Source organism: Physella acuta, unplaced genomic scaffold (assembly GCF_028476545.2).
Source record: "Physella acuta isolate Inbredline_101_S28 unplaced genomic scaffold, ASM2847654v3 ptg000578l, whole genome shotgun sequence".
In the NCBI taxonomy this organism is placed as follows: Eukaryota; Metazoa; Mollusca; class Gastropoda; family Physidae; genus Physella; species Physella acuta.
Genome location: NW_026732097.1, coordinates 48,537 through 114,101, shown reverse-complemented (window position 1 = coordinate 114,101; position 65,565 = coordinate 48,537). Strand labels below are relative to the sequence as shown.

The 65,565-nt window shown below is 35.3% G+C and overlaps 3 protein-coding genes across 3 annotated transcripts; 1 reads left to right on the top strand and 2 right to left on the bottom strand.

The window, feature by feature from the left end:
- Positions 1-13,264: 13,264 nt before the first annotated feature.
- LOC131946973 (signal recognition particle 19 kDa protein) lies at positions 13,265-17,063 on the bottom strand. Its single transcript, XM_059308036.1, has 6 exons — positions 16,939-17,063; positions 16,525-16,650; positions 15,204-15,279; positions 14,868-14,939; positions 14,030-14,144; positions 13,265-13,852 (listed from the first exon to the last, which is right to left on the bottom strand). Exons 2-6 carry the CDS (start codon positions 16,605-16,607, stop codon positions 13,713-13,715), a joined length of 486 nt encoding a protein of 161 aa, XP_059164019.1. The 5' UTR covers positions 16,608-16,650; positions 16,939-17,063; the 3' UTR covers positions 13,265-13,712.
- A 1,469-nt stretch (positions 17,064-18,532) lies between these two features.
- Positions 18,533-24,677, top strand: LOC131946953 (uncharacterized). Its single transcript, XM_059308013.1, has 5 exons — positions 18,533-18,640; positions 20,087-20,405; positions 20,957-21,115; positions 22,501-23,310; positions 24,211-24,677. The coding sequence occupies exons 2-5, from the start codon at positions 20,089-20,091 to the stop codon at positions 24,269-24,271; spliced, it is 1,347 nt and encodes a 448-aa protein (XP_059163996.1). The 5' UTR covers positions 18,533-18,640; positions 20,087-20,088; the 3' UTR covers positions 24,272-24,677.
- An 87-nt stretch (positions 24,678-24,764) lies between these two features.
- Positions 24,765-42,497, bottom strand: LOC131946952 (nuclear pore membrane glycoprotein 210). Its single transcript, XM_059308011.1, has 44 exons — positions 42,295-42,497; positions 41,212-41,348; positions 40,943-41,074; positions 40,610-40,709; positions 40,067-40,217; positions 39,817-39,946; positions 39,202-39,330; positions 38,838-38,906; positions 38,612-38,718; positions 38,285-38,425; positions 38,052-38,192; positions 37,700-37,852; positions 37,422-37,527; positions 37,221-37,307; positions 36,783-36,937; positions 35,950-36,061; positions 35,796-35,855; positions 35,650-35,696; positions 35,482-35,555; positions 35,104-35,203; positions 34,685-34,877; positions 34,483-34,586; positions 34,211-34,315; positions 34,009-34,110; positions 33,789-33,917; positions 33,549-33,676; positions 33,258-33,459; positions 32,968-33,147; positions 32,774-32,854; positions 32,474-32,605; positions 32,207-32,362; positions 32,020-32,111; positions 31,738-31,909; positions 31,056-31,231; positions 30,865-30,949; positions 30,250-30,382; positions 29,701-29,834; positions 29,418-29,586; positions 29,051-29,197; positions 28,330-28,583; positions 27,908-28,121; positions 27,469-27,591; positions 26,097-26,216; positions 24,765-25,249 (listed from the first exon to the last, which is right to left on the bottom strand). Exons 1-44 carry the CDS (start codon positions 42,492-42,494, stop codon positions 25,116-25,118), a joined length of 5,796 nt encoding a protein of 1,931 aa, XP_059163994.1. The 5' UTR covers positions 42,495-42,497; the 3' UTR covers positions 24,765-25,115.
- Positions 42,498-65,565: the final 23,068 nt, after the last annotated feature.

Genomic DNA, 65,565 nt, shown 5'->3' with positions numbered 1-65,565 from the left:
ACTAAGCCCACATAAACATAGATAAACCCACACAAACACAGATTAAGCCCACATGAACACAGACTAAGCCCACATAAACACAGACTAAGCCCATATAAATATAGACTAAGCCCAGATACACCAAGACTAAGCCCACATAAACACAGGCTTAGCCCACATACACCAAGACTAAGCCCACCTAAACACATACAAAATACGCCCACATAAGTACAAATAAACAAGTCCATAAAAAAGCATACAAACAAGCCTACATAAACTCCAAGAAACAAGTCCACTTAAAGACATACAAAAATCACATAAAGACGTACAAACAAGCTCTCATCAACTCCAACAAACAAGCCCTCATTAACAAAAACAAACCCATTCACATGCTTGCAGCGAAGAAATCTAAGCTCCCATGCCCATAAACATCCGCGGCCAGCCTGAATAAATTATGCATAATTAGCTTGTGCAGGGACCCTGTTCTCACGGTGCATGGACCTGCCCCTCACACTAAAATGTGAGGCTCATTCCCACCCCGCTTAGCCTACACTCCTGTTATTGAAACTACCAGTATTTGACTGCCTACTGTTGCTTCGGTTATTTTATCATTAGTGATAATTGCATTGTTATCGCATCCCAATTATTTTTAATAAATACACAAAAAATACACACACAAATTTATACTTTAAAATGTATTCATAAAGCTAAGTTCCTGTAAGATTATTAATTTAGTGTACACATGCAGACTCTAAGGAAGTAATGACAGCCATCTTTAAAAACGCACTCAGTGGAACACGGTTAAGGATCGCTTCGAGGTTATTTATTACATCCACTTCGAGGCTACCATTAAATCCCATGATGCATTTTATAGTTATTTATAGCCTTGTACGTTGGTCGCTACAAGGATGATTGTAAAATTATACTCTGAGAGCCTCTCATTCAGATATTGGCATTTTTTTTTAAAAGCCAGACACCATAAAAGGATGCGACAAGCTGAGCCGTTGGTTGTTGTAGGATGGGGGAGGATATGATTGCCATACGCGCATGCTCGCGGCGTTATTTATAATACGAAATAAACAGAATGAATCATTAGGGCGCTCGTGCAACATGTGTTTTTAACAGTTATAGTGGGGCGTTTGTTCCGCCATTTTCTAGTCATGTCGCATTAAAGGGAAGCTATTCTTTTCTTTATGGGCGTCGACGTTAGCGTGTAAGTGCGTGCGTATGATTGTGTGTGTTTGAGGAAGAGAAGAGGGTGGTTTCGTACAAAATTTGGCTCGCAACTAATTAAGAAAATTATAATTACATTTAATTATTTTTTTTTATTAATTACAACTTTATACAGCACTAATTTGAAGCAATTGAGAGCGCTGATGAGCATTTGGACTAACCCAAAGCTGATGTTAACGGGCACTTTAAATAGCCCAAATATTGATGGTAGCGCTAATGAGCAATTTGACCCTCATTCAAATAAGATGATAACTAGCCCTCCTACTTGAGCGTAGTTGAAATTATTTAACGAAACCAAGTTAAATAAAAACAGATGGATTTTCTTAACATGACTGTTCATTTGCATTTTCAGATTTGGGTGCTAACACCCCTTGCAATGTATTCAACTAAAACTCAAGCTTCAAGTGTGATTTGTGGCTAATAGTTTCTTGTTCTCAGGATTACCGCGGTAGAAAAAAAAACCCAGATCTGCAGCAAATAGTATTGCCTGCTTGCACTCATTTTCTATCCTAAACTAACATTTCTTCTCGACCTCTTGCCTGGCCACTTTCGCTATCATCGCCTTTTCCTGTCGCATTGTTCAAAGATACGTCTCGCTTCTCGGCTAAACAGAGAGTAAACACGATCAGTTCTCTCTATTAAAATTGAGAAACCACAGCTATTGTTCCGGCTCCGTTTGTCTCCGTCGAGCCGATAGACTACGTATACGTGAAGGGTGTTTACTCTCGGCTGAATCAAATTTGTATGACTATGCGAATTAAAGCCCGGCTGGTATTTGTATAGGCGGTGTATTTTCTTTTCGCCTTTTTAGACGCTGTGATAACACTTAGTGGGTGCTGATTAATTAGACGAAAAGCAGCGGCGTGAACGAGGGGTGGTTAAGTATCGTTAACAAGTTGGGGGGGAGGGAGGTGGGGGGGGTGACATGCCCGCGGTGAGGTCAGATGTGACAAATCGGTTCGTTTGACCAGTGTGTCGCAATTAACGCCTAGCAGTTCAAACATTTCTCTCATTACACTCGCTCGACGTGGATACAAGCAGTCATGAACAACATAAACAACAAATGAACAACATAAATCTGTAACGATTAGCTAATTGTAATGTAAAAAGAAATTATAAATTATAATGACACAATCGTTCAACCTGTATTCTGTACAGTTGCTTTGTGACGTTCATTGGGTGGTGAGGTATGACCTTACATTATTTAAATAAATAAATATATATATATATATATATATATATATATATATATATATATATATATATATATATATATATATATATATATATATATATATATATATATATATATATATATTTATTTATTTATTTATTTATTTATTTATTTATTTATTTGTTTATTTATTTATTTTTTATATATTTATATATATAGGCCTATATATATATATATATATATATATATATATATATATATATATATATATATATACATTCATACATATATATATATATATATATATATATATATATATATATATATATATATATATATATATATATATATATATATATATATATAGGCTATATATTTAAACAAAGTTAAGTTTACATGGATTTCGGATTTCGTTTCCTCAGCTCGTGGGTATCTAAGATTATTTTGAGATCATTAGAACTTGATATATTGGCGCGCCTTTGTAGGAGTTTTTTACTTTTTTTTTTTTTACTTTTTTGTGACACACACGAATAAAACTTGAACTAACTAGTCAGTCTATCAGGCAACGGGTACATTCCCACTTAAAGCCCCAGCGTAGAACAATATTTGGCTGCGCAGGAAATCAATCTTTGTGTGCCATGGCGGAAGTGATGTTATAATTGTAGAGCCGCGTTTTTGGCGTTAGATCGGTTAGTGTTTCCGGTCCGGTGACCACTTCTCAAATAACACCTTTTTTTAATAGATATTCAATTTTTTTTTTAAATGGCGCCTTGAACAAACCTCGCCACTGCCCACTCCATCGCTTAGCGGGTGTAATTATAAGCCGACACGAGCCGGTTTAATAAGACCCGCCCCCCTTGTGTACACACACGGGCTCGGATTGTGACCTGCGCTCTCAATGGTAGCCAAACATGGACTTCCGTTGTAGGAAAAACACGACTGGCCGCGGCCCCCGGCGCTTCGCTTCCGAGCCGCTCGCTATTATCAATGCCGGCTAAGTGTTGTGACCACATACTCCGGCCCCGGTCCAGCTGGGGGTATGGGCTGGGGGGTACAACCGGTCATTCTAACCCCGACCGCCGCCTCTGCTATTATACCGGCCTGTGGACAGTTTGTATTGAGCCGGAGACTGACCCGCTCATGGCCGGGATAACTCGAGATCGCCATTGACCCTGTCAGGAGAGTAGTTTCCCTTGTCATTAAAGCCAGACGCCTCGTCGTTTGTTCGAAATTAAGTGTAGAGGGAGCAGAGTTTGGCTGTAGCTCTACCCTTCCCTGTTACATTAGCAATAAGTCACCTCGTTGGTTTAAAACGTACTGTGGGTGTGCCTATGATTAGATCTTTAAGTGAATGCTATCAAATTCAAGTCCATAATCGACAACACGCTATTTTAACTAGTTTTACCCCCACCCTCACCCCGAATAGCCACACTTACACACACACACACACACACACACACAGAGCTAAAATGTCATCACACTTTATCCTTCTTCCCTCCCCCAACAGTCACAAAAAGCCACACACACTCACAGACTCACACATACACACTTACAAACACACACCTAAATTGTCATCACACTTCAGCCTTCTGGGCCCTCTCTTCCTCCTACCTCGTTATAAAAGTACGAACCCCCTCTCTCCCTGAGTTGTGCGACGTCCATACTAAATAAATACTTTAACCAGTTGCTAGTGCCCCCACCTACCCACCCCCGGGACAAAAAATATCTGAAAGAAACACTGCCCTATCCCCTCCCGTCTCTCCCACCCCACTTCACTTATTTACGTTAAATATAATAGTGTTCTTAAAACTTCCAATCAATAACAAATTATTTACGCTCGCCATTTATTTTTATTCGAAAAAAAATGTTTACAATAGCATAATATTTTACAATAACGTATTTATGTAGCCTTACAAGGCATCACATAACCCCAAATGTTTTAATCTCCTACATAGCTAAGTATTAGTATAGGCATTGTAGCTTTGTATCAGCTACAGTTGAACTAGCTATTTATCCTTATTATTTTGAGTATGAGCACTGCCGTTTAAATATAGTGATTTTGTATGCACAATAAACGAAGCTGTGTTTTCACAACTAATAAACATATGCAGTATGTTAAATGTAATATTTGAATCTACATGCAACCTCCGCCCCCTTAGTCGAAACCCAATAAGCCTACATTTCGTGTGAATATCATTGATAAATAATCGCATATTTACTTTCTCTATTTTATTTTTCCGGCCAAACATGTATAGCGTTTAACCACAGAGATCGAATCACAATCAACAAGAATCCACACGTAGGTCCAAAAAGTTAGACTTCCACATTCTTGAAACAAGACGGTTTGATATATAAAAAAAAAAAAACTTTCAATAATCAAATTGATCATCAATACGCAGCAAGACAAATCAACGAATGTTCAAGACTTAATTAAGCCCTATAATGAGGTTTTGAACCAGCCTGTAGCTCACACTGTGACTACAATCTGCACCACCTGTTACACATCGACCTGCCGTAATGTCCAGGTCGGTACTGTGATATTTACCTAGTGAGCTTTTTAAATTAGGTCTCTATTGATTCCAGGGCGACGGATTATTTGTTTGTTGGGCGTCATGTCGTTAATGACTTTTGATTGCCTGGGCTGTAGGCCTGCTATATAGTATGTGTGTAAGCTTGAATTCCGTGGTTCATGTAACGTTTGTGTAGGTATAATACAATGGCGTAACTGGTAGGCAGGGAGTGGGGGGGGAGGGCGTCGCGTCAGTTAGGTTTGAGAGATACTTTATCCACCTTTACTTACTATAAATGTTTCTGCTTATTGTCCCTACATTGAGAAAAGCTAGTGGGTTTATTAATTCATGATTGTGTATTTATTAGATTACAATGTTTAATATTGAAAACAAAAGAAAACTAAAATAGAAATGTAAAGTGTATATAGTTTAGATTTTTCAGAGATGTATTTATTATATTACAATGTTTAATACTGAAAACAAAACAAAACTAAAATAAAAATGTAAAGTATATTATATAGTTTAGATTTTTCAGAGATGTATTTATTATATTACAACGTTTAATACTGAAAACAGAACAAAACTAAAATAGAAATGTAAAGTATATTATATAGTTTAGATTTTTCAGAGACGCTTTCATTGTCTGACCCATCCAGGGCGTTGTTGAGTAGAGTGGTGGGAAAATACCCCACCCCGTCACGTTGTCGTTTGGGGAAATCGCTTGCTGTTGTTTTGCTTTGAGTCCGCAGCATCCTAGAGGCTGCTAGGGATAGGGATAGGTCTTGACACGTGGTGACTGCCAAGATCTAGCTGGAAGCGAATGGAACTCAAGCACCACTCTTTGAGTTACAGGCATTAGCGACTGCACAGACATGCAACACCACCTCTATCTGCCCAGGGGTGGACTGACCAGCCGATCTACAGGTAAAAATCCCAGTGGACCCCAGGAAAAAATTTCAATGTGCTCCTACGAGCTTGTGCTCTAATAGTAATGGTTCCAGGACTCATGAAGTGGTGAAGCTTAATATAACTCGGTCATTAAAAGTTAAATAAAGTAAGAAAGATTTAGGGCGAGGGTTTGTGTGTAGACCATGTTACCATCTATAGAGATACTCATTTTAAAAAACGTCAACTACTTGTTGCTTACCACACGTTAATGTGAATATAAGCCTATGTTGTGGTGTGTCCACGCAACACTTTTTTAATGTTTAAAAAAAAGTAGAGTTAGATTTCTATGCCTCAAACTCTATACATTCCCATTGTCAGCTATATATATGAAGCTTTCTAGAAAACTTGACTTTCTAATGGGCCTCTATATTTTGCAGCCCGCCACACACACACACACACACACACACACACACACCAACTCACACACATACACACTCACGCACACTTTATATATATTTTCCTCCAAATCTATTCCGTCAAACCTACTTTCTTTGGCAAATACCCCAGACATTTTAATTAAAAACTAATCTTTTACAAATCAAACAAAGAAAAAGCTATGGTATTTAATAACGTCGTAAAAGATTCGTTTAACGTAATGTGAAATCAGTAACCGGAAAATTGCTTCACCATTTGTTACAAACGTAACAATCCCATAATAGTTTTTCTGGGTTTAATGAAGCGTTGCATCTTGAAGGCTGTTTCTTAACTGCGGGACATGTAATTGTTTTCACAAAACCAATAGCCACGTCATTTAAAGGCATAAAATAAACTAACAACGTTTCAAATGATGTTAGAGAAAAAGAGCGAAATTATAATAATAATAAACAGAAAATAATTTAGAATTCGTTTTCGAATAAGATTACTTTTGTTCTTAAAAATCGAGTAATGTCGCTATTGCTATTTCAATTTGCGGTTATTAATGTTTCATTATTGATTTTTTTTTCAAAACTAATGTTTCACAATTTTGAGGTAGATTATCGAATTTTTCTTTTTTTTTTACGTTTTAAGAAAGGTATAGAAAACAGAATATGTTACAAAGCGTAATTACGTTAAATAAATAGCGACAGCTAAGTATCGATTCCCGTCGAGCAGCATCTTGCTCTCGTTCAGGGTATCGATTTTCCCCTGAATTTATGCTCACTTAAAACGAATAAATTTTATAGGCCAACATGGCGATAAAACAAATGGGTACTTGAGTTAATTAGATTTACGAAGTTTCCTATTTCTTAATATTAAAAAAATATATAAACCACGTTCGAGAATTTAAAAAAAAATCTTACTCAGGTTTCAGTAACGAGTAGGTCGATCTAAATACTAAAATACCATCTTCTTAGAAGGAGGTAAAAATTTAAATCAATGTGTATACCATCGTATTAGTGGCGTTCCCCGACAAATGAGACCAACGTATTTGTAAATCTTGTATCACTGGTTTTATCAAGTGGGTTATCATATCCATTGCGGGGCCTCGTAGGGTTATGGGAGGGGGGGGGGGTCATTAGGCTTCACTAGACACCACTTAATTGGCGAGCTAAAAATAATGGATTTACAAATCGGTCGAAAATTCTTAAAACTAGTTTAGTCCTCTCCAGAGGTGCAGCTGGGGGGGGGGGGGGGGGTAAAGGCTGTGAGGGAGAGACCGATCCTGTTGGGCGCCAAAAGGGGTAAGAAAAATAACTCCTTTCAGAGTTATACCTACAGAAAATAGAACCTTTTAAATTAACGAAATCAATTTTCATTTAAGCAGCTTTGTAAAAAAAAAATTCAGTCTGTTTCATGTTAATAAGATTGGGTGAGGGGGAGGGGGGAATTTCGCTCAAAAAATCACTAAACTACCTAAATCGTTTTATTTAATAATTGTTTCGTTTTAAAGCTATTACGTTTTGACTAATGTCTTAAAATGTGGTTTTACTTAAACAGTTAGCAGCGCTACTAATCTTAGATTATCGGAACCCCCGTCTTAATCCCATAATTACACCACCAATATTTAAAGAAAGCTGTTGCCTGTGCTTAAAGCTTTATAATTATACAAATATTTTAACAGAGTCCCATATAAAGCGATTACCTTTTGGTTGGATTTAAGTCAAATTAAAATAACATAATCACTCAGGTTTATTTTTTAAAGTGTTTTCCGATAATTGCGTTGGTGTTGTTGCTTTTAGATTTGATAACGTTATAAGCTACTGAGTCAGCCTTGCCTATGTGTTTTGCTATAAAACAGCAAAGAACCTAATTTAGGGTTTTCCTTTTCATGGTGTTTTAAATTGACCTGGTATAAGCTAACGTTTGCGAAAGGAAAAAATACTTAAAAACAAAATTTGTGTAGCCATATAGAACAACCTGGTACGGCGAGGTCGGTTGGGTAAAGCGCACGACTAGTAACTCAAAAGGCTCGAGTTTGTATCCCGGGCTTGATTACGTAAAACTTTTTAAGTCCGCCCGGCACTGATGAGTACCTGACTCACGTTTGGGGGAAAAGACGACTGGACATAGTGCTGGCTACACTGCCACTTCATGTGCTGATGTCACAGATTAAGGCGAACTCTATTTCATCTGACTCATTAACCGCCAGGTTTATGAGGTACCTTTACCTTCAGAGTTCCTTCAAGGCATCTCTTCGGGGGGACGAAGCCCCCCGAAAAAATTTTACCGCCCCCCCCCCCCAAACCAAATAAAATTTATATAATTTATATAGAAAATATATACTTTTAACAGTGTCCGCCCCCCCCCCCCCCCTCCGAAGAAAGTCTACCGCCCCCCCCCCCCCGAAAATTTCAAGTGCCCCCCCCCCCCCGGAGAAAAAAGTCTGGAAGAAACACTGTTTACCTTTTTAAAAATAAACATAACAAACACTTGGTCAATCAGAATTATATTGCCTTGAGTACAGCTGCTGACCATTAACGTCGTTAGCATTGTGTAGCGAGTTCACGTGTACGTTTAGTACGTATGCAATTTTACCTGATCAAAGTCTGGTTCTTATACAAACGCCGGCAGTAAAATCTCTCGTCGGGTGGGGTGGGGGGGGGGGGGCACTCGGACTTAGTGAAGATTTCTCACGAGAGGAGAGAAGGTTCTGAAAGTGTGATGACACGCTTCTCTGCATTTTAAAAAAGAATTTTGGGGAGGGGGGGTGGCGCTCGGACTTAGGGAAGATTTCTCACGAGATGAGAGAAGGTTCTGAAAGTGTGATGACACGATTCTCTGCATTTAAAAAAAAGAATTTTGGAAACTGAATTGTATCTATTATTTATTTATTTATTTCTCGTTTTTTAAAGATTAAAAAGTGTATGTTTTAATTGTAATAATACGTGATCAATATACTCAATATACTTTATATTAACAGAGCTCAGTAATATTTTTAGAAAGAAATCATTGTAAAAAAAAAATTAATTGCAATTTTTGGGGGGAGGAGGGGGTCGGTAGGCTGGCTTGTGAGGTTATTTTAATGGAGGGGGGGGGGGGGGGGGGCTCTGGCCTTTTGTGTCGATGAGGCTGGAGGATAATTATCTTTTTAAAAAAGTGTGACGTCGTTTATTGATCATCCCTTAGTAAGATCAAGGCTGGAGATTTGGAACAGGTTCAGAAGGGTTATGGGCCAAGTGAAGAATTTGTATAGTAATAAAATAAATTGCTTGAATACGTTGCGTCAAAGCTTTAAAGAGTAACGAAATGCACTATATTTTTGAAGTTTTCACAAAAAGTAGTTGTGAATAAGGTACCCACAGATTCCTATAGCGATAATGCCAATAACATTACTTCACCCCCCCCCCCCCTAGACTAGGCCTTAATGTTAATCCAAAACCATGACGGCGCAACGAGCTGCACGATTTGTGCGCATTGTTTGTTGGCCGACAAGAACTCACACAACACATTTCATGTGCGTCAGCACCATTTTAAAACTTCGTGTTGACGTAGTCCTACCATTAGCTTACCATTCAGCGACTTTGATGGGGAAAAAATAAACACTTTTTTCTCCTGAGGGGGGTAGGAGGGGAGATTTAAAACTTTCCGTGGGGACGGAGACATATGTTAAATTAGGACCAATATAGTTTTCTATATAAAATATATCTTTTTCGCACGGGGGATAGGTAAGTGATCGGGGGGGGGGGGGGGGGGGGTAAAGATTCCTGGAAACTCCCACCTACCCCCACCCCACCTGTATTTTCATTACACAAATAAAAAGCAATCATCGCCAGCAGTTAAAAATAAAACACCACAAAAACATGTTTTATACCGTAAACATTTATACAAATGTATGGCGGAAAAACCACAAAAAATGCGAAAAATTCTAAAGGCGCATTAATAATGGAACCAATGTCAGGGGAAAGAGCATTTTTAATTCTTTTTAAATAGGAAATTGGAAACACGACCTCCAGCCTATTCAGTGCTTTTTCAATTAACTTAAAAGATTAAGAACTCACATAAAAAGGACCTGGTGTGTCTATCAAGGCACTCGCGCCGACACAAACAACATACGTGCAACGTAGGAAAGTTAACATGTTCAGCCCGTTGTAAGCGACCCAACGATGAGCCATCACGTGCGTGCGTTAGTTAATTGCACGCCGAAAACGTACGCGTCGTTACGTAGTGGTTTTACTCAAGTAGATAGTGCGCATGGTTGAGGAGTGCCGTGGTGCATGTCAAGGCGGCAACCACGAACCGGCTGGAAAGTAATCCACCCCGGGTACAACATGGAGGCCAGACGACATACCACCCCATTCTTTGATACCTGCCAACGCCATATGGGGCGCGGAAATTAAAACTCTACCTTGACGGTTCATAAGTTCTTTCTTTTTTTTTCTCCCCCTTTTAAATAGCGCCGTCCACCTCCGCTGTGTGTGTTTCTTATCAAATTTTTAGAATAATTCACGACGTAGCCCTCGAGTTGACAACTATTTCGAATGGAAAATGGAACAAAGAAAAGTTCGTGCGGTTACGAATGTTAAATGTGTATTAATAAGATTTTTAAAAAAAAAGAAAATTATCGCGCAAGTTTAACAAGTTTTTTGACAAGCTAAGGGAGACAACCATATTATGCTGAATATTTTAAAAGGACAGAATTAACTAGCTTTGTTGAACCAGCATCTGTTGCTGTAAGGTTGGGCTGATAAGATGCGGTGGCACTTGTCGATTAGCCGTACCCACCAGTCGCGTAATTGGGAGGGAGGGGAGGCTGGTACTTGAATCATGGAAAGAAAGCTGCAACACAATACCCATCTGTATAAAACTGTATAATTTATAAGCCTGTTCAGCTTTGTTTTCTTACATTTGAAAAGCACGGATGGTAGAGCGCTGGACTGCTAACCCGACTGTCTCGGGTTGGGGTCAGTAGAACGTCCCTGGGTCCACCCAGCTGTGATGGGTACTAACTCATATTAGGGAAAGGCAGCTGGGCCTCGTGCTGACCACACGATCTCTTTAAATCCCGAGGTCACAGAAACAGGTGAACTCTACTTCACCTGCCCCATAGACCGTCAGGTTTGAAAGGAAACCTTAGTTACACTTACAGATACCATCATCAACCAACCCCCTCCTATTTTCCTACACAACCCTGCTTACAATTACATGGAAGCTTTTTGTTATTGTTGGAATGTTATGTGCTGATGACCGTATGTACTGTATGACGCATCTGTGTGTTAGCAACCCACCTCAACAGTCTGAAGGATCACATCTTTGTCTAGATTTAGTAGAAACCCAAAAAAATACTGCAATAATATTAGAAATGTGTTTATCTTATAGTTACATTATTTTAAAAGCTTGTACTATTGAAATTTATAAAGGATAATAAATATTATTCACTTACACAATTTTTATTTACAAAATATATTTCATCAATGTGCAGCTTGTCATTTAGCTGACCTATGCATTTGTGTATTTATTTCATCTAAGAATTTAGTTGTAACAATGTGGTAAAACATTTACAATGCAATTGCACATCCAAACAACACATTTTTGAACAACTATCTTTATTTACTCATACATTTAGGTAAACAGTCCCGATGGCATCAAACAATCCAATGAGGATAATGTTTAATACAAAGAATGACTCAATTTGTCAACTACCAACTTAATCATATTTCTCTAATTGTATATCTCGTCTTAAATTTTTCATTATTGCATTTTTTCTATAATTTAAAAGGTTTTTATGTTCAATTATTGTTTGCACAACTGAATTCCTTAAAGTCTTGAGTTCAGATACTGAAGTCACTAAAAATGTCCATGAAGTTGACCAGCTCTAGTGGCTACTGACAAGTGGTATCTGTATAGCATTAGGAAAAGGCAGATGGGCATATTATGAGGTCACACAAACAGATCAACTCTACTTCATCTGCCTAATGTACTGCTAGTTCTGAGGGGGGGAATATCTATTTTTATGTGTTTTATGTGCATTTTAATATTAACCTTGCTACTTACAGCCAATATGAAAGAAGGCCTACTAATGTTATAAATTACAAATTTCATTCAATTTCACCCTAGATTTACAATGGTTCTTAGCCTCTCATTTTTTTGTATTATAGACTGTTAGAGCCTTAAAACTGCATAACCCAACCCCACATTTATAAGTTACGGAACCTAACTCTTGATCTAATATAAGCCAGCACTACAATTTACAAATGGGAGGTGCTGAACTGCAAAATGGCCTGTTCTGTGAGGATCATTTCCAATTTGGAATTACAAAAAGAAACAATGTGAAAATGGTTAAGCTTTTTAAAGATTTAGGTCAAGCACAGAGCTTGACATCATATCTGAAAATCAACAAATTTCTGTTTGGCATCTCATTCCACCCCCCCCCCCCCCCCCTCCAGAAAAAATGTCTGAATAAAACATTGCTCTCAACTTTTTGACCATTGTCAATTTATCTTAAATTAAGCATTAAAATTATTTTTCAGTTTCTAAATTATCCTCAAGCTAAAATCTATTTTCAAATTACAAACAATACCACAAGCGTTCAAACATATATATAATTAAAATGAAACAGAGAACACTAAACCTTGGAGGAGTTGGAAGTTCAATAAACTATTGCTATGTTAGGTTCTCTCTGAATTTATTGTTAATCCTCCCTCTACCAGTTTCAACATATTTGTTTTCTCTGTAAAATGAAATTTAAAAAAAAAAATAACAGAAGTTAAATATTTTAATAAGAGGCGAAAAATTCTTAAAGCAAAAATACATTTCAAATACCAGTAATAATATATACTTTGAGTGCAAAAAAAACCAAAAAACCTAAGAAATAAACAGTATAGTCAAACTATACGGCAGTAGATATATACAATCACATAAAAATTAATAACTTTTCAGAATTAAAATTTGTAACATAATTCTGATATAAAGAAATAAACAAAAATGCTTCACAAATAGATAGTACAGCCAACCACCATTTCCATACAAGTATTACAATTCAAATAAGATGAAAATATTTACAAATTTTTCAAACATTTTATTCATGTTTTAAATATGTCAATTCTACATTTGTAATTTAAACAGGATTAAAACATTTTTTTATTCATATTCACAAAAAACCTTTATTACATGGTCTAATAAAGATGTATGACTAAAAATTTAGAAAACTTGAGAATTTTTCATACCTATACATTTTACAGAATCTTTGAAAAAATATACTAATAGCTTACTTGTAATTTAATTTAGATAACTTAAAATGACTAATAGTTTAAATACAAATCGAAGTAATTTAAATTAACATAATTGTCTTTAGATTATTTTAGAAATATAAATAATGTTAAAAATGCTCAATGACATCAAACTGAACTAATAAAAAATGTTAGGTTCAGGAATTATCAAACACTCGGGGCACGCAGTTCACTATAGCCACCAATTCAGTCATTTCAAGCACTCATTATACAAGTACCAATCTACTTCCTTCCCTTCTTCTTCTGTCCCTTTGACTGTTGCTGCTGTTGTTGTTGTTGTTGTGACTGGCTGGCTGACTGTGACTGTTGTCTAGTCTTTAACTTAGGTATAGTCTCTGCTATATGCAACATCACAGACATCCCTGAAAGGTTATTCAACAATATCGGTGTAAAAAATAATTATAAAATATTAATTGACTGAATAGTCAGCCGGATGGTTTTCTGGCTATTATCCATTCCTTAACCATTCCACTAAGTCTAAGCAAGAATGAAAAAGATTTAATTTTAAAGAAAATGTCAACGAAAAACTTTTTACTCACGAGAAGGAAACTGTGGTAACACTAGAGAGCCATCCTCATTTTTTAACATGACCCTCACTCTGCCCCTGTACTTATTGTCACCCCTTGCATCTTGCTCTCTCGGGTAGGTTTTATTCTGATGATAGGTAAAATCATGACATTAATAGCAGCTGTGGCAGAAGCATAAAAGTTGTTTCGAATAAAATTATATAACTCTTAAATCAAATTAATTTTCTCTACTCATAATTAATAATCACAGATAACTTTCCAAATGTAGCAGTCAGTCAGGGCTAAATATTAATAATTTGTTTGACACCCCATGATAAAGGTAAAGTACTTAACTATTTTTATGAGCTTATATTTAGTTCAAAGTTTGTTGTTTTTTATGGGTTGTGGCAATTATTGTAACTCAATTTTAACACACTTTTACTGCAGCGATTTTATTTAAACTTTCCAGATACATTAATCTCTGATGACAATGCAAGAATATCTATTGTATCAACCTAATAAACAATTAGGTTAGTCATTAAAATTGAATTTAAAAAACTAAATTCAATAATAAAAGGGGAGAAAACAAGCATTATATCAATCAGTTAACCAACATAGTGAACTGTTGGTCACAAGCTAGCTTTTTTTAATAAAAGCTTTGGCTGGGTGAAATCTGTAAGAGATCTCATGAGCGACCAAAGCTTTTATTAAAGAAATCAAGTTTGTTTTATTTTCTTATGTTCAGTGCAATGAAAAAAGCTTATTATTTCAATGGTTTTCATAACTATTTTATTGTTATTCATAATTCAATGTAACAAACGTTATGTTTATAATATGATAGCAACAGCTTGTTTGTGAAAAGAAAAGTTACCTCAACGCCCAACGTAAAACCAGTTGTTGCACATACATCCCTTATTTCAGCACAGATTGGGTTTTCAACAGCCTAACAAAAAATAATACATAAAATTTAGAAAAACATTGTATATAAAACTGCTTCAAGTATGAGAATGTTTAAAATTATATTACACAAGTAGAACAGACTTTTTAAATTTCATTTTCATAAAGTGATATGTTAATTTACCTTTTTTTTCTCTATTTGGCATGTTAGTTGTTAGTTATCAATGTGGTTTATTTGCTGGATAATGAACAAACGATCTTTAACTACAAACTGTTACCAGCAGCATATTAGCCTAATTATTATACTAACCTTTGATTTAGGTATTCTTCTGCCTTCTTTTAATGTTTTCTTGCTGTTCAAATATGCAGGATATATACAAATCCATCTAGAATTATAATTATTTTATAAGTAATATTATCACTTGAAATGAAACATACTAATAGTTTTTAGAAAATATAACTTTTAATTTATCTTTATATCATGATTAATAACAACATAGAAGAGCAGTTTGATAAAGTGTCCTACTCAATGATAATCAATCATATTTTTCTTTTTAATGATCTTCATTTTACTTGCATGTACCTATTGCCACAGCCTACACTTTGTAGCATCAATATGCAGTTTCATTACAATATATTAAATAACAACAATATTATATTGTTGTTATATGTTGCCATATACATACTGTGACTACTTTCAAATGAGTAGTTACTAATGTTTTAAAAGTCAAAATATCCAAAAACTCGACTTTATTAATAATATTTAGGCCGATTCTAGCCGGAATAAGATACGCATGCGCAATGGAGAGAAACTATGACTTGCCTTAGCGGCGATGTTTTCGATGGTACTGCGCATGCGTGTGTTTACAACCGCAGAACCCTAACACCAACCCTAATCCTATCCTTAACCCTATCCCTAACCCTATCACTAATCCTATTCCTAACCCTTACCCTAGCCCTAATCCTATCCCTAACCCTAGCCCTATCCCTACCCCTAACCCTCATTCTAGCCGTAACCCTAGCCATAGGTCACTGCGCATGCGCAGAGCTATCTTTTGCCGACTAAGTGGAGACGTTGGGGAGAAAAATCTTCTTCCGAGTAGACACTTCGTAATATTTATTTAGGCCTAGATTTACTAATTGTTGCTATTTTTCTGTCAATTAAACTTTAAATTAAGTTAAAACATTAATTTAATTCACTTGACTTTATTTTTATTTCAACGGTCAAATAAGCTATGGTTTACAGTTACACTATTGTCTTAGTCTACACTTTTTTTTTATCTTCAGTAGGCCTAACAATTGTTACCAAAACTCAACAAACATTACCAGATAATTTCTTACGCTATATCGTGAGATTATCTAGATCTGGATCTCTAGATCTAGAATATCTAGTATTTTCAACCATTTTTGGCCTACTGGACTCGAGTTAACCGAGTTGGTGTACTGTAGAGTGTACTGTAGTACTGTAGTCTTTTCTGTTACTGACTGACAGTTCAGTGATTGAGTGAGAATTCTCGATTTTAGAACAGATGTTTCGTATAAAACTAATGTAAGTGTGATATAGATCTTTCAATGGCATATTTTAATAAATGTGACGGTTAACTGCATTTGGATAAATCAAGTTTAATTACCTTTCTCGGTCATTGTGTTTAAAATCTGGATTCCATGGTCGGGCCTGGGAAGGAGCGTTTGGAGATGCTGTGGCAGCTGCCATTTTTAATTTTAACAGGAAGTAGTCGTGAGGCGTTGCCTCTCTGCTTTAAGAAAATAATAATAATGGCGAGAAAGTGAAAACTTTAGACCTTAAAACCCCATCGATATTTTTTTACTACTACTACCCTCTATACAATTTCAAATGCTTTTTTTTTTCAAAATCTATTAAAAGTATATATAATTAATGAAAAGTACACTCCCAGTCTGCTCCATGATAATCCTAGGTTTTGCAATATGCATTGTCAATAGTTGTCTTTTTTAAAACATGACTGCTCCTGTTGTGAGTTTGATTGTGCATCGCAATTTAAGAGATTCGGATAACAAAGTGATACCTCGTCAAATGAACACAATATTGTTCAACACCTAAGCCCACGTCCTCACTGACAAGTCTCTTTGTCTTTCCCACAATTTCAATGCCGTCACGGGTCTGCGATACCTAAACTAGTAAACTACATGTCAAACCCAGTTAGCGACTAGGCAGGAGCTATCTCCCCCCCTCCCCATAAAATGGGGTTGAAATTAGGCTGGAAGGGGGTATACGTGGTTAAGTGTTGTAAGATAATGTAGGGCTGGGCTGCTAAGGTGGACCACTATTATTTGCAAAGTTTTAGTCCTGTACCTGTCGGCGAAATGCTGTCCTGTACCTGTCGTCGAGACGCTGTCCGGTCAAGTCGTTGTATGTCTGATGACTGAAGTGTTCATGAGTACTGGCGGGGCAAATGTGTAGAGGGATTATATTGTAAACCGGTGTAATGTATACTAAATTTAAATAAATGTTTGAACTGTTTGTTAATAAGTGTTATTCAAGTTTTATTTGTAGTTTAGTACTAGTGTTGTTTAAACACATCAGACAGATTCTGAAATTTAGGTGGCAGTGGCAGGACAAAGTGCATAACAGACATGTTGATAAGGACAAGTCAGGAGCCCATGACAGTAAAAATAAGAAGGAGGAAGTGGTGCTGTGGGGTAGCCTACACATTGCGAAAGGCACATGCAAATGTGACACGCCAGGCAGTTGAGTGGAACCCCCAGGGAAGGGGAAAGAGAGGGCGCCCAAGAAAGACTTGGGGGCGGAATCTTCTAGAAGATGGATAATGTCTTGAGAGATTGCAAAATTCACAGCCGGTGACCGGACGAAGCGGAAGGTTATGGTTGAGGCCATATGCTACACAAAGAGGAAAGCCAAGTAAGTCAAGTCGCTAGTGCTGTTAACGTGTATAGACCTAATTGGTTTGCTAAGGTTTTTTAAACCTTGTCCCCACGAGAATGCGCGGATGCAGTGTTTCTTCCAGACTTTTTTCTCCAGGGGGGGCACTTGAAATCTTCGGGGTGGGCGGTAAACTTTCTTCGGGGGGGGGGGGGCGGACACTGTTAAAAGTATATATTTTCTATATAAATTATATAAATTTCATTTCGTTCGGGGGGGGGGGGGGGGGCGGTAAAAAATTTTCGGGGGGGTTTCGCCCCCCCCCCCCCCCCCCCCCCCCCCCCCGAAGAGATGCCTGGAAGAAACTCTGCGCGGATGTATGAATACTATAACCTTGCTCTCCCCTAGCACAAGAGCGTTTTAAGTATGTAAAATTGTCTTTATGACATTATATATATATATATATATATATATATATATATATATATATATATATATATATATATATATATATAGGCCTATATATAATTTGAAACGTTAATTTATTTTCCTTCTATGACTCAATTGGAGGGGGTTCTAGCCCCCCCCCCCCCCCCCCCCCGACACACCCTGCCATTTTTGTATGTGTATGTACAAGTATATTTATGAAATGATGTTGAATTATAAAATAAAATACCAATTGCCTTAGCCGCAGTGATAAACAAAGACAAATGCGCTGGTTTAAAATATTCAGGCTTAGAATCATAATCAACTGATCGGAACAAGATAGAAGTAGACCTCGTGACGTATAGGCCCTACTGAACGTTGATTCGTTGAATTTGCCAGACTTGTCAAACACATTAGCCTTACAGGAATTTGCTGTGCATGAAGAAATATACGATATTGCGGTAATTTAAAGTATAAATATTAGTATAGATCTTGATCTAGTAATTGAGACAAGCGTCGTAAATAAATTAACGTTATACAAGGTTATCTTTAAATTAATATTGTCTAAACCAAGTTAGAATAGATTTATATTATTACTTCATGGACGCCACCCTGCGGCCATATTGGATGAACAAGCAAATGATGATAACACACACATACACCAAAGTTAAGAGCGATTTTGAAAGTTAATTATTTCCAGATTCTAGCAGAGTGACAGATCGAGAATTCTTTATCTTAGCTTAGCATGAAAAGTGGGCATAGGATAGGCCTCTAGATCTATACTTAACACTGGCCTACAGAAATACTCTAAAATAAAATACAGTCCGGGGTCATTTTTATAGTACCAGTGTCTGACAATTGAATCTTCTTTAAAAGAAAGGGGTGTTAGGTTACTGGTAGTTAACAAAATACACTCACATATGATGTCAATGCTGACTCCAACACCAACCCGAATTACCTAGTCCTACCATACGCCTAACCCAAATTTGTAGCCATAAAATTAGTCGAGATTACAATTCTACTAACAACCCAACACACCTGTTTTATGGAAAAGTCTATAGTCTATTATCGGACATCGGTTCTAAAATCATCAGACAGGGCTTATCTCAATATCTGGACAAGATACAAAAATTGAGTACCATGCGACTTTTAAAAATTTTATTGATAGGCCCTTAATCCATTTATATTTCCTAAAAATAAAATCAAAAGCACTTGACAATGTCTCACTAAGAAGTGTTCATAAATAAACATTTGACATACTAAAACAATGATTTTGCATAAAACATCCAAATAATAAATTGTAAGCCTAACCAGTCACTAGCAGCAGAAAGCAGGTGTATGAGTGTTCTATGTCCACACTCCTGGACTTAACTTGGAAAATCTAGATCTAGAAAGATATCTAGCTTTGTAGACAAATGCTATCTGTAGTACTGTAACACTCATTTTTGAGCAACTTGTTAATTATATAGGCTAGGCTATATAATAAAGGGCAGATATTTTCATTAGATTGCAAGGTTACTAAGAGAGTCTTAGATCAAATAGGCCTACTTTTCTTAAAAATAGGAAAAAAAAAACCAATCCCCCCTCAAAAGTTTTTAAAAATCTAAAGAGGCTTAACAACTTATTTTTAATTAAAAAACAATAAGCTATTTTTAAAAGTAGTAAAAAAAACAAAGGCCTAAAAGTTATAATATACTTTTTAATGGGCTGTTTGGAATTAAAACAACTTTTACCCTTTAGTAAACTGTGTCTTTCATAAAATTTCTTAAGTACTTAAGCTACCAACATAGACCACTTGTGGAGCATAAGGATGCTACAACACATCACCTTCAGATTTGGTTTTGGGTAATTCCTCTAAGCTGGTCCTACTTCCACCTATCTGTTAATTAGCTATTTTTTTCTTTCAGAAATGGGAAGATCTTCAAGCAGATCCAAAAGTCGCAGTAGAAGTGGGAGTGGAGGTAGCAGAAGCAGAAGTGGTACACCTGATAAAAATGATCGTAAAAGAAGAAGTTATAGTCGTAGTCCTTCTGATGATGAGAACAAATGTCGAGTTCATATTGCTGACTTAGGGCTTGATCCTTCAAAATCAGAAATTTACAGAGCTTTTGAAAAATTTGGGCCTCTAAGAGAAATATGGGTTGCAAGAATCCCACCATGCTTTGCTTTTGTTGTATACAAGTATAAAGATGATGCTTGTGAAGCTGTTAGAAAAATGGATGGGGAGTGAGTATTTCTGAATAGTCTGTTTTTGTGTATTTAATTACAAAGCATTGAGTGTGTGTGTAATGAGCCGGGGACACACACACCCCCACACCCCACCCCCCCGTGAAAGCAGCCTTCTGGGACATTTCACAGACGACAGTGAAAAGATCTATCAGAACTTGTTACCTCCCCTTAGTTCCAACCCGTTTAAAAATAAAATATCTACCCCTAATAGCCTTCACGAATTCGACCGGGCTATCCAAGTGTTAACATTCAACATGAACAAAGCTCACCAGACTGGTGGGAATGTTGGTGATAGTAATATGGTCTGTTATGCAAGCCTTGAGAGTGAGTGAAGGGGGTGGGAGGAGGGTTAGATAGTCTGCTTGCATGCGTAATGTTGTCCCCCGTAGAGAATTATATATATAAATATTTTTGTATGTATGTACACTGCAACATTTAAACAATTTAAACTTAGTTTACTAAAGCGTTGCCTAGCGGGCTAGGAACAGGCTTTAATTGAGTTTCTGTTTATGGATGATTATAAATTTTGCATTATTTAAAAAATTCAGATCACTTAATGGTAAAAGAATTAGAGTTTCCATTGCCAAGCCACGCATGAAAGGAGCTCGTAGCATGCCAAGTGGTGGAGGGAGAAACCGAAGATGCTATGATTGTCTAGAATTTGGTCATCTTGCTCGAGATTGTGTTAAAGGTCGTCGTCGTAATAGGTAAGATCTTAAAATTTACTTGATGCTTATGTTTTAATAATACTTTAGACTAAGCTCTTTTGAGTAACATTATTGTTACATTTGCAAAATTCCTAATTAATTGCTTAGATATTTTGTATACTGTTTAGAAATTGACAAATATTTTAAACAAAATTATGATACTTATTTTTAAATATTTAGTTGGGATACAGAGCAAAATAGTTTAGAATATTAAACTTTAATTACTATTTTTTAAAAATTATTAATGTGATCAGTTTATTAATAATTCAGTCAGAATGCTAATTTTATTTGCATTAAATTGTAAAAATTTAATGCATGTCTTTTTTAAGTTCTTATTTGTTTGCGTTACTATTTAAAGTTTCGACTAGGTCGAAATTAATAAGATAATCTCTTTTACTTTTTCTTCTTGTAGCCTATCTAACTGTTGTAATACACAATTTTTTAAAAATATTTCATGAATCAAAAGGTTTAAGCAATTTTTAAAGTTTTATTAAAAATGATAAAAACATGTTTTTAAAATAGTGTTAAATATTTTTAACAGTCTTTTAAATTCTGGGGCTTTAGGTAATGAGAATTTAATTTTGGTTAGGGCAATAAACTTATTTTATTAAATATTTTCAAGCTAAATTAGTATCATAATTTTTTAGTGAAATATTTCAAATATAAACGAATTTCATTTAAATGAAAGTGCATGCTTTGTTTTTCTATAATTTGCTTTTGGCTAATTTATTGTGCAACTATAGTTAAAGATAAAACATTTCTTTTCCTGGTTGCTCTTATTTTTGTGCAGGCTGTGTTTGGGTTGTGTTGGTATTTGCTTCACCGTCTGAGGGTTGAAGTGATGGTGATGATGATCATAATCATGAAGTGTATTGGATGATAAAAGATAGATCCTGTATGATGGTTGTGGGGTTGATTACAGAGATGGTTGATACCAGGTTACTGCCTTTGTGACTAGGGCCAACCAGAATTATGTGATTGGCTATTGTGGTTTTGATCTTCTTTGGCGGAAGCTTGTGATTGGCCAGTGGCCTTAGTGATTCAGCAATGAGTGCGCTTGTGCAGGCGCAGCTAGGGACTGACTTTGTGTGTGTGTATTGTTGTTGGCCTATATGAAGAGGAACTAAGGGTATAATTTGTAAGGATTAGTTATTTATATGTAATCTGTCTGTGTTTATTATCCCTTGGTGATAATGTAGACAGTAGCTAATCTAAAAATTAAAAACAATTATTTTACTTAACTGTTAAAGTTTTGAACTTTATAATATACAGTTTAAAGGCTCATTAAAGTTACATCATACTTTTCAGTCCTATGTAAAATGTTTTTAAAGTTAACATTATCCTTAGGTGTTTCTTATAAATGTGAATGATTTATTCTACCTCAGATCACGTTCTAGATCAAGAGACCGCTTTGATAGGCGTAGATCAAGGTCCAGATCTCGCAGTGGCAGTCGTTCCCGCAGAAACAGAAGCCGCAGCCGTCAGCGAGATAGGAGTGGGAGTCGAGATAGGAAAAGAGATAGAAGAAGTTCTAGTAGGGGTAGGGATAGAGGAACACGAAACAGAAGCAGAGATAGAACTGATACTAGAGATCGTAGAGACAGGAGTAATAGTCGGGATAGGGAAAGAGAAGATAAAAAAGATAGAAGTGCAGACAAAAACATATCTGAAGATAGAATAAAAAATGAAACAGACTCTAAAAGAAGTGAAGATAATGATAGAAGTAGTAGGGAAAAGCGAAGCCAGAGTGAAGAAAGGTCTAGAAAAAGTGCTAGCCCTGACAAAAAAAGCGTTAGTCCTAAAAGAGAGCATGCTAGCCCTGATAGAAAAAGTATCACTCCTGACAAAAAAAGTGTCAGTCCTGGCAGAAAAAGTATCAGTCCAAGCAGAAGAAGTGTCAGTCCAAGCAGAAGTGTCAGTCCAAGCAGAAGAAGTGTCAGTCCAAGCAAAAGTGTCAGTCCAAGCAGAAGTGTCAGTCCAAGCAAAAGAAGTGTCAGTCCCAACAGAAGAAGTGTCAGTCCTGACAGGAAAAGTGTCAGTCCTGACAGGAAAAGAGCAGAAAGAAGTGAGAGTGAAGATATTTCTGAACCACCCAGTCGTAAAAGAAAAAGTAGTGAAAGTGATCATGATCGTAGCAGAAGTGCCAGTCCCTCATCTCCTAAACAAAGAGCCTATGAAGAAGATGATGATCAAAGGTTTGACACTTTATAATTTATATACTAATAAGGGACACTGGCGCTTCTGTTAGTATTTATGTATCTGTGCTATTTTAATACATCTCCAAAGTATGTTACATTGATAAGTATTAATTAGGTATGAAAAAAATGGCCTAGTAATGGGGATATGATTACTAAATTTTAGTTAAAGAAATGAATTTTAGTTATTCATGCATGCAAGTCAAATATGATTTTTATAACAAACTTAACAATGTAGATTTAAAACTTAACTCTAAACTGCATTGAGATGCTTCATATTTGATGAGATACTCATTTATAGTTTCAACTAAGGTATAACATCCATTTTCAATAGGATACATTAGACAAATCTAATGCAAGGTTTATTAATCTGCTCAGCACACTGGAAATAGCTCACCTCAAAATGTTGAAAAATGGGTAGGCAAAACAGGAGAGAGGATTGGGTTTGTAATATACCGTGGTAGTGGTATAATGAATAGTTTATTAGCAAGAAACTGTCTGGAAAAATATTGAAGTTTGATATTAAGAGAAGTAATCTTGGGTACCAACTAAATAGGGACTGCTGTATGACCCCTTATGTAGAATGAACTAGACGCAGATAAACAAGATAAATATAATAGTAATAGGGTTTGCAAATGTATGGCACTGTCTTTTTAATTTGTTTAATATCTGTAATTTGTACTTGTTATATTGCACCTTTATAGTAAAAATATTACTGATGACAGTGATGAATAAAATATCTCCACATGAAATTGTGTAATGCAAAATCAAATAATATACACGCTTATTTATTTTTTTTTCAATTATTAGCACATTTTATTAGAATAATTTCACTTTAAAATAAAAATTTACTTTCAGTTCAGATTCACTATATAAAATACATTTCTTGTATTATTTTAGAATGGAAAGTCCCAGAGACCAAGAAGATTCCAACAAAGACTATCAGGATGATGATAATTGAGAAAGTTGATTAATATTGTCCTTGTACATACTATGAATGGAAGAAATGTATGCCAGTGTGCTGTTTGTCTTTTATGTTAAAAAATATCAGATGAATCTATTGCATTGCTTGTAATATCCACATTTTAAGTTCTCATTGTTATACTTCCCAGATGTGAAAAATGTCTCTGACTGTATAGCTTAAATTTAAAAAGCAGATTTTTCCATTTGGAAAATTGTAATTTTGATAATTGTTATTCTTAGTTCAGTATTGATGCCTTTTATTTTTGTCAATGTAACTTGTCTTACATTACCTATGGCAATTTTGTTCACAAAATAAATGTAGCAATCGCTTTCTGGTCAATGATTGCATAGGTATTCTGTAATTATTCTAAGCAGTTAAAATTAAAGTGTTCATTTAAAGTATGCTTCTTGTTATAATTAATTTTTCAAATAGAGTTCGATTGAAACAGCTAAGTAAACCAAGAAATGAAAATCAAAACAATTCATGTACATTAAAATTGACCTTTAATAAAACACAACTGGGTGAAACTAATTCATAAGCAGATAAACATGATATTTACAAAATTTAAAAAACAGTAAAATCCTTTCGCTACTATCATGAAGTACTTTTTACTACAAATACAAAACTAAAACCAGGCACTTATTCAATTTAGACATTCTAAACTTCCCTGCATTAACACTTTTTTTGTAATGTAGCACCACAACAATGCAAGAAATGTTCATTTCCATATAAAGAGATGAAAAGAATCCAATATTCATTCATACAACACAGCATCAGTCCATTTGAAATACACATTTTTCTCTCAACATTCAATCCAATCACACCAGAGTTCTTACAATTATCATGACTTGGGAGAAAGAGAGAATGGGTAAGGGTTTCTTTTGTAAGGTGAAGTTCTTGAATCCTGCTGATTATATGAAACAGACCATAACTTTGGTGAAGTAGGCGATGATCTACCAGTGTAAGATGCAGAGCCTAAAAATGCACAATACAAATGTATTATTTAATAGTACTGCTGATTCAACATTACATTAGAGAAAAACAGGAGCATTTATGACAAGCACTGCATAGATTAAAATTCAAAACTACAGCTATTGTGCTTGCAAAATGTGTATGCTAAATAGTAATGCTTGTGTCTTAGAAAAACCAGTTCAACTGGTAATAAAGTAGATTTTGATTTTACAAGACCTTAATAATTACATGCTTTAAAAAGCATTTTAAAAAAATAAATCAATATATTTTGTATGTTACTATAAGTTATAAGCTTTTATTGTTATTATTTTAGCTAAAAATGTATGTTTACATTTTCAAAAAGCTTAATATAAATATTACTATGGGCCTATTTGTTTTATCTTTTAAAACTTTATGGTGGTTAGATCAAACAGAAGGTCCAAATTTAAGTTATAAGAATTTGTAGTATCATGTTCTAAATTAGTCAGGTTTGGAAACATCAGTGACAATTCACTTTATGGATAGAGTAATTGCAATACTAACTCTTGTTATACCCCATTGTATTTAAACTAACTATTAATGATTTTAATAACCAAATATTCAGAATATGATATTCCTCATCAATCAAAAGGAACTTATTGTGAAAGTTCGCTACATCAGACACTGTCCTAAATTTAGTTACATGAGTTTACCCCTAGCCCACACAACCAAATCCTGACAATGTGATTAAGAAAAAATGTTGAAGACATAAAAATGGATGATATAGTAAAAAAAAAATAACATACTGTTGAATACAGCCCAATTTTAAAGTCAATGTAATTGCTTAGTGTACATATTTAAAATAAAATAAAAAGTATAACAAAATATTTACCTAATGGTGTTGATTGCTGGATGAAAGAAGAGGAAGGCGTGGGACTCATTCCTCCTTTAGTCATAAAAACATTTGATTTATCAGATGTTTTGTAACGATGACTCACTAAAGCATTGTATCCTGTTAGTGATAAACATGGATTATAAAAGAACAGATGCCTTCAAAATAGTTCTACTAATATTATAAATGGAATTTAAATTGCGCAATGGAGCTTCTGATTTAAATTAACTTCTAATTCTATTATGAGTGACATATACATGTTTAATCATCAATTCAAAAGCCTTGTAAATAAATTGGAATTTATTTGAAAAAAAAAGAGTACTACAAAGGCATGTAACAGGTTGTAAAATATGTTACAGCTAGTTTATAGTAATTTTAAAAATTGGTGTTGCTATTCTGATTCATATCTAAAGAGCCAAATATTTTAATAATATCAAGCAGTTTAAAAAAATCTGAATGATGCTCAAAAACTCAATTCTTGTTTTATCTCTTTGGAGTTTTAACTTTTTAAAGAAGCTACTTTGACATTTATTTCTATAACTGGAAGCAAGTGTTTTAAATGCTTTATTTTTTTTCAAACATAAGAATGGAGGTGAGCGAGTTGATGGGAATCCTTCCATCATGTTGTTGACATGAAATGAAAACATGCCTTTTTAGATTTAGCAAACAAAGCGACCGAAAAAATAATAAAAAATAAAAACTTAGGCCTAATATTAATTAAGAAATTTTATACTTTTAGAATCAATGCTATAAAAAATGCAAATCCAGAGAACTTGAAAATAATTTGTTGAGTTTAAGGCTACATTTCTATTTATTTTCATTAAGCCTAAATTATAAATGGATGTTTCACTTTCAAAAGACAAATATTGATTGGCTGTACAGGAACTCTGTGATCAATAACTGTTTGTTTACAAAACTTTGCAGGTAAATTTTTTAAATAACAATGCAAATTTAAACGCCATGGACTAGTTTTTCCTTTTTTTTCGCTTACAATGTGTACAATAAAATTTATGGCAGCCAATTGAATAGCAGGATACTATTGTTTATGTCGCCATAACATGTGAAAACCAAATTGTTTTTGCTTTTTTTTATATTTTTATTTAGTTACCGAAAATGTTAAAAACATCAAATACATCCAATCATTAGTAAAGTCCGAAAAAACCAGACAGGATTTTATAACCATATTAATTGTAACTACACCGTGCATGATTTTTAAATTATTGAATGGGCCTCTCGAATACTTTCTCGCTCACGTCCATTATTTTAATTATTTTAAATTTTAAAATAGTAAAATTTGTCCACAGTAAAGTGTGAATTTGTTATTTTAGTTATTAAAAAATGCAACTTTGATGTTATTTATCTGTTAACTTACCCACTAGCACAGCACCAGCAATCAACAGAACAATTACGCAGATAATAAACCATGATTGGTAATTGCTGAAGGTGGATTTCAAAAGGTTGGACCAACTCAGTTCATGGTGGTAATGATAAAAACCTGCATTTTAAAAAGTGTTTTAATTCTATTAAAAAAACAAGTACCATAGATAAATATAACGTGATCTAAAGCAGTATAAGTATAAGAAAAAATATAGATCTAGTAGAAGGATGGAATACATACAGAAATATAGTTCATAAATATCTAATTAGGGCTAAACTGTGATATACCAATTACCAATTAAATGACAGAAATGATATTTAATTTTTAAAACACATTTGATTTAAATATATTACTAAAATAAAGTGTAATAATTTTAAAATTAACACTTATGATAAAGATTTATTCAGAAAATACACTTTTCCTTTCAACTTACCTGCCATTTCTGGTTTCTGTCCAATAAGCTTGACGTAGATAGGGATTCTAACTGTATGGCCAATGTGCTTATTAGTTATCTCAACCCACAAGTCAAACTCCTCTTTATTCCACAAAATAACTGATTCTATCAACATCACTGGAAACTGTACAACGTTGTTGGAAATCGGTTCTTTACTCTTAGCTTGCAATAGGGTGGCATCATTTACAGAAATCTTATGATTTGAAAAGCATACATGAAAATTTGTGATTATTTCATGCTTATTTTTTGAACCTTGAAAAATAATGGCACATCACATAAGTTTAATTTAAATGAGGTTTTATTCAATTGACTTCACACACAACTACATTATAACTCAAGAGCTAATATCTTATTATAATCAAAGCTAAGATGTAATTCATTCTACAATCAAACCAGATTACCTCCAAATCAGGGAGGGTTTTAGGTGATGCAGTGATCTTAAGAAAGGCCTGGGGCGATGTAGTGGAGAGATGTAGTTCATGGTTGTGTACATGAAAAGCTGGGATAAAGCTCAGAGACAAAACAGATGACAAAACATCTGGTTGTCCTTGTGTTTCAGGCACACGAACAACAAGGGTGATGTCTGACTCAAACTGTGCAATCTGGACTGCCCTATGATGTGAGGGGACTGTTGTTACCAGGCAGCCATGCAAACCTTTGAAATAAAAGAAAAAAATTTCTGTGTGTTTCACTTATTTAGTAATAACTAATTAAAACAAAAATTTTTATATAATACTTATATCTGAAATCTCATTAATCTAGCTGTAACCGTATTCAAGTTGGCATGCTCACAGACATACAGACCAAATTGCTAAAGTTTTTCCAACTCAGGGAATTGTAAAACATCAAGATTTGTGAAAATCTCAATTTCCGTTTTTTGCACGATTACAATATTTCCTCTGTACTTCATATACGAGAAAGTAAAAATATATAGGCCTACATATAAATAATTTCTTAATGGTATTAGTTAAATTAGATCATTGTTGTTTACATCTATGGTATAGGGCTGGTAAGTAGGTCACCGACCAGCTCTACAGCTCAATAAAACCTGCATGAGCCATAGAACTGGTTGGTGACCTACTTACCAGCCATATTACAATTACCATTGAAGAGCAAACTCACCCTTTTCATAATCAAAATGGGGAATAATTGTAAAGATATCAGCAATGTTTATATCTTGGCTTTTGTTGGTCAGGTCAAGATGGCAAGAGTAAGGAAGATAAGATGGGTTGAATTTGGATTTCAAAACAACAGATGTACAGTTAGAACCTGTAGACACAAAAATTGAAAGTTCATTCAATATACAGTACTGTACATAAACAAGCCATCAAATTATTTTTTTACAAAACAAAGTTGTATCAGTTTACTTGAATTTTTTGCCTAATTTAAAAGTAGGTTTCTGAAAATTTAGAATATTAGTTTTTAAAATTTGTGTTAGCTACGCCTACCTTATTTAATATTGGTTACAAAAGTAAAAAAAACTCCTTACCAACAATATTTCCCCCATTATTGAAAGTGACAGAGAAAAAAGAACTTTTTCCTCTCACTTCTGAGTTACTTAGAAAACTAAGTCCTTTATCTAATTTGATCACTTCTGAGTTACTTAGAAAACCAAGTCCTTTATCTACTTTGATTGATTTTATGGGTTCAATGTTCACCTGAAATGTAATAGTTGTTCCAGTAACGAATAAATGTTATAAACTAAATGTAAAATATATTCATCCGTAAAGGTTGCGATCATATTGAATTATTTAAATACAAGATAGGCTTACTTCTGTTTTAGTTGATATGGTTGGTGCAACAGTATAGGTAACCAATGCACGACCCACAGCTTTGGCAACACTGATCCCCAAGTTGTCTTCCATGCTAAGTGATAATGACTTCGATTGCCATGTTCCTTCTAGACCTTAAAACAAAGCATTTGAATATTAACAGCAACTTATTCAATACTGTCTAATATGTTACATTTTTGGCTCTAGCCTCAACATAGATTGGAGGTGCCGAGTAACTGATTTTGTTATGGAGGGCCTCATAAGTGGTTGTATTAATATAATATTAATTCAAGTGGTCATACTAAAATGTTTTTTTATAGTAAAGTACCTTTTCAAACCAGATATCTCACATTGGCCTGTAAATAGTTTAGCAGGCATTATGCCCAACTGTCTTTACCCAGTTCAAGTAAGATACAACTAGAGCTACTTGGACTCACTTATGTCCTACAGACTTTAGCCTATTCACATAACTTGAGACTTCTTAAGTTAGCCAGGCAGTGAAACTGGTTTAACAACAAGTTATATGAATTATAAGTCAAAGGGCCTTACCAGACTCAGTAATGAGTGGGGAGGTAAAACAAATGATGGATCCCAATGTAACTGACACCTGTGCTGGGGAGACTGCATGCCCCACAGGGATGTTTACATAATCAGCTGTAGATGGCTTGTGTTTATCCCACACCTAAAAATAGAGCATCACAATTAGGTTACCCTGATATACTACATTTCCTCTGTGTTGATAAAAATAGGAGTGAATGGATGTTGACCATTGGTACAATAAAGTGCACTGATAATTTTTTTTAGGAATCCAGCTGGTTGATAGACAATTTAAATCAAGCAAAATTGCTGCAGAAACCTATATATATATATGGTTACAGGCCCTGCCTCAATGCATATTTCTACTTCTTACAGTAACTATTAGTATTGGCCTTAACGAAAAGTTCTTTGTTCTTAATTTTAGTGTTAGAAGGGATTCCCTCAAACACAATTAAATATATGCATCAACTGGTTATGTGCCATATAGGCTGTTGACTCCAATTTCAGCCTACTTTTCTTTTTAAAGACTTGAAATTATTTCAAGCTAAGTAACAGTTTTAAATGCCTCCAAACAAAATAATTTTAGAACGTAAAGTAAATCTGTTCAATACAATTTATGGCTCTCACCTTAAGGACTGCATTACCAATCTCACTAGCCCTGACAATTAGGGTATTGTTATCAACACCATTTGATACTTGCAGTAGATCATATCTGTATAGTTACAAATTATCAATTTAATACTTGGTAAAAATATAAAACAAAGTTAATTTTTAATGTTCATCATATGTGAGAGGAAACAAAAAGAATGTGTACAAACCTGTTGCATCGAATACCCAATTGTACATTTGTGGCATAAAACTCATCCCCTACATCGTCATGATAGCTGACAGAGAACTGTAGAGTTGACCCCAAAGGCACAGCGGTCAGTTGATTGGGTAAGGCTGTAACTATGTTGCTGTCTAGGTTGATCATCAAGTAGGATACAGGTTTCACCTAGATAATACAAAGTTTACATAGGTTGTTTTTTTTTAAAACACCTCAAACTACTCACTCATAAACCAAATATATTATGTTGCTTTAAGAAAAATATCTAAATTGGATGGCCAATAAAATGAGAACAAAATTGTTTTTAACTAGATGTTTATTTTTAGCCTTTAGAAAAAAATTATTATCATCAATTTTTGGCAAGACTTATGTGTAAGTGAAGTATTTCTGTTTACTTTCCCCTTTGGTTTTTTAAAAATTAAGATTTGTACATAGCTTCTATGTAAAACAATTGTTTTAGTTTCAAAATGAAATAAAAAATGGTGTGATTTGGTCAAACAAAATGAGGCCATGTTTAATTTGGTTATGGGCTAGTAGGCTACTTTTAAAAAGAATTGGTGTTAAACTAGATTCCTTACAAAATTATTAATTCTTAACCAGGTTGTAAAAAGATAAGCGAGTAGGCCTACATATAGTGAAATTGTGATTACTAAATCCATAGATGATATCACTACCTTAATTAGAATAACAAGTGTCTGGTTTATCCCAAACTCTTCCTCAGCGACTACATGCAGCACAACACTGCCAGGTAAGGGACCAGATCTAAGTTGACCATTGTCCATTATCCTCACAACCGGAGAATTGTTATCTTGTGTGATGTAGTATTGAACTCTAGCTGCTACGTCCCTGTGAATGCAATGACATTCAAATCAACCCAATTACAACTTTTTAAAATAAAGGAAACAAAGATCTATAATTAAACCAGATGAGAAACAACAACAAAAAATGAGAATAACCTGTTAGTCTTTAGAAAAGTGTCAGTGTTGGGGGTAATTCTTATAATACCATGACAGACAGATGGGTTGAGCAATGTTAATTTTTCAAACACCTAGAGATAAGATAAATAGGATATCATCATAATACCAAAATCTTTAAAATGTTTAATAAAAATAATATGATTTTTTAAATCTTTACAAAAGGTACCTGAACTTGGACTTCATCAAACAGAGGTCCATCATCATAGAGCTGCAACCTACTTTCACGTGAAGTCTCCACCCTCAATTTAATGCTGGAATGGCCTGTTTCTCTAGCCAGAGCATGCTGGGCAAAATTATTTTCAGCAACAGGGTAGATTCCATTCTAAAGTTGTAATAAAACATTGAACTTTACAGAATGTAGCTGTTTTCAATACAGAATTAACTAGCAACAAATAAATGACAAACCAGTTGATTACATTTTTACATAACAAACCTTGTGATAAATGGACTGTAGCTGAATGACATCACGACTACTTGCTGTCCAGATAAAGATTAGTGGTGGAACAGAGTTGCCAAATGAAAATGGTGTTTCATTCTCCGTCACACCCATTGCATAGACAGGCATCTAGTTTTAATATAGTTATTGGAATGAGTAATTGTTATCTTAATTGGACTATTACATTTTAAAATCAATTTACAAAGTGGATGCAACAAAATTAATTATGTGTGACAAATAATTAAAATAAATTTTAAGTTAAAAATTAGGTCATTATATAAAAGACTATATTTTTACCTGTGTGCCGGTCTGAAGTCTGGTAAGTGGGGCATGAATTCTTATGCCCTTTAAGATTATTACATTCACGATGGCATCATCCTTAAAGTGAATATGGCATATGGATATATTATGAGAAAAAATATACACAACATTAATATAAAATAATAGTTTTTGATAAAATAGAACTTTTTTAAAAATTTACAGCTCAATACCTGTGAATAGACCACTTTTTCACCAGTCACAGAATCTGTTCCTACAGCCTTCCCTATAACTCTTGTAGTGCCAATGTCTTGGGCATCCAAAATTCCACCACTTGTTACTGTGGAAATCTTACTGTCCAGTATAGAGAATTCAACATTGCTTTGTGGCTGAGGGCCACCGTAGGCTAGGACCTATAAAAATAAAAACAAGCAGCGCTAAACACATGTTAATTTACAAAAGCAGATATAATAAAAGAATATTGTATATAGCTGTATTTTCAACCTCTCAAGCAATGCTTTACCTGTAATACAGCACCAATGATTAGTGTTATATTTTTTGGTTCCAATCGCAAAGGAGGAAAAACCTCTAAGGGCTTGGGTGTGCTATGAATAACTTGACCAGTAGGTAATTTAACATTGGCAGTCAAAGTTGTATGTCCAACAGATGCCCCATACACAGTGTAAACACCAGTTACACCATCTCCCACATCCATATGAAGAGGTCTAAAATATAGGAAAAAATGAATCAGACATTCATAACTAATTTAAAGTAACAAATACTTCAAATTCTAGGTTGGTTAAAGATGATTCACCTGAGTGTAACGATATTGGATGCTGCCTCTAGTTTTAACCCCATGAGAGGGAAAAAACTGGAAAGTAGTGGCCTCCCTTTCAGATCCAGTACTTGAACTTTGGCTAGAACTTCTTTTAACACTTCCACCTTTTGATAATAACAAACAGTAGTTTTAAAATTAAGAACTAACAACAAAGGGATGGATCTTTTGTTTCTTCTACATTGTCTAGGGAAAATTCCTATAAAAAATAAATCTTACTTTTTCAATGACCATAATGTGGACACTACCAACACCTGATACAGAAACTGTGACTGAAGGATGGGTGGCCACATCAAGGCAAAGATCATATACAGTAAGCGATTGGGATCCATCTTTCAAAGGGTTAACCTGATATAGGACAATAGTATTAAAATACATTTTGAAACTTGATACATTAAAAAAAAATTTTTGTCTTTTGAAAATATTGCTATTAAAATACCTGGATTGCTTTTCCTTTAGAATCATACTTGGCAGCTAAAACAGGGGAATGAAGACTCTCTAGATGGAAAAAACCAGAGCCATGGTGGATGTCTATATTTACCTAATGACAGGAAAAAGAACACTTGTTTATAAGCAGTATTCTTCACCTATTTAACGTATTTAATATGATGTACATTACATATCTGTAATATTTTTTTTACTTTGTTTGATGGATGATTGAACACAGAAACAGAAGAAGGGGACAAAACTGCCTCATCCACTAAAAGTAGTTCTAGAGATTTTGAGATGACTGGATTGAGTTTTTCCTGAGGAATAAGAATTTAAAAAATGATAATAGCATAATTGTACCTATTTAAATTGTTAACGGTTTTTAAGTTTAATATTATAATTGATATACATGTAGGTATTTTAACAAAAAAAAGTTTAGTGATGTGATAATAAAAGATTACAAAATCCACAGTGAATGCCTTACAGGGGTTTTGCCAACAGCCTTTGCAGTAGAAATTTTATAGCGCTCTATTGAAGCTGTGATAAAAATGCTGCCTGATTTTTTTAATGGCCTTATGGTTTGATAACCTATAAATGAAAAGAAGAAACACAGATATTACATACTACGTACAAACTACTCTCTCTACTTAAGTATTAAAATGGCTTATAAAAAATATATTACATACTCAACAAACTTTTCTTGCCATCAGGCTGAGAATCTACATGGGTCTTCAACTCCTTAGTGTACAACAGTTCTGCCAGACTGGTTGGCAATACGGTCCACTCTATGGCCAGGGATGAAATGTTGTCAAATCTACGTCCAATGGAATCTGTCACAGATACCAGAATGTCCAGGTCTTTGCCGCAGTGCACAGGCATCTATTAAATATTATACATTGTTATTTTGCTACTAGTTAAATTTATTTAAAACCAGAAAAAGACTGGGTATATTTTTTTTTTTTAAATGAGCTATCACAGTAATGTAAACTGCAAAATTATTTTAAAAACCATAAAGGAAAGCAATATTATTAGAATTATTCTGCCAAATTTGCAACAAGGCAAACAGTGTTTTAAAAGTTAAGTGAAAAAATCACCCAAGACTTACAGGTAAATGATTTTCATGCTGTACTGGACATGGTGGAAGACGAGGATTTATCTTGAGGATGGGTTGAAGATGTAGCTCCACAGGTTTAGCACAAACAAACCTGGGCAGGTAATTCAATAAAAGACATGTAGTAGTTTTAATTCATTGATGTTAACTGGCTAAAATAGATTGAGTAGCTAGGACACCAGTATATTCAACCAATAATTGTTAGGAGAGGGGGGGAGAGGTTACACATGAGGGTGCAGCACAAATACACAAACATAGTTACGATTGAATGGCAAGTGATCACATGCTCCCCAGCTAAATCACATGGCAATCCTTTTAAGTACAACAATCCTTCTAAGTATAGACCAGAATAACAAAGTATTTGATGAGTACCTGATTGCTGTTGTCTCAGTTACAGGGTAAGGATTTTTGGCAGTTTTTTCATTACCAACAGACAATTGAATTTCCTAAATAAAAATATAAAATTTATGAAAAAAATTATACATAAAATAATTTCAAGGAAACCAAATTCTATGTATCATAATTAATCAAAGATTGTACCTGTTCACTAATATCTCTGCAGAGGATCACAAAAGCATGAACTCCTCCTATGATTAAAAATGGAATAAAAAAATATAATAAGTAACTGTTCATTTATTTTCTATTGTGAGGCAGTATGTAGTCTAAAAGTTAATTCTACAACATACGGATGATTGATCCTGGGGAAAGTTTCTCTGTTTTTACTAAGTCATCCTTTTCTGCTTTCACTGAAAGAAAAATTTGTTAGGAAAATTTAGCCATCACAGTGTTGTAAACTGGAAAATTATTTTATAAACTGTTTTTGAAGATTTAAAATCTTACAATTCTGAAAAAACTTTGATGAGTCCAAGACCCATGGCTGTGGTCCACCAGTGAACAGAACTTCTTTAGAGGAACCAAGTGCCACAATTGTTTCAATCTCTGGATCAATGGCCTTAAGAAACATAAAAATTCAAATTTTCAAATTTTATATGGCAACTTTAGAAACTTTCATAGATAAATAAAAACTGGCTTTTAATTTAGATATTTTTTTTTTCAAAATGTATCAACACAGTAACATTCGTCAAAACCGAGAATGTTCAGAATGCAGAATCATCCAGCTGGTGTAATGTCTGCCACATGCAAACAACAACCATCTGGACACAACCCACAAGTTTGGTTGTTTTCAGGACCCCTGCACTTTCATCATCACAAACACTAATTTTGTCAAAATGTTGTAAACCACAGCCCCACAATTGTTTCTACATCTGGATTAATTGCCTTAGGAAACTAAAATTCACATTTAATTATTCTACTGCTGTTATTAATATATTAATGCATTGTGAATGTCATCAGCAATATAAAAAAAATTAATTTTAAATAGTGATGTCCCTGTTATATCACCCCTCTCCCTATGCATTAATTAAAATTTGAAAGCTTTGAGATTATATGTAAAACAAAAGAATGTTCAGAATGCAGAATCATCCAGCTGGTGTAATGTCTGCCACATGCAAACAGCAACCAGCAGGACACAACCCACATGTTTGGTTGTTTTCAGGACCCCTGCACTTTCATCATCACAAACACTAACTGTATCCTTAACTCAGGTAATGTGATAGTTGTATTTACAAAATAGCATTCACAAAACGTTAAAAAAAACAAAAAAAAACTATCACCTTTAAAGGATGGTAAGCAGCAATGGTAACAGAGGCTTGGAGAATTAAAGACTTTATTTGGTAAGTTACTGTGACCTCAGTGTAGCCTTGCTTCTTAGCAAGAAATGTTAGTGATGTACATCCATCTTCAGGCAGTTCAAAGGGTAACTTTTCATCTGTAATATATTTTACTATTTAATTAGTGTAAGATAAAAATATTATTTTTTTTACATAATTAATATACCAGTTTACTTATGATGAGAGAAATAAAAAATTGTTTTTTAAAAAAAATCTTTCGCGCTATTGTTTATTTTTGCTTCTTTTTATTAAACTTCAGATTAAAACATATTTATATTTATTTTTTTATGTTCTTAACAATACTTTTTGTAGACATTTGGTAAAAATAAAATTTGTTGTTGTTAAACAAGTTTAATTATACTACTTAGTAGCAATACCTACCACGAGCAACATGTTCAAATATAGAGCTATCACTATAGCTGATGGTAAGAGGAAGCTGGTGACAATCAGTGAATGAATGCAGGTTTTCTGATAAAAAGGAAACGTTTTTTACAGTTTTATTTTGGCTGAACAATTAAATCACATTAAAAACAATGCACGTAAAACAATGCATGGCACAACTAAGATATCCTTATAACTTACTGTCAATTAGGGCAAATACATTTATAGGTAGTATCAGAGTGGTGCCAACAGCTGCTTCAACACGAGAAAGAGGGAAGTTAATTTCAGCTGGAGGGAGCACATGTACCTGAGTTAAGTCAAAAACATTGGGAATAACAAATCAAATGCAAACAGCAAATCACTTTAAAGCAATAGTTTATCAAGCTGTAGATAAGACTTAATTATTACAATTATTTAAAAAACAAAGGATGGGACAATTTTACCCCCAGGTATTTGTAAAATATAGAAAAATAACTTACAGTGGATGATCCATAATAGGCAGAATTTCTAGCATCTGCAGCAGTGACATTGCATTTTCCAGGACCAACTGTTGAGATTTGTCCTTTTATATTGACAGATGTTACACTAACATCTGATGTGCTCCAGACATATTCTCCACTACCTCCTTGAGCCTTTAGGAAAATAAAACACATTTTGATCAGTGCACCAATTTGTTCAGATTTACTGATATACTAATATACATGGTATACAATTTTTTAATAGATTTTCTAAAATTAAATTTTATATATTGATGCTCATTTGGGTAAGAAAACGTTAAGTTTAGAAGATAATATTAATCTGTCTAAAAGAAGAATAACATAAATTACATACTTTTGCTGAGAACCTATGCACACACCTAGATACAGGATCCCAAGGGAAGAGGACTAACTGTGGTGTTACAGTGATAGGATCATGAATCTCAACATCTTGACTTCTCTTTACCTCTGGTCGCACAGCTTGCTCTTTACCATTCTGAAAAAAAAATAAACCACAGAATTAATGGCGCATATTGCATGTCGGAAATATTTTTAAAAACTGTGGTGTAGTTGCATAGAGGCACTTACAGAATCCAGAATCCCGACAAGAGTACCCTCAATTAATGTTTCTCCTTTCAGAAGTGCTTTGACTATGTGGTATGTCCCATTAGTGCTGGAAAACAGCACTTGAAAGTATTTGCTCTGAAATTCTGTCAGCACACGAACATTCTGAGGGAAATGCAATTTTTTGAAAATTCATCAGTAAAACCATTCTTAACTGCCTGTAAAGATTCTGTGTTAAACTGACAAAATAGTGGAGATGGTATTTACTTGCATTTTAAAAATGAATATTGCATAACAAAGAAAACAACTGCAAACACAATAAGTTAACTTAATATTAAAAATATGACGCACATCAGATGGTTGAATCTTGTGACTGTCAGTGTCATAGATTTCAACATAGATTTCATACTCTCTTCCTGTTTCTAAACTCCACTTTCTGTGAGGCAGGACAACAAAAGCTGAAAAGTTTCACAGTTGAAAAACAAAATCAAAGATGTTAATGACTTTTTCTTTCACAAATCTATCAAATAATTGGATTAAAAAGTCAAAAAACATTTATTTAAATAAATGAATATACCCAAAAATCCTGGAGCAACAACATGTATCATAGCAGAAGGTTGTCTGAAAAACTCTGTTAAAACAATGTCTTAGAATTGTAAAGGATATTAATTTTTTTTTACACATGTTAAATGGCTTATAAATGTTACTTGCAACTAATTAAATTTTATGTAATAGTAAAAATGCACCCTGAACAATTTGAACAGCATGTAAAAACTGTGTTCAGAAAAGCAGAATCCTCCTGCTGAAACAGTATTCACCACATGCAAATACAAACCAGCAGGATACAACCCACATTATTGGCTGTTTTCAGGACCCCTGCGCTTTCATCATTAACAGGTGACAAAAAGAGTTTTTGAAATGTGATTTTGCATAAAGGATACTACGGTCTTTTAACACAACTTCTGTTGATCCCATAACAAGTCCTGTAGCCATTGAGTTTTGTGCATCTAGTTTACAGATATCTTGATCTTTGATCTCCAAATAGTACTGCTTTGACGGCATTTTTATTTCTGTAATAAAAAAAAACAACAAGAAATTTCAAAGTCAAGTCTGTTAAATAGCATTAACTTGTGTGTTGCATATTTTGCCAATGTTTCCTGCTGTTATTTTTACTATTTACCACTGAGATCAGTGAAATGGGACTGCATGGTAAAGATTTTAACAGCCAACCCAAAGCCCAAATCTTGGACTCGAGTCTGTAGAAAGTCCTTGAGTCCACCATGATGAAAGAAGGGCAGTTGGGCACAATGCTGACCACATTATCCTTTCTTATGCTGGGGTCAATACTTCATCTGCCCAATTGACCATCAGGTCAATTTACTGAGATCAGTTTACTTCATAATATTTGGAATAATATACCTATTTAATATGTTATAAAACAAGCAGCATTTAAAATAGTTTATGCATTCATTCCTGATCCATTCTAAATAATAACTTGTTATGATTAATCAATTTAAATTCAAAAGAACTACAGGCCTAATTAAAGTTGAGTGTACCTTTCAATGAATTATGTCTCAGAATTTCAACTTTATATTTAACATATCCATGTGTCAATACATATGCTTCAGGAGGTGACAACATTATATTTGCAATAACCATGATCCGCACATCATGTGGTTTAACATTCTGAAATTACATAAATTTGGATTTTTTTAAAACTGCCAGGGCGTTTAAAAGCTTAATATTCAACATGCAATCGTAATTAAAAATAATTTATGAAGAGATTCTAAAACTTTTTGTTCAAACCTTGTAGGCAGGATCTTTCAGTTTGGCAGAAACCTTTGCACTCCCTGTGCGTATACCTTCAACAAGAATCATATCACCCTGCTGACCTTGTTCTTCAAGTGGTACAATGTGTCGTGGAGTGGTGTAATGGGACTCGGAAAAACGTTTAATCCTGTGGAAAATAGAATTTACAAGCTTCGTTGGATCTTGGTATCAAACCTAGAAGAATTCAATATCTCTCTTTGAAATATTTAGCCCTTAGCACAAGCTTTTATAATTGCACTGAAAGTAACTAATTTGAAAAAAAAAGACACACTTAAAACACTGTTATTGAGTATATTAATCTTCAAATTAATTAGTATTGTCTAATGTAATTAGATTTTTAAAAAAAACAGGTATTCTTGCATTGAACAAATTGAACAAAATCACTGCATTAAAAACGGGACAAAATTGAGTTACAAAATTTGCCACAAAACCACAAACATAAACCTAAGTAAAAGTTTTAAAATACTGAATCTTTATCTAAGCATACCTAAATAGGCATAAAACAATTTGCCAGCTAACCTCAAAATATTATGTGCATCAACTGCATCGTGTCCAGTTTCATTGTCAGAAATTAAGTTCCACTCAAATGACATTCCCTCCAAGTTTGAAAAAATGTTACCTGTTGATTAAAAACAATTTGAATTTTAATACTAGAGAAAAATTTAACCTTAAATTGTTATTTACATTTTGGATAAATCTTATGTTTAAACAGCTGATTATTTAGGCATTGACAATCAGAAATGATTCTACCATTATCAGATTCAGTCAAATAGTAAATTATCTTATAAGCAGATCACAGTCATATAATTGTAACAGATATTAAAAAACATGTTTTCCTTTATTGCATCATACCTTCACTGTCATAACCCCTAGCAATAAGCTCTTCTGGTGAATCTTCCAAGTATAACAATCGGGTAGTGGTCTCGATTTCAAGTCGAACAATTTCACCAACAATGACATTTGTTCTTAAAATCTCTCCAGTTACTGTATAAAAAATATTGACAGATTTCATAATTATAAGTTGTAAAAAAAAAATCTTTAAATAAAAAAAGCTTCCTAAAAAAACCTAACCCTTGACACTTAGGTTCTAGCATTTAAAGCTAGATCTAGTTGCAACAGACCTTTATTCTCAGCTAAGATAACAGTAGCCATTTGATGTGGAGTCTTAGAAATGGCAGAGACAATCGCAGTTTGAGCACAAGATCCATCAGTTGAATTTACAAGCTGTACTTGGGCTATTTCAGGACGAGTGGAACGCCTTAAAAAAATTGAATTCTGATGAACATGTTAAATTTTAAATAATATTAATCTATATTTATAATTATCTTCTTGGAGACTAAGAAAACAAGCTGTAAGCGCGCCTAGCAGTCCCCTCTCTTCCTCTCTAGGAACTCTGGTGAGCTGTGGTTCACGCTAAATGTTTACAATCGTACAGCCGGGTTTAGTGACGCCTATTAGGGGCAGATAATTTAGTTTGAAACTATTTTAAACTTCGAAGTGACTACACGGAAGAAGATTTTTCTCCCTAACGTCTCCACTTAGTCGGCAAAAGATAGCTCTGCGCATGCGCAGTGACCTATGGCTAGGGTTAGGGCTAGAATGAGGGTTAGGATTAGGGGTAGGGTTAGGGATAGGATTAGGGATAGGATTAGGGTTGGTGTAAGGGTTCTGCGGTTGTAAACACACATATGCGCAGTACCATCAAAAACATCGCCGCGAAGCAAGTCGTAGTTTCTCTCCATTGCGCATGCGTATCTTATTCCGGCTAGCATAGGCCTTTAAACTTAGGAGGGGAGGTAACTAAGTGAGGAGGCTGCTTTCACTGGGGTGGGGGGGGGGGTGTAGGGTAGGGGTTGGGGGGAAAGGAGGGTGGGAGGGTAACGTCCGGTCCTTAACGGCCTAATGATAGCGTTTTAAAGCAAATATTTCCAGTGGAAGCGTCGATACTGTCAAATTCACACATTATGAATGACTGAAAAGTAGAAAATAAAACAACTAAATAACGGCGTCTAGAGTCTAGATTAGTGTCTAGATTCTAAATCTAGACGCTATCTAAAATCTAGGAATAGAACCTAAAATCTAGATCTAGATTCTTCTAGATCTAGTTTGTGAGTTTACTCAGTTGAAATTTTAATGAAAGCAAAACAGGCTGAGACAAAACATACTTTAATATTTTTTTTAAATTTTAAACTTTCTTTTCATACCATCGATAGCAGTTAGCTGTCTGGGCTTCCTCGGGAGAGTCTTCAACTTGCAAAGTAAAGTTAGTTATGACTGAGCTATAATACGGCAATAAAACTTTAGGAGCATTTAATTTGGCACCACTGATGACAATAATATTCAGACAAAACAATAAATACACAAATGCCATTGGCGCCATTGCCGGTCTTATGGACAGCGCCATATTGAAATCATTACTCTCGTTACTAGTGTAGGATTTGATTGGATGTGTTTTAAAAATTATTCAAACATGCTGTTTGGCAGAGAAAATAACAAAACAATTATTGCGTAGTCGATAATCATTTTAGGCTCATGCCAAATTACTTAGGATAGAACTTGCATTGACAATAACGTTAGAAACTAAATTTTAGCCGTTAACTCGCGTTGGTAAAAGATTTTTTTTTTCGTAAATCGCAATGCAAATAGATTTCTAGATACATTTTGAATTTAAGACCCCAATACCGCCCCATCCCCTCACGTCCAATTCCCACGACACTGTCTGTAAAAAAAAAAAGTCTTTCTTTAACCTCTATTTTGAGAGAATAATAGATCTAGTCTCTAGACTATAAATTATGACGTCATAGGTCTAGGCTTTTGGTGACGACATAAAGGGATGACACCAGTGTACGTACTAATTATCATGATTTATTTAGACATAGATCTATATACGTTAAGATGGGTTTTTTTTTAAAATAAACAAACACACATATTTTTAAAAAGGTGTTATCCATAAATGACGTCACACTCGTAGGGGGGAGGGGGGGTCCGTTATTTTGTGACGATGTGGGATGAGGGTGGAGGGGGGGGGGGTTCAGATGTTGCGACGTCACATTTTTGCATTATAAAAAAGCAATGTTAGAAAACTAATTTTAGACGTTATTTCGCGTTTTAGATAACTGTTTTAATAAATTGTAATAGTTTAGACAAGATTTTGGGAAAATATCGATGTTTAAAAAAAATTCAACTGCAATTTTGAGGCGGGTTGTAGGTTGAGGTGTGACGTCATTTTAGGGGGGGGGTATGGCTTTTTGTGACGACGTGTGACGGAGGGGAGAGGGGGGAAGGTAAAAATCGTCCAAAAAAGCGTGACGTCATTTATGGATGACCCCAAAAAACTTTGGTCCCGCGTGAGATTTCTAACATTATTTTAGCAAAAATATGTAATAAGATCTCATGAGCTACCAAAGCTTTCACGAAAGAAAGCAGATTATTTCTATTTTATTTTTTTTCAGTGCATTTAAAAGCTTAATTGTTATTAGAAAGGTTTTTATATTTGTTTTTTCTACTTTTAAGTAACTCATAATCTGTAGGCTATCTATGACTAACTATATATATAATATATATATATATATATATATATATATATATATATATATATATATATATATATATATATATATATAGATATATCGTGCGGCGTCAATTCGGCCAATGACGAAACGGCCCCGTCAAAACGACCCCGACAAAACGACCCCGTCAAAACGACCCCGTCAAAACGACCCCGTCAAATCGGCCCCGTCAAAAGGGCCAGCGACATATGGACCCCGTCATATAGGCTCCCGACAAATAGGCTCCCGTCATTTAGGCTACCGACAAATAGGCTCCCGTTATATAGGCTCCCGACAAAAGGGCTCCAGTCAATAAGGCTCCTGACAAATAGGCTCCCGTCATTTTGGCTCCCGACATATAGTCTCCCGTCATTTAGTTTTTTCCACAAAACGGCCCCCGTCATTACGACTCCCGACAAATAGGCTCCCGCCATTTAGTTTCTCCATAAAACGGCCCCCGTCATTACGACTCCCGACAAATAGGCTAGCGTCATTTTGGCTCCCGACAAAAAGGCTCCTGTCAATTTGGCTCCAGACAAAAGGACCACTAACACAGTGGCGTAGCTACCTTCGGGGGGGGGGGGGGGTTCGTCAGTGGGATTCAGTGTTTGTGGGTCAAACAGAGCCCAATCGTTATAATAACACTACAGGCTATATCACTTTGTCGTGCAAGACATTGAGAGAATCAGCCTATAAATAAACTTTTTAGCATTAGTAGGCAAGCATAATAATATAGTATAAATACAAAATCAGGACATATAAAATACAAAATGTTGCCTTCATAATATTTATATATTAAAAAATATCCATCGTAAGTAGAAGTTGATCTCTTCGTTTAACTCCTCTGTAGCCTAACGCAGAGGCGTAGCGAAGGCGAGGCGGGGGGTGCGGACCGCAACGGGTGACACCATTTAGGGGGGGGGTGACACCAAAGGCAAAAAATTGTAAAATTTATAGAATGAAATGCCATTTTTCAGATCCATTAGTTAAAGTTAAATAGTCTTCTAAGTACAAATCGAAAATTATATCAAGAGGGGGGGGGGTGTGACACCACGACGTAAACTATAAAGAAAACAATGCTACATCCAACTGTATTATAAACAGACTGTAGATAAACATGGTTACTATTAAGTCAGCAGTGATTAAAGCTTAACACGTACGTGTACCAGTATGTGGCATATTTATAAATTTTAGGCCTATGTAGGCCGACACACACACACACACACACACACACACACACACACACACACACATATATATATATATATATATATATATATATATATATATATATATATATATATATATATATATATATATATATATATATATATATATATATATATATATGCTTTGTTTCCTGGGAGGGGGTGACAATACGAAGTGCCGCACCGGGTGAGACCCGACCTAGCGACGCCACTGGCCTAACGGCTGACGAAGGGGCCCACTGATAATTTTTGCATAGGGGCCCTAAAATCCTAGCTACGCCACTGCACTGACAATACCGTTTCTGTAAAGACTAAGTCTCCCGGCAAAGCGGTCTCATTGAATATGACATCTGCCAGTGGGACCCCTTCATCAATATTCTTTAGAGTTAGCTTATCCAACACTCTTATGTAATACAACTTATGCATCTCTTGTTCGGCAGGCCTTATTTTTATATTAGTTTATCTATTATAAAATATAGTATGTTTTAATTTAAGGGTCATCTATCTATGACATCCATAATTGAGTCGGTTATAGGCTGTTCCAACTCATTGTGTGGGGAGAAGGGTCCACGCTCTACCTTCCTAACTGCAATATTCTTGTACAGGGGCGTAGCGAAAGGGGGGGGGGGGGGCGGGGGGTGCGGACCGCACCGGGTGACACCATTTAGGGGGGTGACACAAAGGCAAAAAATAGCAAAATATATAGAGAAAAAGTTGAGGGGGTGGGGGTGCAAATCGAAAGTTTGGGGGGGGGTGCAAATCGAAAACTTGAAAGTTTGTCCCCGGGAAGGGTCGCAACGCCTCTGGGGGGGGGGGGGGTGACACCATTAAGTGCCGCACCGGGTGACACCCGACCTCGCTACGCCACTGTGCTTGTAGGTTATCAAAACAAGATGCTGTTATCATGTTAACATCATGTATATCATACATTTACACTTCTGTGCTCGCTTTTAAGCAACAGATCTTTTCTGTTGTAAATTAAACATTATCAAAACTTTAGAATTGGTGGAATTTAGCTGTTAAGGGCTCGATTTGTTTGGGAATTAATGTTAGTTCATGAAAAAATAATTTCATTCGGGCATTAAAAAGAAGTTATGGTGGTATTGGAGGTAGGACACAATGGTTACTTTTATGCCAATAGTGGTCATATCATTCATTTTTCTGGAGCCAATATGTCGGGTGTCATTTTGTCAAAAGCCAATATGTCGGGAGCCCAATAGCCGGGAGCCAATATGTCGGGAGCCCATTTGTCGGTAGCCAAAATGTCGTGAGCCCATTTGCCGGGAGCCCATTTGTCTTGAGCCCTTATGTCGGGAGCCAATATGTCGGGAGCCGCTTTGTCGGGAGCCAATATGTCCTGAGCCTATTTGTCAGGGGTTAATACGTCGGGAGTCCATTTGTCGGGAGCCTAAATATCGAGAGCCCATTTGTCGGGAGCCTATATGTCGCAAGTCAATATGACGGGAGCCCATTTGACGGGAGCCAATAAGTCGGGGCCCTTTTGACGGGGCTATTTTGACGGGGTCGGTTTGTCGGGAGTCGATTTGACGGGGTCGTATTAACGGGGCCGTTTTGACGGGGCCGAATTGTCCCGGGCCGTTTTGACAGGGCACCATATATATATATATATATATATATATATATATATATATATATATATATATATATATATATATATATATATATATATATATATATATATATAATATATATATATATATATATATATATATATATATATATAAAATTCTCTACGTCCCCAACCAGAGCTTCTTCCAGGCATCTCTTCGGGAGGGGGGGGGGCGGAGCCCCCCGAAGAAAGTCTACCACACCCCCCCCCCCCCAACGAATAGAGGGATTTTATTTAGTAAACATACACTTTTACTAGTGTCCACCCCCCCCCTCTCCCACGAAAAATGTTGACCGCCCCCCCCACCCCCGAAAATTTCAAGTGCCCCCCCCCCCGGAGAAAAAAGGCTGGAAGAAACACTGCCCCCAACAATGCGGGAGACCACCAAGCACGCACGCCGAATCTCTGTCGCTATCATCACCCCCCACCCCTACTAGTCAGGTGCGCTGTAGTTCACCACGAATGTTTACAATCTTAGAGCCGGGTCGAATTAGTGACAGCTATTAGAGGCAGATAATTTAGTTAAACGATTTGAAACTAATGGGGCTGTAACAAGTTCTGCTTGATCTTTTCATTGTCGTCTGTAAACTGTCGTCACCGACGGCTGCTTTCGCAGGAAGAGGGAGGGAGGGGGGAAGGTAGGGAGATTATAATCATCCTTCACGAGCTACTGCTAGTGTTTTAAAGTTTCAAATAGTTTAAAAACCGCGCGGCGTCAAAACGGCCAATGACAAAACGGCCCCGTCAATACGACCTCGACAAATCGGCCCCGACATAAGAGCCCCGTCAAATCGACCCCGTTAAAATGGAGTAGTATATTAGGTCGCTTTTGGTTAGTATTTTTGGCGGAGCAGGTGGTGGGAAGGCGCAAAGGTTATATAGTAAAATACTCGGAGCAGGATGCGCAGCCTGCCGCAGCCTGCCGCAAAGACATATAGTAAAATACTACGCCAGCTGCCGCAGGGTGGGTGAGCAGGATGCACCGCAGGCGCAAAGACATATAGTAAAATACTACGCCAACTGGGGTTGGCGAGCAGTGAAGGGTGAGTCACCTTTTGGTGACCTTGTGACGTAATCATTGACCTAGTTACGTAATTAGTAACATTATGACGTAATCATTGACCTAGTTACGTAATTTTAATGCGTTTTTTAATTAGTTTTAATGAGTTTTTTAAATTTTAATTAATTTTTGACCTAGTTACGTAATTTTATTGTTTTTTAATTAATTTGATTTTAATTACTTTGTTTGTGTTTTGTTTGTTTATTTTTAATAAGTTTTATTAATTCGATTTTTTATTTATTTTGTATTTGTTTGATTTTAACTTTTTAATTATTTTTATTTTGTTTATTTTTAATTTAATTATTTTATTTTTAATAAGTTTAATTAATTTGATTTTTATTTATTTTGTATCTAGTTACGTAATTTTAATTTTATTTTATAATTAGTTTGAATTTTTATTGACTAGTTATGTAATTTAATTACTTTGATTGTTTAATTAGTTTGTTTACTTGTTGTTTAATTTAATTACTTTGTTTATATTGTGTAATTTTTATTAACGAGTTACGTAATTTGCTTATTTGTTTGAAATTCATTTAAATTAATTTTTGACCTAGTTACGTAATTTAATTACTTTGATTGTATTTTTATTTTGTTTAATTTGTTTGTTTACTTGTTGTTTAATTTAATTACTTTGTTTATATTGTGTAATTTTTATTAACGAGTTACGTAATTTGATTATTTGTTTACTTTTTAATTATTTTTTATTGACGAGTTACGTAATTTGATTATTTGTTTACTTTTTAATTATTTTTATTTTGTTTATTTTTAATTTTATTTTATTTTATAATTAGTTAAATTATTATTAACTAGTTACGTAATTTGATTTTAATTACTTTTGTTTATTTATTTATTTGATATATTTCTTTTCTTTGTTGTTTAATGTTGTTTATTTATTTGAATGTATGTATGTTTTAAATAAAAGACTAACACTAGCATGTACTAGAACAGTCTTTGTATAGGTACCATTCTTCAACACAACGAACGTTACAAAAATAGAACATCCATTAAAGATAACGATCAGCCACAGCTGTTACGTATCGACCCGCCCGCGAAGTTTTCTCACCGCTGCCCGTTTTAATGGGAATGTATTGATCGCAGCCGCTGGCCCATCACAGCATGATGTCCCACCTAATTAAATTTTTTTTTTTTGTTATGCTTCACCGAGTTACCCCCGCTCGGTTGACGGGTTATGGTAATTAACGACATACATTAAGTAGCTTTCCGCGAAGCACTTAGGTCATTATGCAACAGCTGTTGTGCGACAGCTGGTGCTGTAATTAGGCCGTTCAACCGGATAAATGACCGCGAAAATTGTGTTCTAATCACTTCAACTTCGGACTTCAAATCAAGCGTCACCGCGACTTATCCAGCCTGCGACCTCTGTTGACTCCTGAGACTAAACCCACGCCAGCTTTACCAACCATCACATCCACCTAACCCTATACGGACCACATCTTTTGTGCGTGTTTATTCTATTAAAGGTAAGGTTAATATTACTTTTTTTGTTTTAAGGGAGCTAACCCCATTAAAATACCCTTTAAATAAATAAGTATCTAAATAAGTATTCATATGTATTCCTTTTAGTGTACAACCGACCCTACGAGACAGACTAACCATCGACCGAACCTATTGAGCTACCTACCCATCCCCGAGGCATCCACTGAACCAAACGTTCCACCTACATCCAACTACACCATTTCGGATCTCCACATACAGTTAACTTCACGTTCAGCTTACGCGTTCAAACCCATAGGTACGTTTCATTTTTAATTTTGTTTTGTTTTAAGTATGTATTTTATTTTATGCATTTTATTTTAATTTTATGTATTTATTTTTATTCTACAGCCAACGACCTACCCAAGCATCCGACTACTAGACACTTCGTCAATAATGGAAGCCGCCCAGTCTACCACCCATCCAGCCATGAGCCGTAACAAGTGTGACATATGCAACCGTGTGTTCACCCGCAAAGACGGTTTGACAAGACATCACGACTCTGTTCACCGCCGACAAGGACATCTCTGTACAACATGCGGGAATCTATTTACACGACTTGACAATTTAACAAGACATTGTAAAACAACACACACCAACCAAACATCACCCACCGACACCCCATCAGCAACCGATAGACAAACTCCACAACCACTATACGTGACCGACAGACAAACCATGCAACCCCTAGCAGCGATCCAAACAACTCGTACCATGACCAACACTATTCCATTAAAGCGACATACGATGTATGACGACATAGCAAACAACAAACGCGTAAAGACTAACAACGACAGTAACGTTAATTCACACACCACTATTTTTCCTGTAGACGACCTACCCATGATACGTTATACATGTGACATATGTGAGCATGCATTCACCTGCAAACATGGTTTGAAACGACATCACGATACGGCACACAGACGACGAAGACATACATGTAGAGAATGTTTGCAAGAATTTACAAGAAAATATAATTTAACGAACCACTATAAAATACCACACACCATCAAAACATCACCAGACGACACATCAGCGACCGACACGAATATCCCATAGGATGACTTCTCACAGACATCTCCTTACACCCAACACAGAAACTCACTTTCTTACTTTTATATTAAAAGACAAGTAGACACAATGTGACATCTCCCCTAGACTGTAGACCGATGGGGTTGTTTTTATTCAATAAAAATTTATTATATATGGTCTTTTGTGATTTTTTAATGTGTTATTGTTTTGTTACTTGTCCCTGAAAGTTATGTAACTCGGTATCCTGTATAAGAGGTATGACTGGAATCAAAATCACGGGAGAGAACGTGACGTACATCGCGATATTTGAAAACAGGGCGATGTTTAACCTCAACCAAAAAAGACAATGAACCTAGAAGGAAGACGAATATATATCTTAGTCTTGCAGCAGATTACCTTCCCATGTTCACTTTAGTATTACAGTTTTCATCAAACTTCTTTTTGACTTGAACTTCGTTAATTTTTAAGAAAGTTTACTTATACATAATACATTACGTCTAATGACAATTTTTTATTTTTACCACTCAATGTATTTTCTTTTTCTATATCCTACATTGTCATCTTAATTTTTGATCACCTTAGTAAAAATTTGCTTAAGATTATAAACTTCAAGTTTTAAAAAACAACAACGTTATAGTACGTCGTGTCAAATGACACACCGTTTAAAATGTCTACATTTAAAGTTCACCAAAATAATGACGTAAAATCTAAATATGATATGACGTTAGCATACATAGCATTCAACCTAATCACTCTAAAATACAAATCAATAATTTTTATTGATTAAGGGGCTGGGTGAGTTATTTTTATCACTATTCGCCCTTCCCCTTCCCTTTGTCCGCAACCCCGTTCCCCTTCTCCCATCCAACCTTGCGTCATCACACTAACCTCAATACCAACCGTTAGATAAACAGACCGTACTACTACTACTACCCGCACTATACCTATTCCATTTAAGAGACAAAGGCTGTATGACAATCCTACAGACAAATATTTATTCAACTAATATCACAACCCCCTAGAAACCACTCCAACAGACTGGGATACATAACTTGTAGACACCACTCCTCGTTGAATATCTCTTGCACCCTACCTACATCGACAACTTTGTCCGCCGCCCTCGCCCCCGTCCCTAGTATGAACTCGGTTACCAACAATTTCAAAACATGCATGTTCCGAGTTCAAAACCAACCTTCACCGACACTACTATGAACTCGGCCCCTAACACTTCCAAAACATGCCTGTACTAACTTTGAAACCACCATCGGTGAAAACTTCACCGACCTTAGTATGGACTCTACACCTACCGATTCCAAAACATGGATGTTCCGAGTTCAAAACCAACCTTCACCGACACTAGTATGAACTCGGCTACCAACAATTCCAAAACATGCATGTTCCGAGTTCAAAACCAACCTTCACCGACACTAGTATGAACTCGGCTACCAACAATTCCCAAACATGCATGTTCCGAGTTCAAAACCAACCTTCACCGACACTAGTATGAACTCGGCTACCAACAATTCCCAAACATGCATGTAACAACTTTCCAACCTGCTTCAGTGCTAACAAAATTCCCCGACCCTAGTATGAACTCTACACCTAGCAATTCCTAAACATCCATGTACCAACTTTGTAACCTACATCGGTGAAAACTTCACCGACCTTAGTTTAACTCTACCTAACAATTCCAATGATGCATATACGAACTTTGTAACCTGCCTCGGTGAAAACACCCCCGTCCCTAGTCTGAACTCGGTTACCAACAATTTCAAAACATGCATGCTCCGAGTTCAAAACCAACCTTCACCGACACTAGTATGAACTCGGCTACCAACAATTCCTAAACATGCATGTACCAACTTTGCAACCTGCCTCGGTGTTAACAAAAACTCCTCTGACCCTAGTATGAACTCGGTTACCAACAATTTCAAAACATACATGTTCCGAGATCAAAACCAACCTTCACCGACACTAGTATGAACTCGGCTACCATCAATTCCTAAACATGCATGTGCCAACTTTGCAACCTGCCTCAGTGTTAGCAAAACTCCCCGACCCTAGTATGGACTCTACACCTACCGATTCCAAAACATGAATGTTCCGAGTTCAAAACCAACCTCGGTGAAAACTTCACCAACCTTAGTTTAACTCTCCCTAACAATTCCAAAACATGCATGGTCTAGATTCGAACCCTGCCTCGGTGAAAACGTCACCGACTCGTGTATAAAATCTGTCCCAACCAACTCCAAACCTTCCCTGGGCACCCGAATAAAAATAACTCACCCAGCCCCTTAATCAATAAAAATTATTGATTTGTATTTTAGAGTGATTAGGTTGAATGATATGTATGCTAATGTCATATCATATTTAGATTTTACGTCATTATTTTGGTGAACTTTAAATGTAGACATTTTAAACGGTGTGTCATTTGACACGACGTACTATAACGTTGTTGTTTTTTAAAACTTGAAGTTTATAATCTTAAGCAAATTTTTACTAAGGTGATCAAAAATTAAGATGACAATGTAGGATATAGAAAAAGAAAATACATTGAGTGGTAAAAATAAAAAATTGTCATTAGACGTAATGTATTATGTATAAGTAAACTTTCTTAAAAATTAACGAAGTTCAAGTCAAAAAGAAGTTTGATGAAAACTGTAATACTAAAGTGAACATGGGAAGGTAATCTGCTGCAAGACTAAGATATATATTCGTCTTCCTTCTAGGTTCATTGTCTTTTTTGGTTGAGGTTAAACATCGCCCTGTTTTCAAATATCGCGATGTACGTCACGTTCTCTCCCGTGATTTTGATTCCAGTCATACCTCTTATACAGGATACCGAGTTACATAACTTTCAGGGACAAGTAACAAAACAATAACACATTAAAAAATCACAAAAGACCATATATAATAAATTTTTATTGAATAAAAACAACCCCATCGGTCTACAGTCTAGGGGAGATGTCACATTGTGTCTACTTGTCTTTTAATATAAAAGTAAGAAAGTGAGTTTCTGTGTTGGGTGTAAGGAGATGTCTGTGAGAAGTCATCCTATGGGATATTCGTGTCGGTCGCTGATGTGTCGTCTGGTGATGTTTTGATCAAAACCAACCTTCACCGACACTAGTATGAACTCGGCTACCATCAATTCCTAAACATGCATGTGCCAACTTTGCAACCTGCCTCAGTGTTAGCAAAACTCCCCGACCCTAGTATGGACTCTACACCTACCGATTCCAAAACATGAATGTTCCGAGTTCAAAACCAACCTCGGTGAAAACTTCACCAACCTTAGTTTAACTCTCCCTAACAATTCCAAAACATGCATGGTCTAGATTCGAACCCTGCCTCGGTGAAAACGTCACCGACTCGTGTATAAAATCTGTCCCAACCAACTCCAAACCTTCCCTGGGCACCCGAATAAAAATAACTCACCCAGCCCCTTAATCAATAAAAATTATTGATTTGTATTTTAGAGTGATTAGGTTGAATGATATGTATGCTAATGTCATATCATATTTAGATTTTACGTCATTATTTTGGTGAACTTTAAATGTAGACATTTTAAACGGTGTGTCATTTGACACGACGTACTATAACGTTGTTGTTTTTTAAAACTTGAAGTTTATAATCTTAAGCAAATTTTTACTAAGGTGATCAAAAATTAAGATGACAATGTAGGATATAGAAAAAGAAAATACATTGAGTGGTAAAAATAAAAAAATGTCATTAGACGTAATGTATTATGTATAAGTAAACTTTCTTAAAAATTAACGAAGTTCAAGTCAAAAAGAAGTTTGATGAAAACTGTAATACTAAAGTGAACATGGGAAGGTAATCTGCTGCAAGACTAAGATATATATTCGTCTTCCTTCTAGGTTCATTGTCTTTTTTGGTTGAGGTTAAACATCGCCCTGTTTTCAAATATCGCGATGTACGTCACGTTCTCTCCCGTGATTTTGATTCCAGTCATACCTCTTATACAGGATACCGAGTTACATAACTTTCAGGGACAAGTAACAAAACAATAACACATTAAAAAATCACAAAAGACCATATATAATAAATTTTTATTGAATAAAAACAACCCCATCGGTCTACAGTCTAGGGGAGATGTCACATTGTGTCTACTTGTCTTTTAATATAAAAGTAAGAAAGTGAGTTTCTGTGTTGGGTGTAAGGAGATGTCTGTGAGAAGTCATCCTATGGGATATTCGTGTCGGTCGCTGATGTGTCGTCTGGTGATGTTTTGATCAAAACCAACCTTCACCGACACTAGTATGAACTCGGCTACCATCAATTCCTAAACATGCATGTGCCAACTTTGCAACCTGCCTCAGTGTTAGCAAAACTCCCCGACCCTAGTATGGACTCTACACCTACCGATTCCAAAACATGAATGTTCCGAGTTCAAAACCAACCTCGGTGAAAACTTCACCAACCTTAGTTTAACTCTCCCTAACAATTCCAAAACATGCATGGTCTAGATTCGAACCCTGCCTCGGTGAAAACGTCACCGACTCGTGTATAAAATCTGTCCCAACCAACTCCAAACCTTCCCTGGGCACCCGAATAAAAATAACTCACCCAGCCCCTTAATCAATAAAAATTATTGATTTGTATTTTAGAGTGATTAGGTTGAATGATATGTATGCTAATGTCATATCATATTTAGATTTTACGTCATTATTTTGGTGAACTTTAAATGTAGACATTTTAAACGGTGTGTCATTTGACACGACGTACTATAACGTTGTTGTTTTTTAAAACTTGAAGTTTATAATCTTAAGCAAATTTTTACTAAGGTGATCAAAAATTAAGATGACAATGTAGGATATAGAAAAAGAAAATACATTGAGTGGTAAAAATAAAAAAATGTCATTAGACGTAATGTATTATGTATAAGTAAACTTTCTTAAAAATTGTAATAGATTGAAATAATTGTGAGGTCAAGGGAACTCACTCTTCTGTATTAGTATTATATTTATATTGTTATCTTGAGTGATGTCCCTTACATGTTGTTATGTATATAGTCTCTCGCCACTTCTCACTTCCTCTCTTACCATAATGGCGTCTGTACATAATAAAGATTGTTAACACCAACGCGGCTTCTCGTCATTGTTTGTCAATCCACCTCATTTGGCGACGAGGATAAACATCTACTAGAAAGAGCACCTACTTACGCAAAAAAGAGGTTTGCTAGAGCTTATTAGCTAATTATTTCTAGAATTATGGCGCTGTATGGCCAAATAAAAGAATTTGATGCGAATGATGAAATCATTCAAGATTACCTAGAGAGGTTAAGCTTTTACCTAGAAGCTAACAACGTGACGATAGAAGCCAAAAAGAGAGCTGTTTTGTTAACAGTCATAGGGCCTCAACAATTTAGGCTACTAAAGGACTTATGCGCTCCAGCTAGTCTAAATACCAAGAGCTTTAACGAGCTGAGCAAATTGCTAACAGACCACCATGCGCCTACCCCATCAAAGTTTTTATGTAGAGCTAGATTTGACAGTAGGACTCGTCAACCAAACGAGCCAATATCAGAATATGTTGCTGCTTTACGTCATTTAAGTGAATTTTGTGAATTCGGAGACACGCTGTCTGACAGATTATGTGAAAAGTTTGTGACAGGTGTAAACAGCCCTGATATTCAAAGAAAGTTGCTGCTCGAGTCAGATCTAAAATTGGAAAAAGCAATACAACTTGCAATGTCATTCCAGCAGTCATCAGATGCGGCGAGATCTTTAGCACCTTCAGAGATCCATGCAGTAAACAGCAGGTTAGTCAACAAACATCAACCCCATCAGAGCATTCCAACTTATGCTAAACAGCCTGCTCGTTCAAATCCTAGATCTAAATCTAGTAATAATTATCAAAAATGTCATCGATGCAAAGGTCCCCATGCATCTCATCGGTGCAAGTTCAAGTTAACAACTTGTTATAAGTGCGGTAAGCAAGGTCACATTGCTAAGGCCTGCTTTGCAAAGTCTTCGTCTGTTGCTAAATCTAGCCAGTCAAGACAGTACCGCAACCAAAAGCAGCACTATGTTAACTCTCACCAAGACTACCTAACCCAACCAATGAACCACTCTACCTGTGAAAATGCTCAAATTGATTCGCAGCCGGATTTCAACCTGTTCTCTGTGAAATCAATAAGTCATGCTCCCATCAATGTACCAGTTTATATCAACGGTAAGAGCATCAGCTTCCAACTTGACACTGGAGCATCTCTAACAGTCATAACAAAGAAAGATTTTGACGCTGTAACAGGAGGATCAGTGCCTCTACAGCCATGTCACAAGTGTCTAACAACATACACTGGTGACAATGTTCCGGTAATAGGAGAGTGTATGGTTCATGTAAGTTATAATGGTCAAAGTGTTAAACTTCCTCTTCTTGTGGTTGAAGGAAATGGACCGCCATTACTAGGTAGGAACTGGTTAAGTGATCTTAAGTTAAATTGGGAGAGTATTTGTTCATTGAAGAATGTAAAAGAATCTAGTCTTACGTCACTAGATAAAGTTATAGCTGAAAATAAATGTGTTTTTAGTAATCCAGGATTACTAAATGATAGAACAGTGAAGTTAAGCATTAAAGACACAAATCCAAGATACTGCAAAGCTAGAGTTCCACCTTATGCAATAAGGAATAAAATTGAAAATGAGCTAAGTAGATTGGAATCTAATGGCATCATAAAGAAGGTAGACTATTCCGATTGGGCGACATCCATTGTGCCAGTGTTAAAGAAGGATGGTTCTATAAGAATTTGTGGAGATTATAAAACTACACTGAATAAGCAAATAGAGCTAAATAGGTACCCTATACCTAACATTGAGGAAATTTCTTTGAATTTGGCAGGAGGAGACAAATTCACTGAATTAGACTTTAGTCATGCTTACACTCAACTAGAACTGCATCCAGATTCAAAAGTCTATACGACAATAAACACACATAAAGGACTCTACCAATATGAAAGACTATGTTTTGGCATATCATCTAGCCCTGGAATTTTCCAAGCTGTCATGGACAGTATTTTTAAGGATATTCCAAATGTTTGTGTGTACTTTGACAATGTGTACATAACTGGTAAGAATGACACTGAACATCTTAAAACACTTGATAAAGTATTAAAAATTGTTGGTAAAAAAAGTTTAAAGATAAACAAAGATAAATGTCAATTCATGCTGACAGAAATTAGTTTTCTTGGTTATATATTAAGCAAGCAAGGTATCAGACCTCAACCTGAGAAAACAAAAGCCATTAAAGAAGCACCCAAACCTGAAAATACCCAACAACTAAGAGCTTTTTTGGGCTTGATAAATTACTATGCAAAGTTCATAGGAAATCTGTCTGGTAAACTATCACCACTGTACAAGCTGCTACAGAAAAATGCAACTTGGCACTGGGGTAAACAACAAGAAGCTGCTTTTAATACAGCAAAAGAGGCTTTGTCTGCTGACACCTTACTAACTCACTATGGCCCAGGGAAAAGACTTATATTAACATGTGATGCTTCACCAGATGGTGTAGGAGCAGTCTTGTCCCACATGGATGAGAAGGGTGACAGACCCATTGCTTTTGCCAGTAGATCTTTGAACCAGGCTGAGAAAAATTATTCTCAGTTAGATAGGGAAGGCTTAGCTATCATTTTTGGTGTTAAGAAATTTCATAAGTTTCTGTTTGGTAGGAAGTTCACCATCTTTACAGATCATAAACCATTGCTAGGTTTATTTGGAGAAAACAAAACCCTACCTGAGCATGCCTCTCCAAGAATTCAAAGATGGGCTATCACACTAACTGCATACAATTATGAATTGAAATACAAACCTGGATCTGATAATAGTGCAGATAGTCTTAGTAGATTACCTTTAAAAAACCAAAGCCTGAGCTATGTACCAGAAGATGTATTTGTTCTCTTCACTATTAGGGATAACTCCAATATAAATGTGAATGATATTAAGAGAGAAACACAAAAAGATGAGTGCTTAATAAAAGTATATGAGTACTGTAAGAATGGTTGGCCTGAAGAGTCTGTGAATGATGACTTAAAGCCATATAAAATAAGAAATAAAAACCTTTGTGAAGATAATATAAAAGATGGAGAAGATGCAGTCCATTATCAGTCAGAGTTGCCTAAACAAAGTACTTGTAACTTAATAAATGATTATGGTGATATGGCAATTTCAAATGTTTTAAAGAGAATACATTAGTAAGAAGGACTGTGATCATCAAACAACTTTGCTAACATCATTAGCACTTACAGAAACTAAAAGGGTAACATCAAAAGAAAAGGAAAAAGATTTTTGCCATTTAATGCACCCATTTCAAATACTGGATCACAGTTGCAAAGTGATATGGTCCAGAATATTACTCATAAACAGTATTTTTGGTTACCAGGAAAGCACTATCAGATTACCTGAGAAAATTGATCAATCAAAGAAATCTATGTCAGTCAAGGATCTGAATAACAGCATAATACTTTCAGATGCCAATTCAAAAATAGTTCCATTAAATCATGACAAACATTCATTGAAAGAGAATTTGGTGTTAATAAGAATGTGTATCTAAGAAATTATGGGAGAAAGGAAAAATGGATACCAGGTCAAATTGTTCAATGTACAGGACCTGTGTCTTATAAAGTTAAAAATAACTTGTGCAGATAATAAGTGTGAATCTGTCAATCCCACCAAATCTGAACAGTTCACACCAACTCAGTTTGTTTCACAACCAAGTTCTGTTGATATGAGTGAACCAAGTTGTCTGGAGTCAGAAAATGTAAATTCTGGAGTTAATGATTTAAATCCTAGACCTCCTGAGATAGAGAATCCAGATGGTCAGAATATTGAGTCACCAAATCAAAAGCCACTGAGAAGGTCAAGCAGGACAATCAAAGTCCCAAATAAGTTAGACCTATGATTTTAAGGGTCAAAAGGACTTTGACATCATTGTTTTGTATCTTGATTATGTTGTAGCATATTGTGCATTGTTTGCAAGGATGTAATCTACCATAGTGTTCATGTTACAATATAATTGGTGATTTTAGGATACTATCAATTGTTCTATTGAGAGATGTGTTATTGTGTTCTAAGGGTAAAGGGATGTAATAGATTGAAATAATTGTGAGGTCAAGGGAACTCACTCTTCTGTATTAGTATTATATTTATATTGTTATCTTGAGTGATGTCCCTTACATGTTGTTATGTATATAAGTCTCTCGCCACTTCTCACTCTCTCTCTCTCTCTTACCATCATGGCTGGTCTGTAAATAAAAGATTGTTAACACCAACGCGGCTTCTCGTCATTGTTTGTCAATCCACCTCAAAAATTAACGAAGTTCAAGTCAAAAAGAAGTTTGATGAAAACTGTAATACTAAAGTGAACATGGGAAGGTAATCTGCTGCAAGACTAAGATATATATTCGTCTTCCTTCTAGGTTCATTGTCTTTTTTGGTTGAGGTTAAACATCGCCCTGTTTTCAAATATCGCGATGTACGTCACGTTCTCTCCCGTGATTTTGATTCCAGTCATACCTCTTATACAGGATACCGAGTTACATAACTTTCAGGGACAAGTAACAAAACAATAACACATTAAAAAATCACAAAAGACCATATATAATAAATTTTTATTGAATAAAAACAACCCCATCGGTCTACAGTCTAGGGGAGATGTCACATTGTGTCTACTTGTCTTTTAATATAAAAGTAAGAAAGTGAGTTTCTGTGTTGGGTGTAAGGAGATGTCTGTGAGAAGTCATCCTATGGGATATTCGTGTCGGTCGCTGATGTGTCGTCTGGTGATGTTTTGATGGTGTGTGGTATTTTATAGTGGTTCGTTAAATTATATTTTCTTGTAAATTCTTGCAAACATTCTCTACATGTATGTCTTCGTCGTCTGTGTGCCGTATCGTGATGTCGTTTCAAACCATGTTTGCAGGTGAATGCATGCTCACATATGTCACATGTATAACGTATCATGGGTAGGTCGTCTACAGGAAAAATAGTGGTGTGTGAATTAACGTTACTGTCGTTGTTAGTCTTTACGCGTTTGTTGTTTGCTATGTCGTCATACATCGTATGTCGCTTTAATGGAATAGTGTTGGTCATGGTACGAGTTGTTTGGATCGCTGCTAGGGGTTGCATGGTTTGTCTGTCGGTCACGTATAGTGGTTGTGGAGTTTGTCTATCGGTTGCTGATGGGGTGTCGGTGGGTGATGTTTGGTTGGTGTGTGTTGTTTTACAATGTCTTGTTAAATTGTCAAGTCGTGTAAATAGATTCCCGCATGTTGTACAGAGATGTCCTTGTCGGCGGTGAACAGAGTCGTGATGTCTTGTCAAACCGTCTTTGCGGGTGAACACACGGTTGCATATGTCACACTTGTTACGGCTCATGGCTGGATGGGTGGTAGACTGGGCGGCTTCCATTATTGACGAAGTGTCTAGTAGTCGGATGCTTGGGTAGGTCGTTGGCTGTAGAATAAAAATAAATACATAAAATAAAATGCATAAAATAAAATACATACTTAAAACAAAACAAAATTAAAAATGAAACGTACCTATGGGTTTGAACGCGTAAGCTGAACGTGAAGTTAACTGTATGTGGAGATCCGAAATGGTGTAGTTGGATGTAGGTGGAACGTTTGGTTCAGTGGATGCCTCGGGGATGGGTAGGTAGCTCAATAGGTTCGGTCGATGGTTAGTCTGTCTCGTAGGGTCGGTTGTACACTAAAAGGAATACATATGAATACTTATTTAGATACTTATTTATTTAAAGGGTATTTTAATGGGGTTAGCTCCCTTAAAACAAAAAAAGTAATATTAACCTTACCTTTAATAGAATAAACACGCACAAAAGATGTGGTCCGTATAGGGTTAGGTGGATGTGATGGTTGGTAAAGCTGGCGTGGGTTTAGTCTCAGGAGTCAACAGAGGTCGCAGGCTGGATAAGTCGCGGTGACGCTTGATTTGAAGTCCGAAGTTGAAGTGATTAGAACACAATTTTCGCGGTCATTTATCCGGTTGAACGGCCTAATTACAGCACCAGCTGTCGCACAACAGCTGTTGCATAATGACCTAAGTGCTTCGCGGAAAGCTACTTAATGTATGTCGTTAATTACCATAACCCGTCAACCGAGCGGGGGTAACTCGGTGAAGCATAACAAAAAAAAAAATTTAATTAGGTGGGACATCATGCTGTGATGGGCCAGCGGCTGCGATCAATACATTCCCATTAAAACGGGCAGCGGTGAGAAAACTTCGCGGGCGGGTCGATACGTAACAGCTGTGGCTGATCGTTATCTTTAATGGATGTTCTATTTTTGTAACGTTCGTTGTGTTGAAGAATGGTACCTATACAAAGACTGTTCTAGTACATGCTAGTGTTAGTCTTTTATTTAAAACATACATACATTCAAATAAATAAACAACATTAAACAACAAAGAAAAGAAATATATCAAATAAATAAATAAACAAAAGTAATTAAAATCAAATTACGTAACTAGTTAATAATAATTTAACTAATTATAAAATAAAATAAAATTAAAAATAAACAAAATAAAAATAATTAAAAAGTAAACAAATAATCAAATTACGTAACTCGTCAATAAAAAATAATTAAAAAGTAAACAAATAATCAAATTACGTAACTCGTTAATAAAAATTACACAATATAAACAAAGTAATTAAATTAAACAACAAGTAAACAAACAAATTAAACAAAATAAAAATACAATCAAAGTAATTAAATTACGTAACTAGGTCAAAAATTAATTAAAATGAATTTCAAACAAATAAGCAAATTACGTAACTCGTTAATAAAAATTACACAATATAAACAAAGTAATTAAATTAAACAACAAGTAAACAAACTAATTAAACAATCAAAGTAATTAAATTACATAACTAGTCAATAAAAATTCAAACTAATTATAAAATAAAATTAAAATTACGTAACTAGATACAAAATAAATAAAAATCAAATTAATTAAACTTATTAAAAATAAAATAATTAAATTAAAAATAAACAAAATAAAAATAATTAAAAAGTTAAAATCAAACAAATACAAAATAAATAAAAAATCGAATTAATTAAACTTATTAAAAATAAACAAACAAAACACAAACAAAGTAATTAAAATCAAATTAATTAAAAAACAATAAAATTACGTAACTAGGTCAAAAATTAATTAAAATTTAAAAAACTCATTAAAACTAATTAAAAAACGCATTAAAATTACGTAACTAGGTCAATGATTACGTCATAATGTTACTAATTACGTAACTAGGTCAATGATTATGTCACAAGGTCACCAAAAGGTGACTCACCCTTCACTGCTCCGCCAACCCCAGTTGGCGTAGTATTTTACTATATGTCTTTGCGCCTGCGGTGCATCCTGCTCACCCACCCTGCGGCAGCTGGCGTAGTATTTTACTATATGTCTTTGCGGCAGGCTGCGGCAGGCTGCGCATCCTGCTCCGAGTATTTTACTATATAACCTTTGCGCCTTCCCACCACCTGCTCCGCCAAAAATACTAACCAAAAGCGACCTAATATACTACTAAAGGGCCAGCGACATATGGACCCCGTCATATAGGCTGCCGACAAATAGGCTCCCGTCATATAGGTTCCCGATAAAAGGGCTCAAGCCATTAAGGCTCCCGACATATAGGCTCCCGTCATTTAGTTTTTGGACAAAAACGGCCCGCGTCATTACGACTCCCGACATATAGGCTCCCGTCATTTAGTTTTTCGACAAAACGACACCTGCCAGTGGGACTCCTTCATCAATATTCTTTAGAGTTAGCTTATCCAACACTCTAAAGTAATACAACGTATTCATTTCTTGTTCGGCTGGCCTTATTTCTATAATAGTTTATCTATTATAAGAAATAGTATGTTTTAATTTAAGGGTCATCTATTCCATAAATGAGTCGATTATAGGCTGTTCCAACTCAAGTGTGTGGGGAGAGGGGTCCACGCTGTACATCCCTACCTGCCAGGGGCGTAGCGAGGGGGGGGGGCGGGTAACATATGTCCCCGGGCGCCGACCTTAGTGGGCGCCAACATGGGTTGGAAAACAAATTGAAAGTTTGAGGGGGGGGGGGGTTTGCAAATCGAAAGTTTGTCCCCGGGCGCCGGGAAGGGTCGCTAGGCCTCTGCTACCTGCAGTATGCTTGTAGGTTATCAAAATAAAATGTCGTTATCCTGTAAACATCATTTATATCATATATTTACACTTCTGTGATCGCTTTAAAGCAACATACCTTCACTGTTGTAAACTAAACATTAACAAAACTTTAGAATTGGTGGAATTTCGCTGTTAAGGGCTAGATTTGTTTGTGAATTGATGTTTGTTCATGAAAAACAATTTCATGCAGCCATTTAAAAGAGGTTATAGTGGTAGTGGATCTATGACAAAATGGTTTCTTTTATGCCAATAGTGGTAATACGATTCATTTGTCTGGAGCCAATATGTCGGGAGTCATTTTGTCGGAAGCCAATATATCGGGAGCCCTTTTGTCGGTAGCCAATATGTCGTGAGCCCTTATGTCGGGAGCCGCTTTGTCGAAGCCAATATGTCGTGAGCTTATTTGTCGGGAGACAACATGTCGGGAGTCATTTTGTCGGTAGCCTAAATGTCGGGAGGCCATTTGTCGGGAGCCTATTTGTCGCGAGTCATTATGACGGCAGCCCATTTGACGGGAGCCAATAAGTCGGGGCCCTTTTGACGAGGCTATTTTGACGGGGTCGGTTTGTTGGGGGTCAATTTGACGGGGTCATATTAACTGGGCCGTTTTGACGGGGCCGCTTTGTCCCGGGTCGTTTTGGAGGTACACCTTTAAAAACTATATTATCTGCCCCTAATAGCCTCCACTAGATCGATTGGCTCGACGATTGTAAACGTTCTCATGAACCACGGGCTCACCAGACTGTTAGGGTGTTCGCATCTAGCTATTTAGCTCTCCTTCTGTTATTGAATATAGTAATCTATTGAGTGATTTAATTTTTTTTTATCTCCCCTTAGTTTTTGAAACTGTTTAATTAATTTTAATGACTAATTAAACATCTAATGAAATTTTAAAAATAGATAGGCATGTATCATCATCGAAGTTGAAAGTATCTAGAAAGTTTGAACGAAATCGGTGCATTTGGAAGTGTGTCAAAATTGAGTTACAAGATTTGCCACAAACAAAAAAAAAAAACAAATTAAAAAACAACACAGACCTTGCGAACTAAATAAAAGTTTATATATATATATATATATATATATATATATATATATATATATATATATATATATATATATATATATATATATATATATATATATATATATATATAATTCAATGTCATATCGGTGCATTTGTGTGCCACACAAAAAAACAGACCTTGCGAACTAAATAAAAGTTTGTATATATAAATAAATAAATAAATAAATAAATAAATAAATATATATATATATATATATATATATATATATATATATATATATATATATATATATATATATATATATATATATATATATATATATATATATATATATATATATATATATATATATATATATATATATATATATATATTATTCAATGTCATATTTTAGTTTACAATTGTAATGAATGCATACATGAAGATTTATGTTCAATTTAAAGTAAAACTTTCGATTTATCGTTTAAGTGGATCTATACAATATAGTAATTAAAAAAAAAAACTCGCCGCTTTCTTTGTATACATGTGCCTTCAAGCTTTGATGTGAAAAATGCACAAGAATAAAATTTCAATCTGGGTTGAGTTGGGGGTTCTTTTTAAAATTTCCCGGCCTCATGACCACAGCCAGTCCATCCCCATGTAAACATGACTGTTCCAGTCTCAGTTCATAGCATCTAGAATCTAAGGCTTCCTCTAGCCTAGCAATAGAATTTGATTCAGAACAGCAGTTGTATGTTATGTTTAGATAACAAAATGATACCTCGTCAGTTTATATCGTCCGCCACAGAGGTGTAGCGAGGTCGGGTGTCACCCGGTGCGACACCTAATGGTGTCACCCCCCCCCCTTCCCCCGAAAGATATATATATATATATATATATATATATATATATATATATATATATATATATATATATATATATATACACACACTTGTGTGTGTAAAAGCATGTGTATATGTATTCAAATATATCTGGATTTTTCTGGATGTGTTTAATTTTTTTAAGCTACGTACTTCTGACTGAATTTCGTCTTTCAAATTTTAATGTATAGAGAAAAATGAGAAATATAGCAACAAATACTTTTTGTTTACAACGTTTTAATCCGCTAGAAGCTCTTTGTATTATACGGGTATACCAAATAGGTAATCAAATTATTATAATTTATTATAATCCATAGCATAATGTATCCAAAATTTAAAGATCAAACTTAATTAATTGTTTCAAAGCGTTTGGCAACTCTTTTCATGGCGACAAAAAGCGTCAAAATTTGTCTATTTAATAA

Bases quoted from the DNA above. Each gene is read 5' to 3' on its own strand.
- LOC131946952 (XM_059308011.1), bottom strand. From the start codon at position 42,494: ATGGCGCTGTCCATAAGACCGGCAATGGCGCCAATGGCATTTGTGTAT. The intron at 40,710-40,942 runs GTATGATGCAAT...TTTAATCAACAG, and splicing joins TAGGGGTTATGACAGTGAAG to GTAACATTTTTTCAAACTTG. The intron at 26,217-27,468 runs GTAAGTTAACAG...TATCACTAACAG, and splicing joins TGCTGGTGCTGTGCTAGTGG to GATACAATGCTTTAGTGAGT.
- LOC131946953 (XM_059308013.1), top strand. From the start codon at position 20,089: ATGGGAAGATCTTCAAGCAGATCCAAAAGTCGCAGTAGAAGTGGGAGT. The intron at 21,116-22,500 runs GTAAGATCTTAA...ATTCTACCTCAG, and splicing joins AAAGGTCGTCGTCGTAATAG to ATCACGTTCTAGATCAAGAG. The intron at 23,311-24,210 runs GTTTGACACTTT...GTATTATTTTAG, and splicing joins GAAGAAGATGATGATCAAAG to AATGGAAAGTCCCAGAGACC.
- LOC131946973 (XM_059308036.1), bottom strand. From the start codon at position 16,607: ATGGCAGCTGCCACAGCATCTCCAAACGCTCCTTCCCAGGCCCGACCA. The intron at 15,280-16,524 runs GTAATTAAACTT...TTATAATTCTAG, and splicing joins AAACACAATGACCGAGAAAG to ATGGATTTGTATATATCCTG. The intron at 14,940-15,203 runs GTTAGTATAATA...ATTTTTTGTTAG, and splicing joins GAAGAATACCTAAATCAAAG to GCTGTTGAAAACCCAATCTG.